The following is a 72,089-nucleotide window of genomic DNA, read 5'->3' as shown; positions in this document are numbered from 1 at the left end:
TAATATTTTGTCTTATAATAAAACACAAAATTGCCTCCTTGGGCATTCCTATTATGCATAACCCAATTTGTCCTTTTTCCTCAACCGACTAAATTGTTTTATTACAGGACAAGTATTTGTAGTCTGGGACTTGAAAAGAATACCCTCAAACTCAGAACTATCCTCAAAACCATCCTTCCTCCCCCTCAAAAAAGCCAAATAGAGATCAGAGAGGGATGACTTTTTGTTTGGTTTTGTTGTTTTGTTTTTTTTTTTCATTTCTTTAAGAGTATCGTGAATCTTATCAGTTAAGGATTCTCTGTTATAAACCCTTGGATTAAAGCATATGTCCCATGGGTGTATAGAAATCAGAAAGCGGGCAATGCTCAATGACCATGGATACAACGGAGCCTAAGAAGCGTACAAAGGCTGTTATATAACCCATTAATTCCTTTCACAGCATTTTCTGCTCTGCTGGATACAAATGAAAGGAAAAATTACCTATTCCAAGCCTATAAAACTTGCAATCCCTAAAAAGGTCTGGCAGAATCTATTCTGGGAGATATTGTTCATGTAAGTAGGAGGGACAGTTACTTTTCTGCTAAAATTTCCAGCTGGAATTGAAACGAAGGAATAGTTCGGTTCTTTCTGGAAACAAACTCAACTCTACAATGATGGATTTTCAACCACTCTTTGTAAATTGTGCTCACTAGAAAATGAAACTTGCAGACAGAAACTCTGCTTTTGTCATTGAGATTGATTTAAGGCCGGACTCCGCTGAGGGTGACACATTCCAAGTCTTTGGATTCAGTATCTGTCTTCATAGAAGGCAGCTGAGAAATAAGGTCAGTAGCAGCTTTATTACAAAGCAAAGAGAAGGAGCTTGGAAATCACTGAATAAATACAGAGAGAAACAAAACTAAAGTATGCTGACCTCAGATTCTGTGCTTGGTTGACCATTAAATCTTTCCTTTTTAGCATAAGGAAGACACACAAGTATTACCCATCAGCCAAAATTTTGGGCTGCAAACTTTAAGTGAATTAATACACAACTGCTACTATTAGGGACAACTGCAGAATGGGAGAGGCAGATAGAACAGTACGTACCAAATATTGGATACTGATGGTGAAAACTTAAATAGGTTCTGGAAAAATATGCTGATATTAAATTGCATTTAAAACTATATAAAATTATTTCATGGGTACTATACTAAAAAGAAAGTCTACGTAAAATAAAAGATGCCTAAAGAATTCTTGTATTTCCAAGCTCGTTCTCTATTACTAGAAATATAGCGCCTGTAGAGAAGAATGTGTTTGATTTTATACAAACATTCTTTTCTTGGTATACCTATAGAACGTCTACTGATGGAATTTGCAAAGTGTCATGTTAACCAGGTATAATATTTCAACACTGGCTAATTAAAATCCAGGTGATTATGAAGACAACATTTAACAAAGTACAGAGTTCACAATAGAGGAGCTGCTTAATAAATGAGTCATATAATGGTTTGGGGTGGAAAGGACCTTAAATATCACACAGTTCCAACCCTCTGCCATGGGCAGGGACACCTCCCACTGGATCAGGTTCCTCAAAGCCCCATCCAACCTGGCCTTGAACACCTCCAGGGATGGGGCAGCCACAGCTTCTCTGGGCAACCTGTGCCAGTGCCTCACCACCCTCATACACAAAAAATTCTTCCTAGTATCTACTCTAAATCTGCCATCTTTCAGCTTAAAACCATTATTCCTTCTCTTGCACTTCTCAATAAAGACCCCCTCACCATCTTTCCATAGCTCTGCATCTCAGAAAATATCAGTGTCAAATGGCTTCATCAGAGTAAGAACAAAACAGGGTTTACACTACAGAGGTTATAATGAGCCAAAAAGGTTTGGGAAAATAATTTATATGTACATAAGAATTAATCTCCCTGTGAAAACACATCAATATTATCAGGTGGCATATTTTGCACTTGTTCAGGACCAAATTTTTTCAGAATCTCCGCTCTCATATGCTAGAATAAACTCATTAAACATAAGCACTCCGGTGAAAATATTCTATCGCTCCATGTGTGAGATATAAATTTAAATCATGATTAGGAGGCCCATCCTGTAAAATGATAACAAACTAAACAAGAGATAAACCATCACTGAATAATTTTACTTGAAAGTTATGTTTAAAAAGGTGCATTAGGGATATATTAAAATGGCACAGTTTTTAAAATAGTTACAAACAATAATGGATGGTTAAATTTAACGCTGTTATAGCAAAACAAAATAAAGGCATTAATATCCTTATCTGTATTGAGAGTACAATTTTCCAATGTACTAACTAATGTGTCTAACAATGAATTTAATTAATTTTGTAATCAAAAGGAAATTACTATGCCCTTTTAACACAGACAACAATCTCTATGCCCTAGCAAGTATGAGATCATTGCCAAAAGATCCTTAAAAAAAAAAAAAAAAGACAACAGGACCACAGCTTTATTTACTGATATGTTGAGCCCTGTAATGTGCTATACATAAAGACACTTTTTCCAGATGGGAAGGCAAGGTGATATCTGTCATTTGTGCATCACATAAGGGGAATTTCACCATGACTCCAACGTGCTTTAAATAATTCCTCTAAAGTTTGCAGTAGCACAGAAGCAACAGTCTGCCACATTTCACAGGCTTATGTATATCTGCACCCACCAATCAAAGTTAATAAAATACTTCCTACTTCCCAAAGAGGAGTTCGCAGATCATGTGGAAAAAGCTCCCCTGAGTGACTGAGCGTAACAGGTATGACAGGAACCATTTCTGCTACCAGCTCCACAACAGCTCTCAAACAAAAGCTGTTTAGAATCATAGAAAGGTTTTGGTTGGAAGGGTCCTCAAATTCCATCCAGTTCCAACCCCTCTACCATAGGCAGGGACACCTCCCACTGGACCAGGCTGCTCAGAGCCCCATCCAACCTGGCCTTGAACACCTCCAAGGATGGGGCAGCCACAGCTTCCCTGGGCAACCTGGGCCAGTGCCTCACTACCCTCATCGTGAAGAATTTCTTCCTACTGTCTGGTCTAAATCTTTCCCCTCCAATTTAAAGTTTAGGAACTGTTGCCTTGGGAAACACTGTCTAAAAGTTACCCTGAAGCCTTCTCAGCTCTCAGCCAAAAGTGAAACAAAAGCAGCAGCTTGGGGCCCCAGATGCTCATGTTTTATATATATATGTTACTCTATTACTGACATTGTGATTCCTGCAATCAGGGTTTGAAAAGAGATGCAACAGTAGCTTGAAAATTCAGAGAAGTGTGCCTTTCAAGTGTTTTTTTACATATCATGTCGTAATACCTGGAGAGTTTGATGGCACCGATGTATTAACAAGAAAAGATAATTTTAGTTGCTTTTACCCCAGCTTTCACAATTAGCCTGATCAGGTAGCATGTTGCACACTTGTTAAAGAAGTACACTTCTTCACTTCAAGAAGAAATTGCTAACCCATTCCCTTACTCCATCAGCTAAAGCTCTTTCTGCAGCTCAATCCCTGCAGTGAAGTGGCACACAGGTGACAGCATTCAATTAAGCTCAGAATTAATGTAGCACGAAAGCACAGCCTCACCGAGAAGGCCAAGTGAGATTGAACAGGAGGATTGCAGATATTTTCACCATATTTTATTGCAAATAATCACTCTTTTTTCCTGCCATGGAACAGGTCAGTAGGACAATAGTCTGTACAGAGTACCCTTGGAAAACAAGTGGCTGCCTCAAACTCCTAACCATATTAATTCAGCCCCAATTCTTGATATTCACCAATAACAAAGTTGATTTATATATCCATGTTGTCAAATTGTTCCTGGGAGGATCTTTCATTTTCCAACTAACTCTGTGCATTATTGAGTAATACCCCAATTTGTTACTTGTGAATAGTTTCTGCAAATATAGTTACTAGAATTAACCTCTTTCATTGCATAATGAACTCTACTAGTAACTTGCAGCACTTTTATAATCACTTATGAAGATATTTAAGATATAAGCATACTTATGATTTATTTTTTGTGGACCGACTATCCAGGATTGTCCTTCAGACACTGTCCTTATCAAAGAACAAGTAAATTAGGTTGGCTGAAAATTGCTATTCCCACCTCATTGAAACTGAACATGGACAGGGAGGGAATAGGTCTACAAGCAAATCAGAAAAGTTAAAATTTGAGAACTCAGAAACAAAAAAATAAGAAATAAATTAAAGCACAGACCATCTCCAAACCCCACAAAAGATCTCTCCTCTCCCCCCACAGTGTGCTCTGCACAGCCAGTGCACCACTCACGATTCAAAAGCACACACCTTGCTCAGGTTTCTCAGCTTCATAAGGCAAATTCTAAACATTTCTGAAGATCCTTTTAAAGCAGTGTTCTCCACCTTATTTTCTTTAGCATCCTCTCTTTTTTTTGGTTTTGTTTTTTTTTTGTTTTTTTAAAACTATGGGGCTGTGTAGGATCCAATATCAGCTCTGCCATCTTCAGAGATCATTTATAGCAGTTTTGAATTTCTAGTGGGACTGGGAACCACTCTTTTTGAAACTGTTGCACCATCACTTGCTTTTGTCCCCAGTGGTAAAAGGAAAATCAGTGGCAGCAAAAGGGAGGATAACGTTTAAGAGCTCTATTGAAATTTTTTAGACAGGAGCATTTTTATCTTCCCTAAAACTTCAGAGAGCTGAGGCCATTCAAAGTTCAGTGTGGTGAATCAGAGACTGACAGGTTAAAATAATTGAAAAGGAGCTTTAGTTTTCTTGTTAATTGTGTGTTGCAGGAGAAATCTCGTGCTGCAGCCTCGCATCAAATCAGTGAACTGAGACCCAATATTTACTATCAATCAATATTACAACCGTTTAATAAAAAGTTTTCATAATGGAAAGGTTGATGGAGCCGAGATGTATCATTTCCATTAACTAACTCCTCTCCACAAAATACAACTCCTTTACCAGGAGCAGCAATCTCCTGTTCTTTTAACACTCACCTAGAAAAAGCAGCTTCTGCAACATGTAAGAAAACCAGAAAAACATCACCATGACTTCCTGCACTTCACTAACTTACAATAAGTGAATTTGGGACAAAAGAGGTTTTAGTTTTTGGTCTGGTTTTTTTTTTTTTTTTTAAACAGGAGAGCCCTGGAGAAGAATTGAGAGAAGTGCAAGGACAAGTGTGGGATAAAACGCTTGACACAGTCAAGCCAGCTGTAATTGAAAACACTTTTTAAATTAATCTAAGTGAGAATGGCTAAACAAAGGGCCCATGCTCCTGTAAAAAAAAAACATTTACTTGACTAAAGAATTTAGCTCTGGATTGCGTGCCTGGCAAACAGAGCAACAGCAAGACTCCTCAGCATTATATATCTGCCCATGCTTCTAGTTAGAAGTGTCCTAATTTTGCAAATGAAATATAAAAGTGGATCATACAACTGAATTTACCCCTTAGTAGAAGTCCTTTAAACTCTTTAAAGATGGATAAGAAAAAGGGAAGCCTTCCAAGCCATCTGATGTACACTACAGTCTGGAAATACCAAATACCTATTAACTTTGGTATTTAACACTATTAATGTCAGGTCATGAGTGTGCATTATTCCATGCTCACCTAACCATGTATTTGGAAGTTATTCATGGACATGTGCTGCAAATAACCTACCCCCACATTACGTACATACGCCTTCACAGTACAGACCTCTTCCCCAGAAACTCACATGTTCTTCATCATTCTCCATTTATTCACAGATATATTACATAGGAAAATGAACAGTGAATATAAAGCAAGTGAAGACTGCCCTGAAGTGAGCACACAATCCAGAGTAGACAAGAGGGAAGCAAAAAAGTGTATAAGCACTTAGAGTAAGCCAAAATACAAGCAACAGATCATGTCCCCAGACAAGATTGACTGTGCATCAGCAAGCCTGTCTGCTTTACAAATTAAGTGTTTGTCTAAGCTATCTGGGCCACAGAAGTTTTTGAATTATTGTCATCATATATTTTCCACATTTTCTGGCAAGAGAAAAGAAACCTTTGAAGGACTTTCAGGGACTTTATTCAAGAGGCTGACACTGTTCTTGGCTAGAATTTAAGCAATGACTTTAGGAAGGATGTTTAGAAACATGCCTGGCATTAAGTTGAATAATCAAGTGGTTAAATAGACACATTAAATCATAGAATGGTTTAGGTCAGAATGAACCTTAATAAACCATCCAGTTCCATCCCCTGCCATGGGCAGGGACACATCCTACTGGATCAGGTTGCTCAAAGCCTCGTCCAGCCTGGCCTTGAACACCTCCAGGGATGGGGCAGCCAGGACTTTCCTGGGCAACCTGAGCCAGTGTCTCAAAGTAAAACATTTCTTCCTAATGTCTCATCTAAATCTCCCCTCTTTCAGCTTAAAATCCAGTCTATATTTAACAAGATAATTTTATTGGTACAGATATTTGAAACAAAACTAATACAGTTTAATAGAGAATATATTGGCTAAAATCCCATAAGATTTCTAGGGACTTCATCATCTCATAAGTAATGTCAGTTAAATGAGTAAGCTACAAATAGATTAGTTTTGTCCAGTCTGTCAGATATTTATTTTTCTTCATCTTTTACAGAATGAAACTCACGTAGTTCAGTATTGGTTACTATTCCTTTAGAAAATAAATAAGGAGAATGATTCTTCAAACTATAAATGTTTAGACTATATTGTCTTTTGCATTAGAGTGGAAAACCAGACAGAAAAGCCTCATTCCGCTCTAGGAGAATCAAAGAAATAGACTGTCAAATTGAAGGAAAATGACAATTCTAGCCACTAGTCCAGTAAGTCTAGATGTAGAAAAAATTAGTTAACATTACTAAATAAATGTTATTAGTAATGCAGAAGGACAACTAAAGACTATTTTATAAAACTTAACAGATATATTTATCTTTATTGTGTACAAATATATTGGATACTTGTATAATATACCCCAAAACCTATAACAAACCATTAGAAATTATTTCTTTTAGTAGTTGCATCAAGTACCTAATAAAAGTTAACACACTGGAAAAAAAGGCAGAGAGGCAGGGGAAAGGCAAGTAAATCCCACTGGAAAGATTAGTGCCTGGGTACTTGCAACTCTTCAGCAATCAATTTTGCTCGCATCACAGCCATTCTGCGGGGATCCTGGCCATGCGGATAGGGGACATCACCCGACTTCCAGCCCTCCCTTGTCTGTAAAGCTACTCTGATTAAAACACTTATTTCATACACAGACTGAGTCTAACTTAAACAATGATCTAAAACTTGCTCTGATCCAGCATCATCTTTACAGTCAGAAAAATTACATCTGTAACTCAGTGATACAAAGAACAATACAAAAAACCAAACAACAGGTATGATTTACACTGCTCTTTTTGTCCTTTTGGAGTCAAGACCACCAAGGAGAAGACCCAACATAACCCTTCCAGGTGGAGGGTTCCCTCTAATATTCTCCACAGCGCATTTTCCACAGCTGTTTAAGGAACACAGTAAAGGAACTCAGTCCCAGGACAGTCATCCACATTTTCTGTAGCGAGAGTATTTTCAAAGCTAACAGCCAGCAGGCAGCTGCTGGGCCAAGGTAGGTTTGCCTGAGTCTGCTTCCAACTCTAGTGGCAGGTGTGAAATATTAATTCCTCTCTGTATGTTTCTGTTTGTTCTTTTTCATTTCACTGGATTATAGCTGTGCACCAAGAAAAAACAGGTTAAAGAAGTAACCATCTCCAGGAAACCCTGAGTATCAGTCCTGGCATCAGTCAACACTTCTCTCTTTCAAGAAAAGCAAAACAACATTTGTGAAAATTAATATGCTTCCACATGAACTGTGATTCTTCAAAAGAGACAATTTATATTGAAAGATGAAGGGGAGAAGGAAGTGCAAAATAACTGAAAATAACTACTCCAAGTTAGTAGTCCCTTGAAAATATTTTTTTGTTTGAATACTTAAGTGCACATGGGGTGGGTGGGGGTGGCTTTATCATGATTCTCCCTGCAGCGGTTCCAGGTCTGGTGTTATGTGCAGCCAGCTACAGCATCTCTTAGAAACAAAACTAAAACAAAGTTTTCTACAATTTCCTCAGCTTTGCTTTGTTACAGAGAACATCTATTCCAGGTCAGACATAGGCCACTGGGTTCCCAAGTACTGTGAGTCCTCAGCTTTAAAAATGCAGTATTTATTTAGATTTCTGATCAAAAAAGACCTTTGGTAGTCAGAAATCCCTGAAGAGTGTTAAGAAAAAAAAATAAAAGTGTACTTTTCTCCTCCAGGCAAGAAGGTTTCACATTTTATCCATCTTTATCACCATATGGTCAACTTTTCCAATTCATCCTAATTAAGACTGCATCCTAATTAAATCTATATCGTCAGCAGTGACTATTGTGCAGTGGGTCTATTCTTCAAGATTGTTCTCCCTAGTTTATTTCCAGAATGAGCTCAAAGTGCTGAGGCCGAGAGATGCATTTCATCATCTGAAGATTTTCAGCATTTTTCTGTTCAGTAGCCTGATGAGAAACCAGATGCAAACCAGGTTGAGGCGATACTTGACTTTCTGAAGTCTTAACGCATCGCAAGATGTTTTTTACTGCAAGGGTAATGGGGCATTGGCCCAGGTTGCCCAGAGAAGTTGTGGCTGCCCCATCCCTGCTCAGGGCCAGGCGGAACGGGGTTTTGATCCAGTGGGAAGTGTGCCTGTGTGCCTACCCATGGCAGGGAGATTGGAACTGTGCGATATTTAAGGTCTCTTCCAATCCAAACCATTCTATATGAGCTGTGTCTAGAGGTTTCCTGTTCTGAAGGCACTGTCCTTCTTTCCTGTGCACATGAAGATTTGAGTTTTCAGAGGAAACTCAAAAACAGAGTCCAGACCCGTTCCCTTTCTGCTGCATCATTGCTTGGAGTTTTGGATTCCTCCATTAGCCTGGTGGCTGGAGGGACAGAGACTGGGTACAAAGGAGAAGAGCAAGGAAAAACAGACTTGGAGGAGAATTAAAACATTGCAGTCCACGTTTCTGCCTAAGCTGCAGCTCTAACACTGGTATGCCTGGAATAAACAAATCCAAGCATGCATACTAGCTGCTTAGCTGCTGAAGCAAGGAAATTCAGACAATAATTGCTGGAGAACACCCTCTTCTATTCATACCAGGTTTTCTAGTACAAAGGCAGTGCTCCTGCAATAACCCAGCATTTTTAACTTGGTTCTCGAGTATCACTAATGTGTAACAGAGCCTATCAGCCAAGCTACAGTATGGACATGCCCCTCAGCGTTCCACAGGTAGTTTCCAGTTCTGCAGCAAGCCCTCAGGTGTCTCACCACGTACCATACACTGCTTATCAGCACAAGAAAGTCATCAGTAAGGGGAATAACGTGACAGGTGTGGACACAGTAAAAGAGAGAGGCTAATGCTGCCTTTACAGAACCCCCCAAACTGCAACCCAGCAGACTTTTCAAGTGACATCAGCCTGCCAAGCAAAACCCTTCCCTTGCTGTGCCTGTTTTTCTTATGAGAGATGTGACTGGTAAGTAAAAATATCCATGTATTTTGGGGGAGAAAACTGTATGCAATTACAGTATTTGTAACCCTATTAAACTTATTTATATTTGTAATGACTAATATTATTACTGTCAGATTTTATTGACAAACATTTATTTAAAACACTTACAAATGATGGGATGTAGCACAGTTTCTCATAGAACAGATGCATGAGTTTATTTCCTGAGGCTTATCTTTTTATGCAAATCTTCCAAACAATCTTGAAATATCCATTTTCCAGGGTTCAGAGGGGAGGGGGATGCTTAGCTGAGGTTTAGCAGGGAGTGATAGGTTTTTTTGTTGGGGTTTTACTGGGATTTTTTTTTTTTGAGGGGTAGATGTTTGGGGGTTTTTGTAAGGTGTGGGGCTTCATTTTGATTTTTTTTGTTTCCTTTATTTTCTGCCCCCTGGATCTTTGTCTAGACTTTTTTAAACACGAGAAAGAGTATTTACGTGCTTTTAAAGGAACCACACATTTCACCCTGCAATATTTAATCTCCCATGATATCAAAAAGATGCACTCTGTTCTCTGAAGGTAGCAGTACATCTTACATGTTATTACTGGAAAGGTCATGAAAAGATCAATACATGCCTTCTGCTTACATATCTTGCTGTAAGAAATTGTCTTTTAGAAGCAATATTTTAAAAAAAGAACAAAAAACACTCCCTTAGAAGGAAGCAAAATCATAAGGAATAAAAGTGGTAATTAATAGAAGGCAGATGGAATGCCTTGAACTTTCAAGGTTTGATCCTGTGCAGCCTAAGAGGAGATAACATCCATAATAGACTCTTAATAACGCTGAGCACAGATGTAAGCGGAGCTGACTAACTAGGGAAAGCAAAGGGGGGGTGAAAAGGGAGGGGGTGTGAGCTCCATGTTTACTTACAGAGAAGGGGATGAGAATATAATCAGTAGATTAAGCAAAATTACTTCCTCCTGATGCCCCACCCATGCATTTTTCATAATAATGGTGTGATGCCCTGCTCCTTCCAAGCACTGACTTCATCTCAGAACCAGTGAAGATTTTACTCAATATCTAATTCAAAGGAACAAGGTTACAGTTTTAAAGTTGTGGTGCAAGTCAACTGTTTGCCCAAAGTCTATTTTAATGATGTTTACTACTCTTGTTCTACAACTTCATTTTTAGTTTGGGGGAGATAGGCATAAACAGAGTCAACCTTTCCCTATTGCAAAGGCCTTGCAAAGATTTGCCATTATAGATAACATTTAAAATCACTTCCTTTCCATAATTTAAACATGAACATTTTGGCTGAAAAATTTTATCACAGATTCCTTCTTGCATGGCTATGACCACCAGAAAATCTGCATACAACTTAATCATTCAAGTCCTTTTCGTGTACAGAAAAATGAGTTGCAAAACAATTCAAGTCTGATATTCAGAGGGATTTTAGTATTGAATGTTTGAGTTACAAGAATGTGGAACGTAAGCCAAAATCACTTTAGTTTTCAACATTTCAAGTTCCCTGCCTGCCTAGAGCTTGGCTTCTGCACATCCGTGTCAGGCAGGTAAGGAAGGCTGAGGAATTCAAAACTTTTATCTTGTTAACACATACAAAGCAAAGTAATTCCACGTTTCAGCTGAGAGGGGTGGTCTAGCAGGCATTCCCATAGTTCACTTAACAAGTGAAACCTTACTTTTATTATGGAGTTAGTCTATCAACTTCAACCCTAGTGACACGCCTCATCCATTCTTTTACAGGATAGCCTAGTGACAAGAGCACTCGCGCAGGAAAGAAAAGAGCTCTTGTTCTGAATACTTCATATTTAGAAGTGCTTTTACAAGAGTCATCACCACAAGGAGAGATTTCCTCCTACAGCACGTTCCCCCCACTCCATTTACTTCATATTTGAATCCCAAAACAATTCAAGGAGACAGACCAGCCTCAACAGGAGAGACGGATTACGCCTCTACGCAAAACAGCCTCCAATCAGACAAGGCACAGTTTCAGTGAGGACGGGGGCTGTGCCCTTGCCAGGGGGAAGGAGGACAACATTAGTAACCCACATACTGCGGACAGCTATAGTCATTCTGTTTCACAGAACATTACTATTAAATAACTTCCTGCTTTAAAATAAATTATCACTGAGGCACTGGCAAACTGATTCCCAGTTACAAAATCCAAATAGGTTGGGCAGGTTCTGGGATGAAAATCAGTTTCACTGTACACTTGTGCAGCTCACGTGGCTTACTAACTCCCTTCATGGGGTAGCTCAGTAGGCACCCATCTTCATCTGTTGAATTTTATGTATCTTGCTGAGAAACAAAGGTTTCTTCTCTAAATTTGCATAGAAAGGTGGTTAGAACTATAAATTTTCCCAAAAGGAAAAGAAGGGCCAAAGAAATGTGCTGTTGAATTCCCATCTCTTATTTTTTCTTGTCAAATTTTGTGTCTCCTCTCACAAAGGCATTCGGGCTGTGGTGTGCACACCCGAGACAGGGACAGCTTACAAAATTGGATATTTAAGCTTGTATATTGACTTTCAGGCATTTCTTTCCGCTCCTTCTTTGGTAGATTCTTGTCCATTTTGTCCCAGTGAGATGTATGCAGCTGCACTGCCCAGGGAACAGCCTCTTGCCGGTTAGGGAACCCGTTCACCGTACCAGCGGTGACTGTCCTACTTCCACTCCTGATCCAGACAGTTGTCCAAACAGATAGTACCAAAACAGCTTCCTCCACATGGAAGAGGTTCTAGTGTCTGGTTGCAGATATGCACAAGTTGGAGCCCAAAGCCAGGCTGGTAAAAATGGCAAATGTCCCCAGCTGCAGCTCTGCACCTTCGGGGACTAAAGGGGATTTTTATCCTCTAATTTTTTTCCATAGGAAGGCAACTCTGCCCCATGCATTGTCTACGATAGATTGTTCTGCCTTTCATTTTTCACAGCTTACATCTGACTAACAGTGCATTTTCCACAGGGTGTCATTCATACCCTATCACTATCAAGTGACCAATTGTCAGCATGTGGCCATGTTTACTTAAGCTGTCACCTAGAAACTACTGTGTTTTTCCATCTGGAGCTCAACTATATTGCAACATAGACAAACAGTGGATACAAGCATGTCTGCAAATAAGCAGCAGCCTGCCTGTGGTGTTTTACACCTATTGTTTCACTTCCCTTAACCGGTGGGTTTTGTCATTGAAATGTTATTGGCTCAAGACATCCTGTAGTGTGACTCAACATCAGCTCCTATTTTTTTTTTTCAGGAGTCTCTTGGAAAACATTCTATAACTTCTTTTGTCCTTTCTCATGGAAATCATAGCCCTGAAGTCTTCTATTATTATTACAGGCTTGTGGGTTTCTTGTTCAGGTTTAAAACTTGTTACACGTGAACCAAGACTGTTTTTAAGATTAGGTATGCCTGCCTAGTGAGAATACAAATATAGAGTCAGTGCTCATTTTGTAATGTTCCTTTACTTGAGGAGTGTAAATGCCTCAAAATACAGGTTACATTTTAGCCCTTTTCTAATTATTAATTCTACACATTAAATCACAAATTGATGCCTATGGCATTACTAAACAGCTATATTGTAACTGGTAACTTCACCAAAAGTCTATCCAAACCTAGTGCCCAGAAAAGTCTGATGAGAAAAGTTAAAGTGAGCAACATTCCTGGTGAAAAAGCAGTCCCTTCATTCACTTCAGTGATTCAGAGGAAGTCAGGGGAATTTAAATGAAGCAAAATATTGATTTTTAACTTCCATTATTTCTTAATCTTGGTGGCAACTGAATGCACCTTTAACAGATTTTCTTAGGCACTGAAGAGGCACAAACAACTGCCCTTAGTGTTTCTCACTGCAGCACATCAGCGCTGAAAGCAATAGAGAAATCAATAACAACTGCATACAACTTTCCTACGGAACGTAGGCAAACCATGTGCATGTGATTTGGCTGCAGGTTTCCTTCCGATCCAAGTGTCAAGCTGAGACTTGCACCTACATAGAGATATGCAACTCCAACACTTTGAACAGCAATCTTCCCACAAAAGACTAAAAGACAGAGGGCCCAACGACTACGTCCAAGGCTGTTTCCTTATACTTGCCCAGGTAGTCTCCTTTACATTTTTTATAGACAGACATAGACAGAGAAAACTGGGCAATCTATTATGCTGCTAAACTGAATTAAACAGTTTATTAAGATTCCTTTGTCTTTTCTGGATTACAAGCCTCCCAGCCTGGAGTTTAAGTCTTATAGCCTGGATTTTATATTCAATTTCAGACTGCTAGAAGAGAAGATTCAGTGTCTTCACTGGAGGTGAACTTTCCCTGAATCTGCATCAGACCTCTCCAGTCACTCGGCAATTTTTCCATTTGCTTCAGTTACATAACTGCTCTTGAAATAACATATGGATTTACTATAGAAATGCAGTTGCTCGTACTGACTCTGTTTGAAAGCGAGCACAATCACTGACCTTGAAATATCCCAGCAATATAATTCTATCTAATTCTCCAAGACAGAAAAATAGCTTTTCTATCAAGATTCAGTCACTAGAACAACTCAGATACCTAAACGTAAGTTATAGCTAAAATTTACATTGTATGCCAAACTTAGTTTAGGGTGTGCATGGAAGAATTGTTCCCAAATTAAGTCCATATAGAATCATAGAACTGATTGGGTTGGAAGGGACCTCAAAGCCCATCCAGTTCCAACCCCCCTGCCATGGGCAGGACACCTCCCACTGGATCAGGTTGGTCAAAGCCTCATCCAGCCTGGCCTTGAATACCTCCAGGGTGTACAAACTTATTTGTACAGCCAATGGCATATCCATGATTTCCCTGGGCCATATATGCCAGTGCCTCAGCACCCTCACAGGAAAAAAAATTCTTCCTGATATCTCATCTACAGCTCCCCTTTTTCAGCATGAAGCCATTCCCCCTCATCGTATCCCTGCCCTTCCTGTCCCTCTCCAGATTTCCTGTAGACCCCTTTAAGTACTGGAAGGCTGCTGTAAGGTCCCCAGGAATGTCCTTATTACGTATATCTGCCTTAATCTATGTCAGAGTAAGTTTTAATGTACAAATGAGTTTGTCTTGTTCTCAGAGAACATTTATGCTGTTAAACCAGCACATCTGGTCAATATTTAATTTAGAGCAGGCAATGCTGATTAAACTGATTATTTGCCCAATGGTTGTAGGCAAATTATGTACCAAAGAGCACAGCACAGCACGAGGACAACAAAAGAACCCCACAACCCTACAACTATCAGCTCTTGAAAAGCAGATAGTTTTGTTTCTTGCTTGTCTGGCTGAACAGCTAACCAAAAAAAACCCAAAAGAAAAAAAATCAATATATGCAAATAAAAATGACCGAACTGTGACACATCCTCATTATTTGATAAATAGGTCTCCTGCCATGCTAAGCTTACACAAGTCTTACTTACACTTTCAATTGAGCAGTACTCAAAGAAAATACTCTTTTTGAAAATATTATCTGAATAACTTCAGTTAAGGTGCACGGAAGCTGTAGCATAACTTTGAGCTAGTCTGGGGTTTTTTGTTTTCAAAAATAACCTCCAGTTCTGTATGGGCCTGCAAAATAAATTGAGATATTCACATCAAAAGTTCCAGGTATTCCATATGGATAAAATTATCGAAGCTGATAATTAAGTCCAAGAGTAACAGGAACAAGGCACTTTGAGATAAAGTCCAACAATGCATTAGCCAATAATTAGCAATAATTTCACTAATGGGCACGAAAACATAGTAAAATGGCTTTTGAAATACTCCACTGACATTCTTTGAAAACATGGTTCTGACAAAAAAAGTTCTGCTTTTTATTTTAGGTTTGTCCATGAATATTTCTCTCCGCTTCCCCCATTTATTCCCCTTGTTGTCCACCCTTTTACTTGTTCCCCAGAACTGTCTTCCTAGTCTCCATTCATGTGTTACATTTTCTTTCCCAGACACACACATTCCATTTGTTCCAAGACACAAAAAGTAGTCTGCATATTGCCCAAAGATTATTAGCTTGGAGCTAATAAGTTCTGACTGGTATAAAAGATGCCAAAGGAAACAGATCCGCAAAGTGGGAGAGAGCACGCAGACTAATTCAACACTAAAATACTTCAAATTGGCCCAACAAGAGATACAGAAAAACAACAGCCACAGGATATTTCAACTTTTAAGGAATCTTCAGCCACCCATTGTCTTCCATTCCACATTTTACAACCAAAATTTGTCGAGTTTAACACGCTCCCCTCACCCCAAGCACAAGACAACTTTACTTAAGCTTCCAATTTGTCTGCCATTCATCAATGCCCTCCACGTGAACCTCATGGCATCAGAGACATTTTTATCCCCTGCATTCACAGTGCGGTAGTCTCTTGAGCCAACAAACTGTCAAATTAGTGCCAACTCATGACAGCTTTATGATATGTAATCTTATTCACCAGCAAATGGTCTGAGACCCCCTGCTTGCTACTGCTGTCAAACGAGAAATGCTTTTTTGTGTGTCTCTGATAAATTTATATTTTGAAAGCAGATCCCAGCTGGGAAAGTAGTGGCTTTGCCTCACAAAAATCTTACATTAGCGCACTTAACCATTTTGTCTGTGTGTTACAAGAGAAGCTTTTAGGTTCTTCCTTGAGAGTCGTAAGTTAGGGAATAGTAAATTCATTTAGATTAAATCAAAATATACATTGTCCTGCTGATTCAAAATACTTATTCCCCTAGCAAGAAATTCTTACTTCTTCAACATTCAATCGCAATTGATGCATTGCTAAAAGGATTTTACCTGACCTACGTGGGCTGCAAATCCACATACCAAAAGCTGAGGTGCAGATAAACCAAATTTATTCAAACATATTCAGAAAAAGGGAAAGCTGATTTCAAAGAGAAACACTTCTTAAGATTTCAAGATGATAAACGCTCAACAACAGAACAAAGTAACACACACACACTCCCTTACATAGAGAGCTGAGACAGGAAACAAATCTTTCCTTTACATATCTTTGTCATAACTTTGTTCTAATCACTTCAATATAAAAAAGCAAGTGTATACTAGCTGAATAGTTATACATGTCCCAAAATAATCAGCTTGTACATCACTCTCAGTGGAAATGATCCAAAAGTAGCACTTATTTCTTAATTGGTGGCAGAAATAACCATGAGAAACAGCCAAAGTGAAAATTTTGCATGTGAGAACTGCTTAAAAGCAAGGATGCGATTTTCTATTTGCATCATTTGAAAATTCAATAGATACAAAGCATGCAATCCTGCAAAGTTCCCACGCAGGGGAGCCTAATGAAGTCAGTGGAAACACAAGGATTTACAGGAACAAGCCCTGTAAACAGTGTCATGAAAAAAAAAAAGAAAAAAAAAATCAAACAGCCGAGGGAGCTAAAGGGGGCAGAGACAGAGGGATTCAGAGACAGTGTTCCATTCCAGGGGATGGAACACTCAACAAAAATGGGACATTTAGGAAACATCAGTGATGACTGTGATTTTAAAATTATATGGTCTCCCCTTCAAAAAAGTCCAAGTGTAGCTCAACTGTGCTAGAGAAGTCTCTAATTTTCTTCTGCTGCATGTTCCTTCTTCTCCACAGAGCATCAGATAATGTTAGTGCTTGTGCTTAAGTGAATCTGTCCATAGGTGCAACAAAGACCTAGACTTGAGCTGAGAGGTTTTAACTAATAGAGCAGTCATACAGCCCTCCATATAAAGGCAACCTAAGCAATCCATGGGCAAGCCTTCCTCACCATTCCGTTAATCTAGCTGTGTTAGGACTTGCAGAGACAAGGTCGTGTGAAACAAGGTGTACAAATGCACAGGAGCCCTGGCTGCATGGTCACTTGACACTGAATTGGTGGCAGCATAGATCAGAAACTGCTACAGTTTTGTGTGAGACAATCCTGATCTCAGGGACACAGAGCTGCAGGAAGAGAGAATATCCCCAGGCAGAGTCCATAGTGCTACCATAGCTGAGCATGGATGTCTCTGGGCATGGATGGCTTCATATGAAGATAAAACTCTTCCAAATCAAAACCCCAATCATGATTCCTAAAACTCACCCATAGCTTTGGGGTGAGGTTTAACACACACACGTACCAAGAAAGAGGAAAAGGGGGTTGTTTACTTAGAACCATCTTAAAAACTCATTTGTGAGCTTCTGGGCAAGGTTCATCAAAAGTCTAACTCAGGACCTCAGGCACCAGAATGACCCAAGCGCTACACCTTGTCACAAGACAGCCTGTTAGTCGCTCTAAGCGGCACTTCCCTGCCACTCAGCTCTTCAGCCTTCACAACCTGGACAGGAAAGCCCAGCCTCCAAGGACTGTGCTCCTCTAAAGTACCCTCAGGAACCCCACTGGAGAAAGTCCTTTTTCACCATGAGCTGCCCTCCTGCTGCAGCAGAGGGTGCTGAGCCCCCATGGCCACACCAGAAAGCCCCATAACAGTGGCTGGACAGGGGCTGTCTGAGATTACCCCAAATCTACTCCATTTTTCCTCAGAAATCACTGTAGACTGTCTCACAGATGAGGATTATGTAGCTTTAAGATCAAAATCATCACAGATATTCCACTGTTACTTTATAATTGAAGCTAAGACACTTGGGGAGGGGGAAGGAAATTTTTAACATTGCTGATATCAAAGCCCAATAATTACTGGAAGAGAAGAATCTCCAGCTGAACTCATTTCAGCTTTAGGTTATTTGAAAATATTGCTTGTTCCTGTAGCCTGGCCAACTCACACCAATTGCTTAAGTATAGACAGAAGTTTTGACAGTACAAGTAAGCAAGTTTCCATACAACATCTAGCCACGCAAGCAAGCCCATTCAAATGTACAAAGCTCACAGTTATATTATATTATGCATGTAGCTTTTTGTACTGATGTGAATTAAAATTATTTTAGATAAATTTTCTTAATCAAGTTCTCAAATTCATTTAGGTTCATATATCCAGGGTCATCAATGCAACCAAGAATTTGCTTTGTTTCAACAATCAGAAGCAATATACCTAAACTCAGTCAATCTAGTTAGTCGCTCTGCATATACAACTGCCTGCCTACAAGCACCTAAGATGTACTACTTAATCTTTCAACAATCCATCTTTCACCATCCATCTTTCACATTTACTTGCTCTCTAATCCAAAACAGAGAGGTGACCTTTCCACTTGCAAGTTAACAAATTGGGATTACTGCTCACTTCACAGGACAGTCAGAGATGAGGAAAATATGTGATCTACAAATGAATTTCAATCACGCAAGGCATAAAGTCAAGCAGGAGGATGCTTTTTTATTAGTCATCTTTTTAGCAGAAATCCTGTGTTGCGAGCCAGACAAATCCCTGCCCCTCCTTCCTCTGTATTACCAAACAGAAAGGCACCTTTCCTCAGTGTCAGTTTAGAATCTAAGCAGAGCTGAGGAAGAGGGGCACAAGAGCTTCTTTACACAATAAGAAACAGAAGCCAATCTATGATGTTCCTACCAAGATGTATCCTCTCTCCCTCACTGAATGTCCAAAACCAATATATAGGCTAGGGGTATTATAGCATATTCAATTTACAGTACAGTATATATTTATAAATAATATATATATATATTCAAGTATACTTCTAAAATATGCTTAATCATTATGGTCTCTGACCCTTTCATGAAAGCTGCTGTTATAAAGTCGCATAAAATGTCACCTGGGTACAGGCTGTAGCAACTAACATCTCTGCAGCATATACCAGAGCTTGAAACCTTCTGTGCATGATACACATTGGTCATCGTGTGTTTGTAGTCAGGGAAAACTGCACAGACTTCAGTATAAAATGTACTCAACCTTTAACTTCCACTACAGGTATAAACAGTGACGTACACTTTTATTTGACTCTTTCAACAGTCAAATAAGTCCTGAAAAAGATATGGAATGGATTGTTGTTGCAGATTTTGAAGAAAAGTACTCTGTAAATCCTTCAAATTCTGGTCTTCTGCAGAAAAGCAACATTAACTGGAGGAAAAAAAAATAAAAAACCACACAGACAAAATTTCAGAGCGGAAAAAAAAGCAAGCAGGAGATTATTGTGCATTTGTTCTTTGGTGCCACCCAAGAAAGACTCCTGAGAACAGTCCGTACTTATCACAATTGCCAGACTCAATTAAACTTCAGTTCATATGCCCGGCATCGTTAGAACAGGTAGATTGCTTTCATGGAGAAATCTGTTCTGCAGGGAAGTCTGATCAATAAAGCCCTCAAAATGTGCCAGTTTCTTGCTAATTTTCCATTGCTTACTACTCAATAAGTGAGCATTAGCCAGTCTGCCTCTCCTTGATCAAGCATGTAGTTAACTCCCCCCAAAATAAGTCATCTGCTCTGCTGCACCAGACTTGCTTTCCTCTAGGGAATCAAGAGTCAGCATTCCAAGCAGCACCTCTCCACTTAAAATTGAATTTGCCTTCATACTTCAGATAAAGCAAGGAATGAAAACATTACTTCTAAATAAAGAACAGCATGACTCTCATTCTTACTCTTTCATGGAAAAGCATTCAAATTAATTCTCACTACTGTGCTAATGCTTCACATTCATTTTCAAAAAGCACTGCTCAGTATTAATAACAGATGCTCCATCCAAGTAATCCTTCACGTATCCTGTCATTTGTTTTGGCTTTCAAGCTTGCTGCTCTTAATGGATTCTTTTCCAAGCAATGCACATCACCCGAGATGCCGTATCGCTGCGGCAGACAGAGGTGCCTCTCGTCTCTTCTTCCCCACCCCCTGCACATTTTCCGATTCACCTTTCCCTACCAATTACCACAGTGTTAAAAGGAGATACACACATGGGGTGGGGAGAACCTTGAACCACAATACATTATACCTGTAAGTGTCCAGTGGGTTAAAGTTAGCATGGTTTCGTACCTAAGACATTAGAACAGGACACAGGAGATGTGCATTTAGTTCCAGACTCAGTCAGAATTCTCTTACAACCTTACACAAGTTTATAATGTTATGGCTTTCTTATCTATAAAAGGAAAATATAGTCCTTAGGTTCTATTTTTGAGCAGTTTTGAGGTTTAGTGTTCTATACTTTCTGATATCTAATGTTTAACACCTCAGAACAGAGATTGATAGGGGTTTCTAAAAATTTCAAGGAAGAATAAGAAAAGCATAAAAAAGTCCTAATGCATCAGCTTGTTTCTTTTTTAATTCACATGTATTTATAGAAAAACTAACAAATGTTCTTTCATTACCACACATTAAACGGGATACAAAGTCTTTGACGCAATTAGACAAGAGGAGTTCAAGAACGAGCGATGAGCTTCCCTTCATTAAAAGACTAGAGCCACTGTTGGAGGCAGAATGGTCTCACATGCTCCTTTTCACTGACAAGATACATTGCTCTATAAATCTCACTTTCTCTGTCAGTAGCTATATAGATATTGTTATATTTTATATATCTATGTAAGATAGATATAAATAGGTATCTATAGAGGTATATAAAAACCACACACAAGAAATATATGGCAGCAGTATAGATCTTGGCAGCCTACATAAAGATGACCTTTTAAAGGAATATCCTTCTGCAAAATCAAAATATTCTTCTGCTGCACAAGATGAATGTTAAAGAGAAAACAGTGAAGCAGTATTGACCTAATATAGAACTATCAGAAGGAAATTTTTCACAATCTGGATTTGAGCTGCATTACTAGAGGTTCTGTGCAGAGCCCATCGCATGCTGTGAACTCTGTTACTCCCTTAAAAATTGGGTGTGGAATTTGAAGTTGTAATCCCACCCATCACTGGCAGCGGCACAGCAGGAAAAAGAAAAAAAGGTTTAAAAAAAATAAAAGGCAAAATAAAGAATATCACTGGCAATTCTATGCAATTTTCTATTTATTTCACAGTCTCCGAATCTGAAAAAGACAGGCTTTAATCTTTTGATAGTCATCTTTAGTCTTGTACATCACTAACTACTGACATCATATTTCCTGTTCCAGTGAGCACTGGCCTTGCTCCTGGAACAGAAGGGAAGAAATATGTTAAACAACTATTGCCTGCAACAGCTACAACATTTTCAGGAATAATGAGGGAATTGACGCCTCTTTCCACTTTTCCTTTCTTCTACTCCTTGGCCACTTTCAACTATAAGCACTAGTGATGTTTGTGTATTTGTCATGCAGCAGTATTGACTTAAATCTGACAGCAGAAAGCCCCAGTTATTTATTTAGTTTTAGCTCATCAAGCTAAGTTTCTGCAGCAGCTTTTCAAAGCATTATACTGAGAACTCATTGAAGAAAAAACCTGTAAAATAGAGAAGTAAAAATACCACAAAAACTACACTCATCACACCTGACTCATCTTCCCATTCTGTAATTCTATTTAAGAGTTTAGTTGGTTTAGGAAAGGGAATAGGCATCTTCCTTGTTATGATAAATCAAATTTTCATCTCTCAAAACTTTCAAACCACATTATCGGCAGGATTCAGACATGAAGTGTCTGGCACGCACACACGCCCTGACTGTATTAGACGCACTTTCCAAGCTTAGATGCAAGAGTTCAGTCCCCCTCATTTCTCAGGTCAGAAAGAGCTAATAGCACTTCAAAAGGTAGCACATACTCTCAGCTGGATATGTTCTTTCACTGTGGGGAGAATTATAGTCCCAAAGGAAGCTCCTTTCTTCTATTAAAAGGAGAGGTTTTGGCTGCTGGGGGAGGCAGAGCTATGGGAGAAGATTTTTAATGAACTCAAGTAGAAATTGCATGAATTAATAGCTGCATCACTGGACCAGGAGTCAGGAGGGATGTGCTCTATTCCTGGCTTTGTGATCTGGGGCAGATCAGTTTTCCTTAATAACTACTGCACTGCAAGTAATCTGGAGCGGAAAGATCTCATAATGCAATACGCACACAGTACCATTAGCCATTTTATGTTGCTTTCAGTTTAGTAGCAAGCGAGACAGATGTCTCACTGAAAAGATAAAATGGAAAGAGAAGACAAAACCAAAGATCTGGTTTGCTGGGTGCCACACGTGCACACAGAAAGGAGCAGAATGTGAACAGGCAGAGAGCAAGTGAGAAAGAAATGCCAGAAGCAGGATTACCCCAGCCATAGTGACCAAGCCAGAGAGTTGCATTCAGGTCATCCCATTTCCAGGCATTCCCTCTTTCACTGGACTATGAAGCCTTCTTCACCCGGTGCTGTTTTCAGTGGCCTCGTGGCCGATACCTCAAGGTTGTTTGCTTGCTATTTAATTCTTTACAAAGAATAATGGCAAGCAGCAACTACCATCTCCTTCTGCTGAGTCTTTTCAAGAGACCCAAGGTGCCACTTGCATCCTTTTTAAGATCAGTTTAAAGCAAGATATCCAATCGTCAGTACTGCAAGAAGAAACTGAAATAGTAAAACTTTTTAGAAATGTCTTAAAAAAAAAATAACCTAATCAAGCATTTTACTACCACAGGTCCAATAAAGTCAGTCCCAGACTTCTGTAGGATTTTGCTAGTAACAACATCAAGCATCTTTAAGGAAACTAGTGAAGCATAGCAAGTTGAACATGCAACTGGTCAGATCTTGCCTTCTGAAAGCAACATGAATGACCTCAAGTTTGGAAGTGGATAGTATTATTATCCCTCTATAAAACTCTTCTTACAAGACTATCAATCACTTTCCTATATGTTATAAAGCATACGCTAAATCCTCAAAGCCTAATAAAATTTCGAAAGACATTCTGCATCCTCTTCCCTTCTGGTGCTTCAGCTTTTCCCTAGCTGGTATTAACCCAGACATCCTGTCTCTTCTCATTAAACTCAAGCTGCCTCTAAGCTCTCCATGCACCCTGGGTAAAAGATTTCTGTCCTGATCCTGTACCTTAACCAGTAGGATTTGTAGTTCTAATGTCAATATTTGATATCTTGGCCTTCTTCATAAATCAAATTAATACTGCAGCAAGAAGCAGCTCTCCGAGTTTTGCCACTTTTGAAACAAGCTCAAAAAGGAAATCTTGGGTCTCTTTTGAAAATGGAAGGAAAGTATCCCAGCTACGAACTTTAGACAATTACTATAATTTTTAGTATCTATGACTACAACTCAAATACTATCGCCTCTTACGTTTTTCAGGAAGCTGCCCATTTATGTTAGGATATTTTAATCTCATTTGCTGCAAATGAAAAATAAGAGACAGAAGGAACCAACGACCAGGTTCTTGCTGTGCTGCATCATGAAACCAGGTTGTACAGAGTAAGAAATGTAAGATGTTTGCAGTACCTTCTGTCACAGAGGATCCAACTGAATAGAAGTTCCTCTTTTCTATCACTCTGCAAGCTGGTAAGCTACACGTACAACATTTGTTCTTTCTCCCCTTCTACACATATTTATGGTGCTAAAGAACTCTGTAAGCAAAATGTTTGTTACAGCATAAATTCCTCAGAAGATGGTGACTTATCTGATGGCAGCAACCCCTGCTGCACCCGACACCCAGCTGAATTAGCAAACACTTAACACAGTTCTCATGTCTGGCATCCAGTTTGCCATAGGGAAAATAAAAAGACAAAGCTAAAAACCCACATAGGATTTCTTAGGTATAACTTTGCTAAATGTCCTGTTTTGGGGTGAGAGAGGCATACAGCATGTCCTCCGTGGACAGGAACAGCCTCAGACGGCGATGAGCTATAACTCACTAGGCACAACTCACAGCTGGTTGTCTCAGCCTCATGACAGCACACACATTTGATACAGGTTAGCTCCATGCACCCTAAGAACAATGTCAAAAACCTCATGGTCTGAAGCCTCGTCCTCTAAAAGCACGTCATCGATTTCAATACATACAAAGCATTAGCTTAAATCCAGCAGTGTGAAGAGAACGTCTTTGTAAAATGCTTTTCAGCTCCAGCCCAGTCAGATTGCTCACCTAAATTACAAGGGTTTTTTTTTCCCCATAGCTGTCAGGAATCATTAAGTCCACAATGTACCCAAACAATGAATTTGTAGAAATCTCATTTATTTGCTAGTATAAACCCATGTTTTTTCCATTCCTTTTATACCATTCATCACCAATACGCAACCCTACTCCATGCAAAACTGTTGAAAAACAGTGAGAATAAAGAATATGTTCAGGAGATATACTTGCTATTTGACTGCAGAAATAAAATTATAATGGAGTTTCTAGACATCAAAATATTTCAATTATTTTTTTCTTGGAATGAATTTAAAGCGTTTTATACTTTTCCTACCTTTCCTGCCTATATATGTATGAACTTTGTTGAAAGAAATCAGTCTTGTCTTTTCCAACAAGCTGGAAAGGTTAAACACCAGCATGTTTCAGACAACAGGAATTCTCCAGGCCTATTTTCTTTCAGCAGTATTTGCAAAAATTAATTAAAACTCTACCACTTCTCTAGTAACACAATAAATATGAATCATGCCCCATAACCAGTAAAACCCATAGCATCCTGGTACAGCAAAGGAAGCGAGCAAGAGCTTACATCATGAAGTAGAAGCTGGGCACAGCCAGGAGAGGCCCACGCCCAAGATTTTGCCTGGTGTAAGCCAGGCTCTGCTGCCCTTCCTGCCTTTGGCTATTGTTCACATCTACCATATGCTCTTTCACATCATGAGATTCCTTCCCAGAGCACAGTCAGCCGATTTATATTTTAATCCAGCTGACCAGGGACACACTTCAGAAGGTAGATGCTCTGCTTTAATGCTGCACAAGTAAGCACAACAAAGAGCAGCTACAAGCTCAATGTGTAAAATTACACATGGAATAAAAACACCTAGCATATGCGTCCACTCAATAAAAGTAGTATTTGCCAAAATATAATTTAACATCTTCAAAGAGCGTTTCTAGATCTACTTCTCACTGCCCAGCAGGTCACCAGACACTTCCATCTCACAGAAAAAAGCCATCCTGACTTCTGTTGTTGGTCTTGAGAAGGGCTGACTCACAGGGCAGGAATTGGGAGATACCAAAAGACCCCTGGCAGTCTTTCTGAAGCAGGGAAGAGCACCGCAGGTGCTGGGAACTGCAGAGCAGAAGGTGACTTCTCTTGATACTGCCCCATGCGCAGCAGTGGCCAAGGACCCCCTGCTTCTTGTAGGGCATTGGGGAAGAACATCACATAACAGCAGTGTCTGGGGAAATAAGTTACCTGTTCAAGTGTGCACCAACATTATTTCCTTCCTAATGTCCTCCTCTCCTTTCAATAAGGCATCATTTTACTACATCATTGGCAAAGACCAGCTTGTTCAAAACAAGGGCAAGTAGCTTAAGTTTTCCTAGGTAGGAGCTAAAGACCAAAAAGTAGCTCTTACAATTAAACCTTAAACAACGTCTGAAGGAGAGAGAGTGTCAGGCTGATGGTAACGAGTCTCTAAGCCAGCCATCACTCCGCAAACACCATGTCCCAAGAGGAAATGGATAAGCACATGCTGGCCTGTTTCCACCTCAGTTTTATTACACTCTAGAGAGAATAACTCTTAATATCTAAAAAATAATATATCAATGTAAGCTTATTACAAACGCATAGTTTATGAACTGATTTTTAGAAGTTGGTCAAAGCATCAGAGGCCTTTTCTTGCTTAACTTTGGTTTCTTTTTCCTTTTTAGTGCCTCAAACGTGCCAGTGATTTGACCAACAGGAAATCAGAACAGGCAGTAAAAATTAGTTGGAAAAAGTACCTCCTCCTTACTGATGTAAAAGCTTTAGTAACACAAAGTATTTCCTGAATATTGAAACAAATTAATAGCAGTATTATCTACCAATACAAGAGAGTTACATTTGCCTGCTATTTACTAGCAAATAAAGTGAGTTCTGCACCAGAAATCACTTCAGAGGTGCATTTTATTTAAAATCAAACCTTCAGAAGGGTAAAAAAAAAAGAAACTTCTGACCACAAACAACTTGGCCTCCTCAGAAATATTCATCCTTAACTCTTGCAATGTAATTTTCGCACTCTATCAGATCAAACAAACAAGCTTAGGAAGAAAGGAGGGGGTAGAGGGGCAGGGAGATGCCATTCTGTTTGTACAATTTTATCCGTTGCTTTGCATTTTCTACAGTTGCAGCATCATATTCCACAGGAGAAAATGCAGTGTAAGTATTCTTAACCTACAAAGCAGCTTAGGTTAAAGAGCTCTCTACTGAAACCTGCATTTTCTCGCAAGTTCGCTACACTTCATAATTTCCCTTTCTCCCCCATGTGTCTCACAATAGTTGTATTGATTATTCAAGGCATTATTTCATACCTTCCCTCCATAGTCAATACTGTCTAACAGTCAAATCCTGGAGATATTAATTGTTTTTATATAAAACGCTTTCTCTTTCTTCTGATAGTAAGAGTGTTCACTAAGCCTGAACTCTTAATCCCCCAGTATAATCAGAGAACAATTTTCAAGGCCTACATTTAGTTAACTAATCTTACAAATTTGCATGGTGTTCTTCAGGCAAAGAAGAATATACTATTCTTCCTCCAAAGAATTTACAGCGCATATCATTCCAACTATTTCACTTAGGGGGAGGCAAAAAATCAGAAAAACTAGAGTTATGGAGTAGAAGACTGTGGATAGTTCAACATTTTACAGAATTGATTAAATTCCTTTTCTAGTACAAAATTCAACAAAAAGAAAAGTTCAGAACTGCAAAAGTAAAATGGATGCAATCTTGCCACTTATAGCAAGTGAAGAACAAAACACAGTTATCCGACACAAAGAAGGTTAAGAGGATAAAAGAATGAATTGGGTAGACATGAAAAATTGAAGGAAAGACAAATTCGGAACTGATGTCAAGGCACACATTTTAATTGCGGAACTGCATGCCAGACATTAACACGGGGCCAGGGTCATTCAGAGAACAATCACGGGGCGCTGGGGAGACATTGGGCACTGGGGCACAGCAGCTTTCTACAGAACATCTTACTAGTCTTTACTTAGTAGTACTACTGCTGTGTTATTTGAGGTAGCTAGCATGAACTGCAATGTTCCTTTAAGAAAAATACACAAAGAAACACACAAAAAGGAAGAAAATAGTCATACCATTGAGGCTGTCAGTCATAAGCAAGAAAAACTACAGGCATTCAAAACAAACTGCCCCTTCAGAGCTGAGGTCACCCTGTCAATATCAATCTTCTCATTTTGAGGCACAGTGAAACCTATTGGAGTGTCCCCTTTAATCCTACGACTGTGAATTGACCTTAGTGACATTACCGAGTACAATATGGTCATTTAAGGATGTGGTAATTATTGGTAACTGCATTAAGTAAGTTAGTAGTACACAGGACACCATCTTTCTGGCTTGTATTGCCACCTGACCTTTATTTTTAAGAGATTTGTTCTAACTTCATATGCCTTAGCTCAAACTACATTCACATCACCCCATAGTTCCAGTTATTTTCCATTGGACTCCCATGACAGTTTACACTAAAAAGGAGTATTTTCCACCTGAAGAAAAAAACCACTGTTGCTTTATAAATTTAATTAAGCCTATAAAACCTCATACAACACAAACACCTTTAATATTCCAACCATATCATAGCACCATTCTGCATTCACTACCTTTGGACATTATGTCAAGACTGATGGAAAAAATAACCCACTTAGTACCACCTTGCATTTGTAAAACGGAACAGCTTACTGAAGAGAAAGGCACATCTGTGAAATACTATCGAAAACATAACATATATGCCATTACAACAGGATGCAACGTGCTTGCCAAATTTCAGCCCTTGAATAGAAGGGCTGAGATTATCTGCTTGCAGAGTAGCACCAGTTTAATTACCTTAATTTAGTTAACTAGGTCCTATGTGACTTGTTTTACCAGTTTTAAGTATGGAGAGAAATGAAGTCTATTCAATAACAATCTAAAATATGATCCATGCACAAAGCTACAGCTTCAGTAAGAGAGGCTTAAAACACGATCAAAAAAACTCAAAATATGTATGTGGCTTTGCATGAACTTCTTGACTACAAGAGGCAATTCTCAAAAGGGAATACTTTGCGTGCACTGCTACATTCAGCATGGTACTAAAGTGCTCTTTGTCATCTCACATTTACTCCTTCTGACAAAAACACTTGTAAATGAATTCAACAAGACTTCTGTCAAAATACAACAGAGGAAGGACCACAGATGAGTCAAGAACGCGACGTCCTGCCACATGTCACAGCCTGTCACTACAGAGGTGGCACAGCATGCGCCCCAGAGCCTCCGATAGGCACGAGCCCAAAACCCACCACATCTCAGCACCCTATCTCCAGGATCGTACTCCACTTCCAAGATGAATTGAAAGGCAAACCAGCCAGTCTCCAAGGCTCAAGGCTGGGAAGGACGGGTGCTTATGGTACATATACATGCTCCTTTTTGCATGACTTCCAAGTAGCTGCAGCCTTGTGAGCCCGAGACGTGGCTTTGCCCAGAGGACATCGGTCAGCCTGGGTGCACACCCCAGCTGCTGCAGCCATGCCAAACACAACCCACAGCACTTCCTCATGGAGTGGCTTCCGTTGCTCTAAAATTGGCTTTCCTGATTTACTGACGAAGATATATACTGTGATCACCACAGAGACAACTTTTTGTCAAGAAGAAAAAAAATAATCAATAGTAGCTTGGGCAGGAAAGGGACTTTGGAATTGATTTGGAGATGACATGCTGGGCTTCGGACCAAAGCAGAGATCCAGGCCAAGCAGAGTTTAATGCTTTTAGACTTCATTTAAAGATAACCCCAAATTAAATTTCCAATTGTAGGGGCCTAATTCACTCCAGATTGTTTAGAAACACTGCTAAGGTGAAGGGGAACAAAAAAAAAAAATCCCTACGCAAATATCCTTCTGAGGGTTTGGAGTTCAGCTTAATAAATTTTTAATCTGACCTTGTATATTCTTCCCTTCTTGTTCACTTTTGTTGCTACAGGTTGTTGCATTCTGTTAACCCGGAGGATCAATAAGGAGGCAAGATTCTCTGACAGCTTGCAAACACTACTGTTTTCTTCACACTGTTTCTATTCAGCACTACTTCTGCCAGAGATACACCCACATTTTTAAAGCTATTGATTTTCCCCAAATAGATACAAAAGTGCACAGCAAGGAGAAGGTACAATACTTCACCTATTTAACCAAAGCAACCAAAAATATTTCACCTTGTGTTGTCATATGACAAGCCAGACTTGAGAACTTACCTGGCTTTAGAGATTGCCACGCTCTCATCCCTCCAGACTGCAGCAGCCCCATCACATCAGATTCATCTGCAGTGCAGTCTCACCGGCAAACTCTGCCAGCAGCACTTGCTTCTCAACTGTGGGAAAAGTGAGAACAAAGCACACGCTGATGAGCCACCAAAAGGTCACTGAACCTGGCCCTGCTGTGAAATGCCACTATATACATTCAGGAAAAGACCTAGGGCACCAGAAGTGCAGCCGTGATGGAAAACATGTTCATCTGCTGCTCTGAGCATTGCAGCAGCTCGAGCAGTACCTTTGCACAGTTCTCAGTGTCAGTCCTAGTGCTTACCTAAAGCATCTCTCAAAGATAAGGGCGATGGAAGAAGAAGGGGAAATAAAGGTGAAAAATATTTCTTTCAAGTGAGTCACACACTCTGACTGTAGCTTAAACTGCATCCTGACAAACAATTAATGCTAGATTTTCACACCACCACTCATTTGGCAGAATATATTTAAGCCAATACAAAACACAGTGGATTTCAAATTAGCAAGATCACCAATGAATTATATGACAAGAGTGATAGCAAGTCTGTGCTGGCACCAGGCTTCAGCATGCCACCTGGTATTCCAGATTGCACTGATCCCAGCCTGTGCTGATCCCCACCACCTGGTGTGTTGCAAAATGCCTCTTCTGCAATATTGCAAGGCTTCCCAAGCAGCCCTCTTGGAGGGAGGGCCCTTCTGTTTCCAAGGTCACCCACATTTCCAAGAAACAGCCTTGCACACGAGGCTGCTCGGCTGGATCAGACCTTTATTTGCATCTCATGATTGCAAAACCTGTACACCATTATAACCTGCTGACTGACCAATGGTCCCAATGCTGCATCCGTTCTTGTGGCCAGGACTGCATTCTCATGCCCATTCTGCTTGCTGAAAGCAGCTATGCCCTTTCTGGACACAATCCACATGAAGCACCCCCACTCCAAAACACCACGCACGCTCCTGCCCAAACTAGCTCCTCCTTGCTGCTTCAGGGCTACCATAACTTCACCACACGCAATGTGGAGCATCAGTTCTCCACGAGAGGAGAAGTGAAGATAGTCGTTGTGCCTTTACAACTCAACAGATAAATAACTCTTAGGGACCATTTGTTTCTCTCTCCTCATGAGTCAGTTTGTACAACAGCTCGTCCCTGTTCCCTGGTCATCACTAGGGCCAGATTGAGAGCTAAGGCACAACCAGACCATGCCCAGCCCGCAGTTCAGCAAGTTCTGCAGTTTACCAAGTGGAGGACATCTTGTGCTCTATCACTTGACCAAGAAACAAAACTTTTCAAATACGAGCAGACAAATTTGCCACCCCAGAAACTGCCCAGGAAAAGGTCTGTTGCTACATTTAGCTACAGATAATTTTGCAAGTCCAAGGAATAATAAAATTACCAATCAAAAATCAGAAAAGATCAGATGCCCAATTTACATTGATGAGCAGAGGGGAATCACGCAAGGGCCCAGCCCAGCTCCCCCACAGAAATCTCACTTTCAGCAGGAACCAGTTACCACTGCTGTCTCACACAGGCAGATCTGCACTGCTATTTATCTTCTTAAAAGCCCATGGCACAAAGCCTCAGAGGTGAGGGCTGAAGAAAAATGGACAGAGGCTTCAAGCCTTGGCCAGGGCCCCTCCAGGACTACTTACAGGATAACAAGTCCTTGTTACTCTCCCAGAGACACGCAGCCAGCTGGAAGCCACGCTAGAACACAAGGTTCAGCAAACAGCTCTATCTGCAAAATGAGCCCATTCATCCTCTGGTGCTGCAAGTACCAGGATCAGTGCAGAACTCATAACAGCAGCAAGATACTTGGCTTAGAAAACCTTACTTCTTACGTTAGCTCTTAAAAAGGTTTCCACAATAGCCCTTTCACTTACCTGCTTTCATCACCATCCCCGAACTGCACCAGCTTTCAGGCCTACGCTCAGCTTTTACACAGGCCAGCGTCAGCCATCCAACACCCAACAGCTGTGATTCTGAAACACCTGCAAAACAAGGTGTGGCAGATGAGTTGTCACTTACCTTAATCAGAAACCCCTGAGTCTCATCTGATACAGAGCCCTAGCAAATGTTCTGGGGTCTAAGAGCGGGGAGGGGAGCCGAGGAACTGCCAGGGACACGCAGAGCCGGCCTGCATGAAGCGCAGTGCTGGTACACGGGCCAAGCTCCTCAGGCAAAACAAGCACCAAGAGACCAAGAAGTGACCTGCAGAAAGATTGATGGAAGATCTACTTGCATACAGGAAAACAAAAAAGATACATGAACCAGAATAAAACCTGCCGAAATGAAGTTAAAGCATTATGATTTTTTTTAAACTCACGTGTTTTAATTAATGTGATAAAGATACATGAAATTACTGCTTTGTGTCTCACAGTTGCAATGTTCTAAACCCAGCAGCACAAACACTAAAGCACGTTGTCTTGCCATTGCTCTGTTTCCCACCCAGGCAAAAGGAGATAATTTATGATCTCTCTGCTATCAGAGTAGCTTAGAGGCTTCTAACACTAATATGAGTAAAAAATATCAAGACTCTTAGAGCGAAGGTAGAATAAAAATGCAAAATATATTAACTCTCCACATTAGCTATGGCTGGAAGGAAAATGAGAGGCTCAACAGACTAATTGCTTTATTCAGTACAGCAAATTATCCTTTCCAAAAAGGCAACTAGTGGCGTGACAATAATAAGCGAATGTTAGAGAGGATTAGCTGAGGTGCAAAAATTCCCTGCCATTAACAGTGCTAGTTTATTCTTTTAAGTTTACAGCAAATTAGCCTTACCTTTCTAAAGCTTATCAACACTCCTCAAACCCTAAAACATCGTTGTCTCTGCCACTTCATCATAAGAAACCTTAAACTACTCCTTTTCTGGAGTGGTTAGGAAAAAACACTACTTCAAATCACACAACAGCAGCTTCAAAGGCAAAAATTCGCCTCTCCTAATATATGCTTATTTGCTTCAGCAGGAGCATTAACTTTCAAGAGCAGCCAGATCTGCTTCACCTGCTCCGATTTACCAGAGCTGGAGTCCGGTGATTCAGCCGTGGAGATTCAGCTGTGCTGGAGCTGCAGCTGAATCTCCACGTGCACAGGCTGCCCTCGGCAGAACACGCTCTCCATGGATGGCCACCATAAGCTCCAGCCCACCGTAGTGTCCTGGTTGCATTAGCGAGGTGAAGGAGCAAGGAAGGATCTTGCAGAACGTGTTATAGGTTTGAATGGAGGAAGTTACTCGATCCTGTGAAATGGTCATAGACAAATGACTTCTAGGCCAGGGGAGCAAGAGGCTGGGCTGGGTCCTGCTTTAGACAATTGCGCATATTAAATGAAGGGTACATTTTCCTAACGAGCCCCTTTAGCCCTGGAACAACAGGATGAATTATGTCCAATATATATTCCAGTTCGCTGCTTGAGAAGATTAAAGTGGCATCTTTTTGTTTTCCAGAAGTGAAAGGCTGGATCACTATCTTTCGCACTTGCAAAGCCTCTGGGACTAACAGGAATCACTCCATCTGGGAGACAAAAATCTGCCCTTCCAGCTGAGACCATAACCCCCAAGTATTGATCAAAATGTCCACCTCCCTTCTACATAATAGAATTTCCCGGTGAGCTAATTGTTTTTACTTCTTTCATCTCTGTAAATGAGGTCAATGGCAAGGGCAAAGAAGAGAGAATTAGCTCTAAGTGTTTTTGGCTTCAAAGCAAGAGGAGACAGAGCTTCCAGATTTTGGAGAGTGCTGTGCAGAGTTTATAAAGCACTGTGGGACCTTCCAAATATCTGAACATAGAATTGCTTCTAGGATGAAGCTTGCCTGCGGTGCCCAAGGATTTATTGCTGTCTGCATCTGCCATGGCAGTTTAGGAATTCCACTCATGACCGACCCTCGTCCACAGCTCCTGGAGCACATTGCAGAAATGCACGAGGCTTCACAACAGCCGTGGAGGCAGGCGAGATGTGCGTATGAGCACCTCGTCCTCATCACCACCAGCAGTGACAGAGCTGAGCAGCACCTCCTGCCCTGCAGCTCCGTGTTGTGCAAGAGTTAGCGAGGCAAGCCGGAGTCGTAAGAACGTGGATTCGTGCACGGGGATATACTCCAACATCAGAGTTACAGAAAGGAAAACTGAACCAGCAGAAAAGATGCAAATGGCAGAATTAAAACCTGACTCTCAGGAGAAAAGTACCTCTTTGGGCTTTCTCTCCTAAAGCAGCAGTGATTCGCTGAGGTCTGGCCTTTCGCTCTCCTCGCTTTTTTCCCCCTGCACACACATTTGTACATGTCCCAAATCAAGGCTTTCCCCTGTGTAATGCTGCAGTTTCTCCCTGTGGGCTTTGAACAAAGAGTTCAGGGGCAAATTAATTGCTTCCCCAGCCATACAAGCGAAAGTTTGCAGGTACCTGTCTCAGGCTGTCATTCCTAATCCCTGTTAGTATTTCTGCCTGTGATAACTATGCCTATCTCTTAACCGGCCTTTCCTGTATTTGAGAAAACAGGCAAACATAAAACCCTATAGGACCCATTAGTGTCTCAGCAAAATAATATTTTATAGCATAGTTTTCCACAGCTTTCCTGGGTGTGAGCAAAGGTTATTGTGAGTCTACACTAGAGATAGTCTAGACAGATGGAGAACCATGGCAGGAGGAAGATGGAACTCATGATCTGTTTGTTTCCTGAAGAGCCTTTTTAATGAACTTTGTAAAAAGCCTTTTTGTAAATCCAAGTGAATTAAATTACTTTATATAGCACTGAGATAAACAACTTATTGAGAGATTTTTCTAAATTACTTAAACTGTGAATGTTGGAAATGGATGAAAAAGCAGGAAAATCTGGGTAAAATAATTTAAAAACGTACACATTCTAGTAGGCTGGAAGTCAATTCTCTTCCACAAAAAAAAGTGGTTTTAGTTTAAATTATACAAGTGATCCCATTAAAGTCAGAGGTTTAATATTTTCAGGAATAAAGATCTCAATCTTTCTTTTCAAGATATGACCAGTGTCAGATGACAGAAGCATCTGTCAAGATCTTCAATAATCCATCTTTCCCTGTGTTTATCACTGTCTGTAATGAACAATGTGGCCTAGAAATTACAGCACGATCCCAAGACCTCTGAAGCTTTAGCAGTCTGCAGCCTTGTCAGATTTGTAATCTCTCTTGCTAATTTTTGAGAGAGCATAAACCACTATGAACACATGCTGAAAACTTGTGCATCAGAGTGAATTCCTATAACATCGTTGTTTCATGCACTGAAGTGCCAGGTTTGGTGCAAATCCCAGAGGGAAAATGGGAGCACATTTCAATTCAGTCCCGACTATAATAGAGCCACTTACTACCCAGCTTTGTCTCTGGCATGATGGATTTCACTCTTCTTACATCCATATGGAAGGAGCTCCAGCAAGGTGGCGTAATGGGTTCATGATCTTTCAGCTCTTTTCCCCCAACACAATGGCAGGACTTCTGTTTCAAGGTCCTGCCAACTTCTCTTCTCATAGGGAAACAGGAAAAGAATTTGTTCAGACAATTCAAAGTAAAAAGTTACTGCAAAGATGCCATTTGTGTTTGAGCTAAGTTTTGAGTTAGCCAGTCTTTACCTTGTTTTGCTTCTATTCAGGCTGTAATCTCTGACATTAAAAAAATCTTGGGAACTCCTTCACAGATGTTATCCACAAATAATTTAAAATGAGGCTTAAATGGCAACCTGCTTATACCACAAAAGGTGAAAATAGTAAATGGATAATACTGTAAATAATTCAACTACCTTTTAATATTTAATTTCTATGGATCATAAGTTTGTTTCATAGTTCCTATGAAAACTAGCCTTAATCATAAGTAAAAAATAACCACAATAGCATTCTTCAAGCATTTGTGTTTGAATAATGATTGCACTGAGCATGAGGGGCTGTAGCCATGGTTTAATGAAAGAGAAAACTACCCCCATCCTCTGCATCCCCGTCATTTTTTGGAAAGCAGATGATACGTGGAGTTGTGCCACGCAGCAAATTGGAGCAGAGAATTGATCAAAGTCAAAAGTTCCTCCCCTGGTTGTTCCCTTAGACACCACTGATGGAGGAAAGCAGCAGCATTCACTTGGGATTACTATCCAAATGCCCATGGCCTTAAGCCATAGTCTGAAACCCCGATTTTGCACCTAGGAAACCTGGCATTTAACAACAGAAATTCAAAGCCAAAAAGTCGCTCCAGGCTGCATCTTCACAGATGACTTGTCTCAGGTTCACTGCTAAGTTATCTTGCTGCCAAGTAAGTTTTTGCTACAACAGTGTTCCAGCGTAGGAATCTAAGAACCTCCAAAAGAGGAAAACACAACCCAGAGGAAAAGGACAAAAAAAAAAATATGAAGACAAAACAAATCCAACTAAACCCAGCAATACCTTCGGGGAAAAAGAAAAAGTTGTGGATAGCTCTTTCTCTGATTTTATACCATCACCTTACAAATGCTTTAGTATTCCCTACAATATAAGCAGCCCAACACTTTTGGTACTCTATAGAAGCAAATATCATTTCTTGTACTAAAGAGAATGATTTTAATCTATTTCCTCTGTTTTCTCCATCCAGGCAACTGCTTAATACATTGATTTTCCATGCATTTCCATTTTCTCCACCAATACATTTCTTGTAATTGGAATGAGCTGCTCTATTAAGCTTCTTAATAGATTCTATGTTCTCAAAACCCAATAACTTCAGAACAGTACATTAAAATAGACAACAAATTAAGCTTGGTGTTTGCGAAAGCGAGACTCCATCAACAGTGACCTTTAAAGCTACAGCAAGGATGCTGTTTAAAATTAGTTGTAGAGAAACCACTGTCTAATATGTCTAATTGCGTTAGTTTGTGTCAATGTTACAAGACCCTGAGACTCTTTGCTAACAGTTTTTGGGTGGCCAGGAACAAATTACAGTCCTCGTGTGAAGCAGCAACAGATGTGCAACTGTCAAAGAATTCACTTAGAGCTGTGGGTCCATAGCAATTGTGAAAAACTCAGGACCTCTGAATTTAGCTGCATCACCTAGCACAGACAGCTTGGTTTGAGTAATGAGGTCAAGACTGGCCTTAGCTTTGTATAAGCAAGTAATACTGAGCATTACACATAGCACAAGAATATTTTGACAGCCTAACATAGTTACTTTAATTATATCAATTGAATCCAATAACTATACCGCAATATCACATTTAGTTTGAAATACAACTGAATGGAGGTTTTATTTGCAAAGCATTACAAAGATGTAATTCCATTTTAAAATGGCAAACAATATAAAATAATTCTCTCAAAGCTGGTTCTTGCCTCCTCCCACAGCTCTGCAGCCAGCTACCTTCATGTGTATTTTATACCATCTCTTAAGAGGGGCAGGGAGTATTCTACCACAAGTAAAGACAAAGTGACCTGAAAATGAGTGGGGCAAAGTCTTGAACACACACACACTGAGTAAGTGGGTGTTTGCCTCATACCCACTCAACAACACAGCATTTAGGACAGGACATGTGATCTCCTCTGCTCCAGTATACAAGTCAACAATTCCAGCTTAAAATCACATTGAAATGACACAAAGGCTTAAGAGGAATGAGGTTGGGCAACCGCTGCCACTGCCTCACCACACTCACAGGAAAATATTTCCTCCTAATATCTTATCTAAATCTGCCCTCTTTCAGCTTAAAACCATCCCTCCTCATCCTGTTTCTGCACTCCCAGATAAAGAACCCCTCCATTTCTCTATGTTCCCTTTAATGAAGGCTGTTGTAAGTTCTCTCTGGAGCCTTCTCTTCTCCAGGCTGAACAAGCCCAACTCTCTCAGCCTGTCCTCGGAGGGAAGGTGCTCCAGCCCTCGAATCATCTTCATGGCCTTCCTCTGGACTTGCTCTAACAGATCCATGTCCTACTTCTTTGCAATTTTAGTTTCTTTCCCAAGTTACACATTTCAGCCTCATAGGTTGAAGTGTTGCTCTTGAAATCGTGGGTAATTAGCATCCACTCCCAAGTGAAGGGTTCTGGGATACAGCTCATTTTGTTCCACCCTGCCTGGAACACCCATAAGATACCTTCTACCACCAGATTACATCTTTTTCCCCCTTTAACATGGAAATCATTGTACAAAAGACTTTGGTTCTGTTATAGGTTTTCATGTTTGCCTCGGGCTTAATCACGAACAAGACTGCTAATTATTTGTACCTCCTGCAGCGCTGGCTGGGTTTACACAAGATAAGAAGAGTTCAGCCCCTCGTTCCACCACCTGCCAGTGCAAGGCTGTTGCAGCGATTCCCTCTGATAACTCAGGCGGGGAGGAGTAAATATTGGTTTTATTGTCCTAGCAGGCCTTTTACTGGTGGCTGCAGTAAGGGGGACAGCTTTGATCTCCTCTCAACCTCAGATCCAGGCAAGAGGGGAGAGCAAGCTGTGTGCCTGGTCCAGTGGCTAGAAAAGCGTTTCTGAGGATGGGGGGCATGCATTTGGGGTTCAAGTAACTCTTGTGAGGGTGGTGAAGCACTGGCCCAGAGATGTGGCTGCCCCACTATTTTACCATGAAGGGAGTACTTTAGGAAAAATCATCATAAAGGCCCAGATTCTCAAATACTCTGTAAAACCAAGGAGCTTTTAGAAAAGATCATCATAAAAGCCCAGGTTCTCAAATACTCAGTGAAATCAAGTTTTACTCAAGTTATTACAGGAAGAAGGAAAACAAATCATTAGTAGTGATCAACCACAAGTTAACAGTAATAGCTTGTAAAGGCAATGTGTCTAATCATTACCATAAGAGAATAAGTACAGTGATTAAGAAAGATACATCACCAATTGCTTATCATCATCCAGATCCTTCACAGCAAGGATTTGGAGAGGCAATTGGGAAGCCACGCAGTGCATCTACCCGTGGGTGAGGTCTCTCCAGTCATTGCTGCGACGGGCTTAGCTTTTATACCATTAAACAACTTGCACCATCCCATCTCTGGCCCCCGCTGCTTACTGCCTCTCTTTCTCACACACCAAGAACAGCACAGTACAGTCACACTAATAATCACTTTCTCACACCTTTATGTATTAAGAACAGCACAACACAATTCTATTGACAATAGCAATGTGAAAATTACATACTGAACAGTATGAAAGTTACATACTGAACAGTACATGCAGCAATGCAACACAGATCATCCATGGCTCATCCTTATCATTTCAGGCTTGTCGATCAGGCCCTGTCACTTCACCCATCCCTGGAGATGTTCAAGGCCAGGTTGGATGGGGCTTCGAGCAACCTGATCCAGTGGGAGGTGTCCCTGCCCGTGGCAGGGAGTTGGAACTGGCTTTAAGATCCCTTCCAACCCAAACCATTCTGTGATTCTATTGAAGTTTGCTCACAACATCACAAAACTGCTATCAAGAGGAAACACTTCCTTAATGGTTTAGATCAGACCTAGCCTGGCACAGTATGACATGAAGGAAGCAACCCCACAGAATGAAGTCACAGTGAACGATCCTGTGCCATTCTGTGGGGCAAAAAACCACAACCCAGCTTTGGTTGTAAATCTCTGAAGGCAACAGTTGTCTATTCAGCAGAAAATCTTCAAGTATTTAAACCATAAATGATGTTTTCATATTCACGTGACCTCGGCTGAATCTCACAGGAGAGAAGGGGAAATTACTGACAAATTAATTAGAATCAGGCTTCAGCCTAATATATAGGCAAAGATGGATGCATTAGAATTTCAACATCAGGACACAGAACATTATGAGATTAATTAGGAAAATCCTGAAATGCTAAATGTTCACAGAAGTCTACAATCCCACTCTTTTTGTATTTTTTGCTTTTGTATGAGACAGCCTGACCCCACACGGGATCTCCCATCCGAGATAGGAAATATTAGTACAATGCAACAATAATAATGAATTTTAGCTTGATAATAAAGAGTGAACTCATTCAGGAAGGAGACCAAGAAATTACTGATGGTATCTGCCCCACTGCCTGCTCAAGGATGATTAATTAAAAATATGTTTATCACAGTAACTGATGTCATATATGGCACAACCAAAATAAATTCCTCTAGTCTTCCAACAGAACGATTCTCCAAAGCCTCTTGTCGTAGAATCATAGAATGGTTTGGGTTAGAAGGGACCTTAAAGCCCATCCAGTTCCAATACCTTGCCATGGGCAGGGACATCTGCCACTGGATCAGGTTGCTCAAAGCTCCATCCAACCTGGCCTTGAACACCTCCAGGGATGGAGCAGCCACTTCTCTGGAAAATATGGTCCAGTGCCTCACCACCCTCATAGTAAAATATTTCTTCCTAAGATCTCATCTAAATCTTCCCTCTTTTGGCTTAAAACTGTTGCCCCTCATCATGCAGAGAAAGATTCCCACTCTTAGTTCATTTAACAGGATTGAAAACATCTACTACCTCTCCCCTCCATTCATCTTAAGAAAGAATAACATAATCAAGCCAAGCTTCCGGGATGTAGGAAGATGTTCCCAAAGGAAGCAAGATACCCTGTGTCTGTGCTTATCTCACAGAACATCACCAATTGGTTACACACATTTAGTGTCAAAACTGGTGAAGTAACAGAAGATCTGGATGGAACATTATTCTGAAGATCTGTTTAATATCTAGTGAGAAGTGGAAAAAACAGAGATGCTACCATGCAGGACTAGATGATCTAAGCATAGGAGTGAGGTACTCTGGTGGCATCTGCTAGCACATCAGAGCCAGAGAATCCAAAACTCCGGCCCGGTTACAGCTGATCTTCACTCCTTTTAATGGAAGATTTGCCCAGGGCAAAATTCAGGCAATGGCTCAAAGTACTGCCAACTCAGGAACACATTCAGAAACATCTGGAAGAGTTTCTTCTCCCACAGAAGTCCACCAGCACTAAAACAAAACTTAGAAACAAACAATATTTTGTAAATGACATTAAAATACTTTATTGGATAGACAGAATGTGCAGTGTGGAAAGAAATACAAAGTCTCCAGAATATCATGTAGAAAACCAAATCCATACCTCTATATCTTATTTATATACAATGCCAAATGTATTCAAGAGCATGAATAAGGTTATATTTGCATTTTTTTTCTTCTCTTGAATGCCCATCTAGTCCAAGGCCTTTATGTTTCTTCAACAGAAAATTGCACAGCCACCCCATTTCCTCATTTGGCCTGAAAGCTGCTGAAATTTTACATACTCTTCTCTCCTTTGCTAGATCCTTTCAAGCTTGACTTCTGCCTCTTTTTCTCCCTTTGTCCCAGTATGCGATAGATCTTTTTCTTAGCCTCCTTTTGCCTCTTGAATTTCTGTTCATCCTCCTTCTGCTTAACTTTGAGATACTCTTTAAGCTGTTCCCGATGTTTTACTTTGGCTTTCCTTATCTTGTAATTATTCACTGTACTCAAAGCACTGAGTAGAGCTGATATCTAAAACAGAAAAAGGAGAATCAGTATATAAACAGTTCAGTTTTGGTGAGCACGAAACAAGTTTAACCTCAGCATAGAGCCATATAATGAATCAGATCCAAGGCAAGTTCCTAATTATTTCTGCATCTGTTACAAAATTTCTAAAATGGTTTAATTATATGTCTTGTTAGGAAGTTAATCAAAGGTTTAATTTTTGTGAACTCTGATTTTTGGTTAGATATTCTTTAAAAGGCTACATCTAATTGCTACTATAGAACACTTAAATTGCAGTTTGAATCTTCTTGCCATTCCTTGCACTTTATAATTCTCAATTTTTCAAGCAGAGTATTTGCTTCGAGTCTTGTCTTTGTTAATAATGCATAACAGTGACAAGTCACATAAAAGACCGCAGCAGCCAATTTAAGTCATCCATAAAGCAAGAGGACTACATCCAACTGAAATATCTTGCAGGTGCTGCAAGAAGGACAAAAGTCATATCTAGGTTTCTACTAGTTTGAAAAATAGACACTGTCCACTCAGCAACAGTTCCATAGACACACCGCATGTCTAAGAGGAACAAAACAAATTGCAGGTGGTATTTTTTCACTGCTAGTATGTATGCGTTTAGCACTACCAGTAGATTCAAGTGGTAAAACAATAGTCAGAAATGGTCTAAGCAACACATCTGCACTTTGGGAGTCCTTGTTTCATAGTAAGTGATAATTACCTTCTTTTCATGAGGCTCCCTTATAACAGCTGGTCTCCATTGGTCTTTTGGAGTCTTGCCTTTCTTCTCAAGATTCTTAGGCTTGTTCTTAAAAGGCAGTGCCTTCTGCAGTGCTTTAGGAATGTGGAGCTTATTGAAATGCCTCTTCTCCCTCACGATAGGCTAATATAATGGATATAGAACAAATACAACATTCATGATTTTATTTTCCATCTTTCAGTAAAAAAACAAAAAAAAAACAAAACAAAAAAAAACCCCAAAAAAGTCCCACACCCCACAAACCTCGCCAGAAAACCTCGAACCTCCTCCACTCCAGTCCCAAACCCCATTCTCTGACATGCTCGCACCAAACTGTGAATGGTCTGTCCACCCCAATTTCACTATTACAGATGTCTGTCTCAGTAAGCTTTTGGAGAAGACATCTACCCTGCAGATGACTCTATAAACTTTCACTGGCCCATAGCAATCTGCTTTCCATTGCTTTATTCCCATCTCATGCAGAAAAGACTGCGCCTTGTGGACAAAAACGTAAAGTCACACATACTTACGTATGAACATGTATTTACACTGCACTCAGTTTGCGCATGTCTGAGGCAGAGTGCAAATGTGACTGTGATCACTGGTTTTTGGTTTTAAAAAGACATATAAGCATACCTTATAGAGAGAATCCTTGTTTTGTTTCACTTTGATGCCTCGCTCGTGCCTCAGCTGGCCTGTAGTCTTCATTCCACTCCAACTATCTTTCTCACCCGCTGGCTTCAGCAAGGATGTTACAGGGTTATAAAATGTTGGGATAGAAACAGGATACCAAGTCCTCACAAAGACAATATCTGAAAAAAAAGGAAATGTCACTTGGCTCATACAGTTCATCACATCCACACTCTAAACAAAGACTGCCTAAATAGAATAGACAATGTCTAGACCACATGCTAATATTATATTTGGTATATATTCATAGAATCATAGAATGGTTTGAACTGGAAGGGACCTTAAAGATCATTCAACTCCAACCCCCCCACCATGCGCAGTGACAACTCCCACTGGATCAGGCTGCTCAAAGCCCCATCCAACCTGGCCTCGAACACCTCCAAGGATGGGGCATCCACAACTTTCCTGGGCAGCCTATTCCAGTGCCTCAACACCCTCATTATGAAGATTTTCCTCCTAATGTCTGGCCTAAAGCTTCCCCTCTCCAATTTATAGCCATTCCCCCTTGTCCTATCACTACATGCTTTTGTATAAAGTCCCTCCACAGCTTTCTTCTTTGCTGATGAGCTCACTTTGTACTGGTGATCATCAGGTCCAGTATTGCATCCCCTTGGGTGGGGATGTCTATTAGCTGGGTTAAGAAATTATCTCCGCTATTCCAAATCTCAATGTTAGGCAAAAGCAATGTAATTATTTGTACACTTGGATTCTGCAAACCCCATAAAGTCATGAAGGCCACACACTCCTGAAGAGCAGCCAGCGGAATATCACCCTTTTCATTATCCAATTCAAGAATTAGCAACACAGTCCAGATACATATCTGTGCCTGTATTATTACTGACAAAACTAATTTGCTTTCCCTCTATTTTTATAAACGAACTAACTTTTTCTACAGGTTTAGGAAAACAGAGCTCATATAAACCCAGATAAGCACAAAATCATGTTCTCACTGTCACAGTGACACTCAGCAAACACAGCTGATCATTCACCCCCATCCACTGCATAATTTCCCTAAAAGGTGAGGGGGAAAAAGTTAGCTAGAGTTACCATGCCACTCTTCGGATTTCTTGGAAAAAGGTCCTTCTAGCACCTGTACCATTAAATACAATTCAACTTCATGTTCAAGAAGAGCATACAATGCTGCGCAAAACACTTTAAAACACTTAGATAAATAGGTCTCCAAGACAAACCTTTTCATAAGCGCACTCTATGGCTTCTGAGCGTGACTGAAAGAAATCCAACATAAAATGTACTACTTTTTTAGTTTCATTCTGCATCTCACCAGATATTTCATGCTTTTTGAATTCACATCTCTATTATCAGATTCCAGAGGTTCTGAGATGCAGCTTTTCTATCTGTGAAGAAGGATGAAAGTTGTGTGACAACTTACATGGAAAGTGCAACTTACCACTCATCAGTAACTTGTCTTCAAATGTCGCTCTGAAAGCACCCACTGGAGCTCGAAGGGCCTTTTTGATCTGTCCTCGGATGCCACTTACAGTACGGATTGCTGCACCTTCGAATTTAGCCACTTCCAATGCGGAGTTAAACATTCCCTGAAATTGAAAATCGCCCGCCATCATTCCAGATGCTAAGTCTCTCTCTATGACCTATGCAGGCCACAAAAACATAAGTAATTCCCAAAAATATTTCTTAAAAAGAAATAGGAAGACCCTAACATTGTCTTTATACCAAGAGTGTTGATTATATCAAAAACCTACTGAGCTGACTTTAGGGTAAGCTATGAAAAGTCATCTAATTGGTGTCATATACCACAGGCAAGGCTTCTTAGCATTAAATATATACGTTAAAAATGCTAAACCAAAATATATTTAAGAGAATCTGTCCAGTTCTCTTTAAAAGTCATTTGCTGGAACACAGCATACCTTAAAAGCAAGTAAGCTGCCTTAAGTTGGTAGCTGTGAGACTCTAATGCAATATTGCTCTTCAAAGTTTGTGCTTGAAGGCAGGAAAAATTCCACGCTTAGTGTGAATGTTTGAGTGTTTCATTGTTGGGATCAGTGCTGAGTTGCTTACTGCCCCAAATGAAAAATAACCTAACCTCTTCCGGAGCCTGAAAGCCCAACTATGGACAGCTGGAAGGTGAATGAGAACTTACTTCTGCAACACTTCCTGGCCCAAACACTTTTGTGGCTGTAATTGTAAGGTCCTAAGCACTTCTAGAAGTCATCTTTGATTCTAGAGCTCAAATTTAATGAGATCAAACTCCCTGAATGACACCAGGGAATGGTTCACGTTCTCCAGAGGTGTCTGCCACTGTGGGAAGCAAATTAGTGGCTTTGAGGAAAGGGGAGGAGGATGAAAATCCTGTGAGCCAGGAAATGGTTCCAGAAATTTTGCCTGGTAACAATAATTCATATTCACTGGCTCATGATCAGTACCTTTAGAGGCCACACTGAAGAGATCTCAAAAAACCCCAAGCCAGCTACTAAGATCCAGAACACTATGTAACAATTACAGGGGACTTCTGGTTGCAGTCCTTCCCACCACCAGTACACGTGGTTTTACAGTATATGTACCTACCTTAATAAAACAAGTGTTCTTAAAAATTTTGAACGGAAAACCAGTCAGCTTTAATTTCTTTACAATAGTTATGGATTTATCTAAATCGAGCACAACTCCTGTGGCAGCAATCCGGAAATCAGGCTGAAACACACAAAGACAAAAGACACAGCGGAATGCGTGTTTACCAAACAGTGAAGAAACCATTCCTCTGATACAACTGCACTTCTTTGAGTCTGACTTCAGAATTTATACCCTTTACAGAAGTAGAGCAGCATGACAAATGCAAATTGACTTCGTACAGACCAGTTGAGTTGCTGCTGACATAACATTCCTACCATTCACTAATAAGATTTTCAGAACTGCCATTCTAATTACCTTGGAAGCAATCTAAGAGCCCTTGTTATCTACCTCGCTGTGTTGTCTTTATGAAACAGAATCTTACTCAGACAGAATGTCTCAAAGGAAAAGTGCTTTGTGCACTGCTGTAGGTCTACTGCTAGGGACACATGATGAAATGGTCTTAAAATAAGACAACTGTGCAATAGGACTCAAGGTGTATTTTAGGAAGGAGATAATAATCACCACTCTGATTACTCTCATGCTCATTACAATGCCACGCAAAGCTTTTGTTACACATTGTACGTAAACATAAATCTACCTTTGGGTAATATATATGCAACAAAGATTATATTTGATAAATACTGCTTAAACACTATTTAAATTAATTCAGATACCCATAAACATTCCAACAAGACATAGAAATCACATCGAGGGCAAACATTTTCAACAAGAACATTAGTATCTCATACTGAAAAAAAGTTAGGAAAGGTATCTAAATACTTATTACGTGAAAATCAAACAGTTATAAATCCTTCTACAGAAAATAATAAAGTAATATTTGTCATTTTCAGTGTAGCAGATGAAAATTATTTTTAAAAAGCCTGTATCTAGCATCCTATCTCATCACAAACCACCTTTCAAAAGCTTAAGTCCTCCTACTTTCTCAGTTCCTTCAACGTCACTGCTTTATCACATGGAAACTTTCTGCTTCAAATCTCTATGTTTTACCCAAAGACCCACGGAAAGCAGTAATCAATCAATATTTTCTGATAATAAACCTACCGTTATGCCACTGACAGACTGAACTGCCAAAAATCCTGTCCCCTGAGGAGTGATAGGACCTACAAGAAAATCAACAAATTATGCAAAGCTTTACTGCATGACATTTAGTCTCTATTTAAAGTCAGAAAGCTTAGAAATATATGCCAAATATTATCAGTGAATAAAACCAAAGAAAAGTTTAAAGCATTACATCACGGAAGTTAAAGGAATCATTAACAAGCTATTCATGTAAAGTAGTATTCGCCGAACTGGGCCCATAATGTGTGCAGGAGTCTTTCTGCACACAGCGAACAAATCAGGTTTCTCTTTGATAAAACACAACCTAGCAGAATGCTCAGAATTTGATTAAAAGCCAAATAATTCAAAAGTCATTCAGATAATTAACAAGTAACAGAAAATTGCCAAATTTCCCATACAGTTGGTATTATTCTACATTGCACAGGAAAATTTATAGACTTCCTATTCTCACAGCTACTGGTTGTATTTCTTGATACATCCTGTAAAGCTTAAGCATTTTATGATGATTCAATGATACAGGATAGTAACTCCAGAACGTCCTCACCCCAAAAAGCTGCTCCACAGTGCATGTGCTGTGGTGTGTACTTCAGAAGCCGATGACGCCCATTATGATCTTCAATGTAGAACATGGGGATAGTCTGAAATCGCCTCCATCCTAATGAAAGGATTAAAGGATCACGTGTCTTCAGTATCTTCTTATACCATCGGTGCTTCTTCAGGCGCAACTAATTAGAAAAAAAGATGAACAAATGCTATTAAAGCATAATAACATTAATTCCGAAATTCAAACCTTAATTTTCAGGAATGATTGAAAGCAATTTCCACCTACACTAAAATTTTTTATTCAGTAGGTTGTATATCTTCAAATATTCTCATTAACACTAGGCTGACTGGAAAGATAAAGCTAATCAATATTACATTCATACTGCTGAAGTCATGTTTCTATGCATATAAGCAAGTATTATATTAAAAAATACATGTGTATGCGCTAATAACTTTCTAAGGTTGTCCATAGACCATGAACCTCAGAGTACAATTTATATTTGCAATTTAGCAATCATAATATCAGACTTTGGTCCTGAAACACCTCTGTAGATTAACATTAAACAACAGAAAATTCTTCCAGTTGTCCAATTAAGTCTGTAAAATATTCAGTGTCTGCTACTGTAGAGCTAATTGCGTCAAAACCAAATAACTTATTCAAGAGGCAAAAATGAATGTTTGCCTCTGTGTTCACCGTATCTTTCAGAAGCAGACAATAACTCCAGACACACTGAAACACGCCTGTAGAAACACAAAGTGCACTCACAGCTTTGACCACATACCTGTACATAGCCGACATTTCCTTCACTGTTGCCTAAACCACCCAGGATAACAGGATAATGAGGGTCAAAATTCAGGACAAATTCACACGGGACATTCTCAATCTCTATTCGAATGTACATCCCAGGCCGGAAGCCCTCGTACTGCACTCTGGTCTCATCATCTTGATCTTCAAATTCTGTTCGATTAAGCTGTGTGACAAAAAGAAAGCCACCATCTGTTTTACAAAATTCAAGTATTAACAACTGGTTCATGAGGCACCAGTTCTATTTAAAAGACGCGAACATTTGTAAATCCTTTGGGAAAGATCTGATAGGTTTTTTGACTTTTTATTCAGAGGAAGATCTCTGCCACTATGAATTACTTTCAATCTGAAATCCCAAGCGGCCCTGTTAACCTACTTGAAAGACAGCACCCAGGAGACACAAATAATTGAGTGACTTCTGATATACCTTCCATAATGGTGAAAACTAACAAAAGTATGGTTTTGATTTAGGAGCCTAAGTACCTTTAAAAGTGAATGTCCTGATCTTTAAAGCGTAACTTTATGAGAAGGCTGCACTCCTACTTTACTCAGCAGCTTAAAAATATTACTGTGCCTCTTCACACTGTATATTGTCAAAAGGGTCTTTTAAAGCTGCTCTTTACCATATGAATGCAAATCATATGTAAATATTTAACAAGATATCCTTGTGAATAACAGAATCCTCACCCTCCTGTTCCAGATCCTGATGTTCAGCTACCTAAAAGATGCCATGGTTAAGCAAACTAATTAATTTGATTAATTTAGATAAAATGTAGAGGACATATCTTGCCTTATTCAGTCATTTAGAATATGGTTAACTCCTCAAGTCAATTTAAATAAAGCTTTCAGTTTTTTGTTTGTTTGCTTGTTTTTCTTTCCAGTTAATGCAATCAAAAAGTTAAACCACAGAAAAACTACAAGCATGTATTCCTTTCTGAAGTAGCTCCTGAATGTCCTGTGTGTCTTCAGGAAAAAGCCTTTGGGCAAACTCTGGGGCAGTTTTGAAGACGGATAGCCAGAAAAATCGCTAAGCGAACAGCTTGTACCTGCGCTTGTTTATGCATTTCTTCCTTAAGATCATCAAAGTACGTGGCATCTCCTTCGTCATACTCTGCATCAAACATTTCTTTCAGTTTCCGTTTCTTGTCCATGCGCTCCTTCTTCTTTTCCTCCTCCTCAGGTTCTGGTTTGGACATTTTTCCATCTTCCCCCTCTTCACTTCCAGACTAATCAACAGTAAGTTATCAAACATGTAGAACAGTTAATTGCAAACAACCCATTCTGATCTACAGTTTAATATATATTATTAAATAGTATTTTGTCATAATGCAAATGCAAACACCTTAAGAATATTTCAATTTTTGACAGACATTACTAAATTATGCATAAAAGATGTAACTTTACCAATGACCACAACATTTCACAATCTAAGCATAAGCCTCTTCACTGAGAAAACTTCTTGACTTAACATATATTTGAACATCAGGGAATACTCCCTAGAATGAACCTAGCTGGTATTCTACAGCTAAAAATAAGCACGTGTAATAAAAGAGAAAAAAAAGTAATTGTTGATAGCATTGAGTAATACTGCTCTGGAAGGCAGTGCTCTTAGAGGCCAGAGAGGAGGAAGTTTGTTCGCAGACCATTTGAAAACTGCCAAAATTATGCAGTTACCCTCAATTTTATAAGAAAATAAAAAGGCAAGAAGTTGCTAAGTCTAAAAAAATGTTGACTTTTTTCAGTCTGTGTTGTCACAGACAATGACAGCTCTGCTTTTGGAAGACGTCCAACTTGCAGCACCAGACTCTTTTAGGTAGATATGAGGAATGACCAGGCAATTGTGTCAGCCTCCACAATTTGTTTTGTTTAAACAGAGCTCTAATATTCTGCATCAGATGAAATGACCTAGTACAAAGAGTTATGATGACATTTGGTTTTAAAAGACTACTCTTGTACCTCCAGATCCTCCAGCGCTTGATTAAGCCTGACACCTACTGTTAAATAAGTGAGGTGACTTCTACATAATTAACTCCAAACAACAATTCACTTTGACACTAAAAACATGCCATTCTAGGTAATTATAGGTTCCGAAGTCCATAATATATACACCTTTTCTTCCTTTTTCTCATTGATTTCTTTCCTGTAGATCAATGAAAACTAAATTTATTATACAAAATGCCTGTCATTTGATCAGAAATGCATATAAACATATGTTGCTACAGAACATAAAAACAGGTCAGACCTCATCTCCTTCAGCAGCAGGCTTGCCTTTGTGCACAACGCCCGTTTCAAGATCTTCAAAGTCTCCGTACAGCTCTTCTGCAACAGTAAGTACCCAAGATATCTGACAGTTAACCATTCTGTTATGCTCCAGTTAACCACTCTGTTGTAGTGTTCCATACAATATCTCATATTTGCAAGAGTCTATTTCTCAGTACTGCTTTGTAGATGAGTTTCAGACCAAATATTTTTTCTTCCCATCAACAGTTTAATAAGTCTATTCTGCCCTCTCTATAGTTTCAGCTGAAAACTCTCAGCTGGACTCCAGTGGCTCCTCCTTTTTCCTTCTAACACTTTTATGATTTCAAAAAATTAAAATAAATTTAGATCATTCCAAAGGACCAAAGAGCATATTAGTGAGCACTCCAATGACACAAGGCACCAGCAGAGCAATTGAGCTCCTATCTCTGATTAAAAAAAGTAAAATTAATAAAAATTTTAAATATAGTAGACAGTTCCTAAGTTAATAGCAAATGCCTGCTAAGCCACAATAATTTTGCAAATAAAATACAGCTATATTATTATTTTTTTTCTAAATACTTCCTAATTAAAAAAAAACTAAAAACATCTGAAGTTAGATCTAGTTTTTCAGCCAAATGACTGGTTTGTCTTCCCATTAAAAAAAAAATTCTGCTTATTTCTATTGAGATTATCCAAAAGAATAAAACATACACAGAGGATAAGCAGCTGAACTTGGATATGTAACTCAAAGCTGGCATGGCCAAGTGTTTATTAAGGAATCCATTTCCTAATTTAAAATACACACCCTATTTTTCAGAGAGTAAATTTTCAGAATATGCTACTTGCCACAGAGATTTACATTGTGTCTGTACCTGGATAACACTTAATGGAACAGTTTGAAAAAATTTTAAGTACATCACTGATACAAAACATTCTACACACGGAACTACAAATTTATACTTTTCTTAAAAATCCTGTACACATTAATAATTTTTAGAAGCCTTATACAAACCATCTTCCTCCAACAATTTGGCAGCATCTTTATCATCTTCCCACTTCCCAGTCACAAAGCAGTCTCGAATACTGCTCATAACCTGCAAAACAAGTGTCATTGCCTTGTACAGTTACAGCTTGTCACCAACAGAAACGTTCTCCAACATGTTCCCCACTCCTCCCTTATCCTACCACCTCAGAGATAATCTGACATTTTCAAGTGCAGCTCCAGATCAAGACATGACTACCAAAACTATACAATGCCTTAGAGCAAAAGGAGGAACGTGAAACCAACATGACTCTTGCCCAGAGTTCTTTGCGCCAACAGTGTCTCTACCCTGCATCATATTCTCACTCATGACTGCCCTGCTTTTTACTTTACAGTAAATAAATAGCAAACCATGATCCACCAAATAATCAAGAAAGCCAAGTATTAAATTGATTTATTCTAACTTTCTGTTCCTTTAAGAACTGACCTTGGAATCTATTAACTAGTCAATACTTCTAACAAAAGGAAGTAGCAGATGTGACGCTCTGGCCATAGCTCCAACAGGTCTGTTTCAGTGACAACTCGGCAGTAGTTTAAAAGACACAGCCTGGACTTAACACGCATAGGACATGTAGAAGCGATTATACAGTGGTATTACCTCTTCTAAATCCCAATCTTGTGGCTTTTCTATCAGGAATTTGGAGCAGTCAAGATCATTGGCCTTCTGTCTGGATGCTTTGTCTGGACGGCTGACACGAAACAAACCTCCAAGTTCATCAGCTGCATCTTCGCTTTCATGTTCTTCATCCTCAAGAGCTAAACAAAAAGTACACAGATTACATTCATTAACCACCTGCCTTATGTCTCAAAACACCTGCAGTAGCTGGAAGAAAAAAGATGCAAATTAAAAATAGTTTTAAAAATGAAAGTCTGAAGAAAAAGGTATATTTATGCAATGTAAGAGTTAAATTAATCCTCTCACATGAGCAAAATAAGGGGAGTAGCAGCTAGGGAGATACTACACAACATGATCATAGCCAGCTTCACTTATATAGTTGTTCCACATGGAAAGATGTCATTCATTTCATAAATTTCACATAGTTCAAATTTCTTTGGACAACCTGAGATCTGGTTATATTTGTGTAACTGGAATCATCTGAAAAAAAAAATTGCCCAATAAGTTTCCAAATAGATTTGTACCTGTTCCATATACGAGTTTACGAAGATTGGGGGTTGAACGTTGCTGTCTTAGAAAGGCCTCAGCTGCCTTCTGTGTAAGGTCCTCTTTCCACTTCAGTGCACCTGAAAAAGGAAAAAAATTGAATTCTACCTCCAAAAAAGGACAAGAAGGAGGAGCTACAGAAATAATTTAAATAAGGACAAGACCACAACAGCCTCGAGAATTGTAGACACCACCCATAGTTGGGGGTTTTTATTTTTGTACTCCACATTTACAAAGAAACATGAATTGTGGCTAACAGATTATACCACTGACTTTTTTTCTCTGATGAGTCCTAATTCTAGGACATAAAGATATTATTAGCACTAGTAACACATTTTATTATTTTCATGATGATACATGTTGTCTTCAGACTTGCACAATGGTTGTGGTTGAAAGGGACTTCTGGAGGTCACCTTGTCCAGCTCCATTACTCAAGCAGAGTCACACAGAACAGCTTGTCCAGCACCACATCCGAGTAACTTTTTAATATGTCCAAGGATGCAGATCCCACAACTTCTCTGGACAACTTGTTCCAGTGCTTAGCAAGTAGCCAATGCATTTCAGTAATGTCCCCCAAGACAGTTTTATTCTTTCTAAAAGTAACACAGCATCATAATTTGTTTTACACACACAGTCATAAGAATTAAAGATAAACGTATGCAGAATCAATGAAGTTTATAAAATGATTCACATCCATTTTAGAGGAAGGAAACTCAGGATCTGCATACTACGTTGCAAATCAAAGGCCTAACAGCAGAGAACCGCAGGTTTCCTAACTGAAAGTTTGCCATTTGACAACTACTTATACATTGGAGGGATGACATTATCTAATATTTACTAATTATTGTATACTTTAATAAAGAACCCAATTAAAAATGGAGAGTAAAGACTGTAACATCTGTAGCCTACCTGTCGTGTCAGCAGAAAGATCTACCTTTTCTTCATACTCCTCTTCCTCTCTCAGTAGATTCTCCACATCATCATCAGCTTCCACAGCTTTAAGTTTAGTCCGTCTAACACCATCAGCTTTCTTTGCTTGAGCATATTGAGATCCCTTACTATTTGACTCTTCAACATCTGATTCATCATGTGATCCTTCTTCATCACCACCCTCATCAAGTGAAGAGTTTTCAACCTCAGATTCTGATGCCTCTTCCGCTGTGCAGTTTCCCGAATCTGTAGTGAGTCCTGCTTTTCTCTTCTGACTGTGATCAGAGATTTGTGATCCAATTTCTCTATCCACACTCTTGATTACACACTGCTTAGATTCAGCTACTCTTTTGCTCATAGCCTCAAATTCACTATCTGAGCTTTCATTTTCATAAGTCCTTTGCTCCTCTTCCTCCTCCTCATCATCGTATTCCTCCACTTCATCTTCTTCAAGGTCAGTTTTTCCTTCTCCTTCAGAACTCATCTCAAGATCATCATCGCTGTCTGCAAATGCTGGCAGTTCACTCATAGCTTGTTCTTTAGTCACCTCTGTTTTCAGACGTTTGGCCCTCCAAACAGCCATCTCTTCCTCTCTGTCACTTTCTTCCTCAGCATCACCTTCATCATCCTCATCACTTCCATCCTCAGACATTGCTGCTGCTTCTTCTTCCTGGTTATCTTCCTCATCGCTTAGTGCATCATCATTTTCTTTCTCCTCTTCTTCAAATACTGCCTTCCGTCGTACTCTGCCAGTCTTCAAATCAATCTCTCTTTCTTCTTTTGGCATCACAAACCTGTTTTCACAAAGATGACATTTGGGGTAAGATGGTCATATACGAGGAAATTTTAATGAAACACTGAAGCTTCATGTTAACATTTTACAATATTTTTTAATTTTTTTTTTAAAAACAGAGCAAGGTTATGGAGAACATTAACATTGCAATGCAGTTCTTTAAGTAAAGAATGTTTCTTAATTCAAGAGCACACCCTACGTTATAGCCATAAATAGTTCCAAAAAATTTATTAATTTTCCATGGAATTAATATAGGTTATACAAAAAATTTTATAGGAAATTCTGACTGCCATTCTCCAAAATTCTGAAGACAAACAGAACTATGTTAATAGGGCTACAGCAGCAAGGAATTCCTAGAAGGAAATTCCTACTGCTTGCAAAACTTTTCTAATATCAATTATTCCTATCTCAAAATTGGAGGGATATGAGTAATCTCAGAGGAGGAACCATTAGGCAATAATCCATTTTTAGTGTGCTCTAGTGAGAATGTTTCCTAAGTTACAGCCTGAAATTAAAGATTCATTCATGCTCAACACTGCTCAGCATTCAAAACTTACCCTTGTCCTATATCTTCTGAACCTATGGGTCTGGAGTCCCTGAAGAGAGAAACCTTGCTCGATGCCATCTTAACATCAATAGCTGAATGCGTGGAGATGAGGCTCTGAACTAGTTGGTGATTTGGTCTCACTTCCTCCTGGAAAGCCAAGAATTTTTTAATTTGCAATTAAAATAAGCAAACAAATGTCTAATGAACAGCTACGAGAGCCACTAATCTGCCTAACACAGCAGAAATATGCATATACAAGAAAAAGTTCCAAAGCACTTTAAATAAAATGAGGCTTTGACCAACTTAATCCAGTGGAAGGTGTCCCCGCCCATGGCAGAGAGGGTAGAATTGGATGTTCTTTAAGGTCCCTTCCAACCCAAACCAATCTATGATTGCCTGATATAAACATTTTCTCAGAACAGCAAGGTCCTCCGCTCTTCACATTTCAAGAATACATGCAATATTAATCCAAGAAAATTCAAAGACAGCCCTCATTACAGTATGCAACCACTACATTAAAAATCAGCAAGCACAAATTATCATAGACCCAAACACATTTAACATTTGATACAGTACAGGGGAAAGCAGATGAATTCAACCTGTTTGTACGCAAATGTATTCCACCTGTCCCTCTGGTCAGTCAAATATTGCAAGTGTTTTCCTACAATCACCCTGCCCTTTAAAGTAAGAGTGATAAACTCAGGAGATTTTATGTCAGTTCGGAAAAGTTTACAAAGCTAACTTTGAGTACTTATTATTAACTGATCCTTCAACTGCTTTGCACAGTATTTTACACAGAGGTAATAAAAATATCCCTGTGCTGAAATTCCTGGAGGAGATAAAGAAATTACCAGCTATGGATATGTAAGGACTGATTATTTTGAAGAAGCTCATTTTTAAACGCTTATTTTGACTCTAAGGATAAAGTCTACATTTTGCAAGAGAATTCAAATCACCAATAGCATTCCCTTACCTCTTCTTTTTCATGAGCGTGGCTTCCACCAAGGTCAATATAAACAGCATCTTTATCGTATACAATGCCCCCAACTCCTGAAAGAGGGGCATAGACTAGCTTCTCTTTCTCATTTAAAGAACGCTTCTTCTGCTGTTCAGGTAGAGCACAAGGGTCTGGTAGGAAACCCACATCACTCACAGTGAAGTCTCCTACACCTGTGGTGATAGACAAGGGAAGCAATCAGGTTTTCACAAAGTTTTGATTCTGAAATTTGTACAAGTCACCATGAAGTGGGGAAAAAAAATCAAAACATTGTAGCATTCAGTGATTCATCAACACCAAGCTCTGCACCAAACACGCAATTTTTCTGCCTTACTACTGAACTTACACAAGCATATCCAAGTTGACCAGTATATGGCACAGTTTTGCTTTTGTTTGTTCTCAAACAAGAAAAACAGGAACTCGCTTTTCTGAGTAAATCTGTAAATTTATTCTTAAAATATTCATGAATTTAAACTTATTTTAAATCATTCACTTAAAATATTAAATTCATTCAATGAATAAGCGAAACTCTACAGAAGCCCAATTTGCTTTTCTCTATTAGGGCTCGTATGTTTCGCACTTCAAGCACCTTCTAAAGCAAAACACCTTTGAAAAATCTTCAGACACTGCCAATTCTGTGAGAAACGCTGCAACAAAACTGCACAAATAAAATCAAAACTATTTACAAGGATTTAGTTTTACAAAAATACATATTATACAAAATAATTTCCAAAAGCAGGGGAGATTCAGATAAGACATCAGGAAAATTTTTTTCACAGACAGTATTATCAAGCATTGACAGAGGCTGCGCAGGGAAGTGATTAAGTCACCATCCCTGGAGGTATTTAAAAGATGGGTAGATGAAGTATTCAGGGATATGGTTTAGTAGTGGACATGCACGGTTGGTCTTGACAATCTCAAAGGTCTTTTCCAACCAAGCGATTCTATGGTTCTATGGATTCTATGGTTTAAAGATACAAATCATTCCACAATGAAAATACCAACAGCTATATTATTATTCATAGAAATGTATAAAAAGAGTTTTAAGAATCTGATAAATTACCTGGCATGTGAACTTGACTTTTGTTTTTCAGGTGTGCTCCTCTCAAGTACCCGTAAAGCGATATCTTCCTGTCACATTTGGGATTGATGCGAACTTCTTCTGGGTTTGTCAGCTCCTCCATTCTATTCAACATCCAAAGGAAAAGTTAGAATATCCAGCAGCCGTAATAGTAACTTTGGAAAAAAGATAATTTAAGAAAAGGGAATTATGGCATCACTGCTGCCACCGCGTGTTCTGCAGACTCCAATAACCAAACTAGAATGATCATAAGAAAAAATCCATGAAAAGGTCTCTCAAAAATACTTTAAAATTTAATTTTAAAACTTGTAAAATTGTGTCAACAATACAGTTCCAGAAGACCTACTGACATTTCACTGAACATATACCTTTCTTAGCACATTTTAACTGCTGTTTATACACTTGCCACACACAACCCTTCTCAAATCAATTTAGTCATTAGAGGGAGAAAAGAATAAACACTCTAAGGCAGCAGAAAGACAATTTCCTACCACCACACACTACCTTCTTTTCCCTGATAATGGCTGTGAATAACACAAAAAATAACCACAAGGAAGAGGAGTGGGTAAGAGTGGCTGTTTTCAGTGGCTGTTTCAAACCATTCTGGGATTCTACGATTCTAACCCAGAGGACTGATTCACCAGCTGTTGTTAAACTGCTGAAATGCTATTTCTTTTCCACAGAAATTCAATATAACCATCAACAAGCAGGATTATTTAAGTTTTTCCCATGCTTCAAAAGAACCTAAAATACACCAAAGGCCTGAATACATGATCTGCTGCAAGTGAAAACTGAATGGCTGAAGTTATTGGGACGAACCTGAAGAATATGCTTTCATTTCCCCAAAGCCATCTAGACAACACTAAATACCCTTTCACACATAGAGCTGACAGGCTCCAATATTGCAGAGTTTTTTAAACAGCAAGGTGCTGTCGAACACTGAGATCAAAGAACAGAGAGAAAAGCACACACCTGTCTGCAAGAACATATGGGTGAGATGTTTGCCAAGTGAGAGGTCGGAATTTCATAACAGAGATAAAACGTCCCAAATTGTGAATTTCCTGTTTTTGATATTCTCCGTGAACCATCCCAGACAGATAAAACAGCTTAGCACCCTGAATACATTAAAGAGACATAAAAACATTAAATATCAATTTAATACCTAGAAAACTAGAGAAAAGGAAATGCAGTTCTAATTTTTAGATTGTAACTGGTAAACACAGGTTACAATTGGTTGCAATGAGTTTACTTCAAAATGAAAATTGCCCCTTAAATAGTATGGGAAAACAATTGATATCCAGAAAACCTCGTTCAAAAGTTACTTTGTCTCTCAGACCCACAGGCAGATCCCTCTTGCAGAGTAACTGCATAATAGATCTAGTTACTGCTATCACATATTTAGTCATCAGTCACACTGAGACAGAGAACAACCAAGTATCTTAGCAAATGGAAGAAAGATTACAGAAGCTGATACATCAGCATTGTCCGTTTACAGTATTATTTAAAAGATAAGAACGTAATAAATAAAGTGAAGTACTGCCCCATATTTAATTTAGCTTCTATAATGGACAATATATTGAAAAATTAATGCTGAATGTCATACCGGATAGACTTCAGTCCAGAATCTGTGCTTTAGCTTCTTTTTAGTCTTCTTTAATTGTTTGTTGTTCTTGAATGTATCCAGGTGGGTAAGAACTCCCATAATTTTGGGAAAGCCATGTACCTGACAAATATTCAGGAACTCAAACGTTTCCATCTCAAACCCAAAGCTGGCATCAATAAGCATCAGAACCTGAAAACACAACATCAGCATTTCACTGTAACAATACCAGGATGCTCATGTGAGTTAATTTAAGACTATGCACTTAAAGTTTCTTGAGAACAAAGATCTTGGAAAAAGTTTTGTTCTTCATTTTCATATAAGCTGAAGACCAACTTTTGATTTTTATATACATTATGGATCTTAGCTGCTTTAGAAGTTTGTGGGGTTTAGGAAATCAAATCTGTAATTCCAGTCATTCAAATTTCCTTTATATAGTTTTGATTTGCTCTTTGTCTCTAAACTACAGAATAAACTGCAGAATAATGCTGCCCCATGAATACAATAATACTCAGTATCATAATAAGGCCTGAAGAGGTGTTTATTTGATGAATTTAAAATATGCAAAATCGAGCATCTTCCAGTATTTGCAAGAATATCTAAGAAAATTAATAGAATTTTAATATCTGTGTCCTGGACGCACTAACGCCCCTATGGCCAAGCCTTTTGGTAAAATGAGAAACTTCTTCACAAACTGCAACGACTGTTGCACATCACTAAAATGCACTGACACAGAAAACCATCACCCAGCAGTGAGATGAAAATGAAAGTAGAGTCATACTAGGATCTCAGCAATGAAAAATTTAAAACAGATGGGAACTGAGGGCAGAGATCTACAAGCAGCTATATCATCATAGAATCAATGGTTTGGGCTGGAAGGAACCTTAAAGCCTATCCAGCTCCAACTCCCTGCCATGGGCAGGGACACCTCCCACTGGATCAGGTTGCTCAAAGCCCCATCCAACCTGGCCCTGAACACAGGGCACAGGACTTCTCTGGGCAACCTCTGCCAGGGCCTCACCACCCTCACAGGAAAACACTTCTTCCTAACATCTCATCTAAATCTCCCCTCTTTCAGCTTAAAACCATTCCCCTGTCCTATCCCTGCCCTCCCTGATAAAGAGCCCTCCTCAGCTTTCCTGTAGCCCCTTTCAGTACTGGGAGGCTGCTGTAAGTCTCCCGAGAGCCTTCTCTTCACTAAGTTAAACAACCCCTCTCTCAGAGGGTGTCCCAGCCCTCTGATAATCTTCATGGCCCTCATAATCTCAGCCTTCCAACAATAAAACCAAATGCACTCTCAGCATCACCAAACGCACACAATCTCAAACATCCATCACATCTACTAACAGAAAGTGTTAAAGTTTTTTAAAAAAACTCAGTTCCTCAAGCAGAAAATGTGCCAGTAGAACAGTATCCGGATTAGTGCACATATACACTTAGATAGTTTATATTTACATACGGATTCCAAGCCCTAATCAGCTATGAATAAGATACTCCAAATCCACATGTAAAATTCTAAATAGACAAATGGATTCTGCATTGGGTCCTCAAGATCCATTTGCATTCATTCACCAAATCGAAAGTTAAAGTTACAACAGTGACAACACTCCACTGAAATAAACTTTGTTACTACACAGAGATCTTCAAAGATGGAAGACATCAGAGCACAGCACATAAAATAAAATCTTCTAATAAAGTAATACATATTTCTACACTATACATTAATTGAAAACTCCTTGACTAAAAGTCAAGGTCAGATTTTAGTTTGACCAAACACCTTAATGTAAAGTCCTTTTGTCACCCTGGTTTGTTAGAAGACCTTCCACTAAAAGTTTACCAGTTGCATTAGCAATGAAGTTTGGTTGCACTTCCTTTCTTCCACATACCACCCACCACCACACACGCCTTTTATTTCCCCCCAACTCAAGCATAAGGGAAATCCTAGGGGTTGTTCCACAACATTAGGTTTATTGTCAAGCTTAGTCCTGCTCTCTCTGAAACCAAAGGCAGGTTTGCCTTCAACAGTAATGGGTAAAGAAATCAAACATTGGTGCAGTGTGGTCAAAAGTAGCATTTTCAATATAAATCATGTGTTATTGTTAACTTACCAAGTCAGCAACTTTAGCCAGGTCAATCATTGTGTTAATGTCACATCCACATTCAATAATAGTCAGCCTGCGCTTTTTACCTGAAAACAAAGTTAAAAGAATCAAAAATGGAAACAGAGGGAAGAAACCAATTAGTTCACTGTTTTCTTTTCAGGTCACATTCCTGTAGATGCTAAAGAGTACATGAAGTACATCAAATTCTTGTCTATCACATGGATCGTTCAACAGGCGATATTCTAGAAGTGTCTGTTTACAAGACTTCATAACTCTGCTAAATTTTAACCTGTTGATTTAAAATTATCAGGTCAAGAATGTTCTCAAAGGAGTTGTTCTATATTTTCAAAAAACAATGCTAACAAAATAACCCTAACAAAAAAACCTCTCATCTTTAGTGCCCCAGAGTCAGTACCACGGATTTTATCACCTATTTTTGTTCTTTTGACGTTATTAGGAAAAATACACCCTGTATTTTTAATAGCATTTAAAAAGAGAGATTTATATATTAAAAAAATTCTTAACATGTAACCAAACGAGAAAAGCATACCCACTGTTAACTTGGCTTGACTAACTTGAGTGAGCTGACTGAACCTGAGAGAATAAGAACTTAGATCTACAGACAACAGGTATGATGCATGTTTCTTCAGGTTATCAACTGCAAAATTCAGCCTTGAGTCCCAGCAGACCAATGAGGAAATGCAATTCCACACACCTGTCCTTTTTATCTTTTCTTTCACGTCTGTAAATTATTCCTCACAAAAAGTAGCCTTGCTAAAGTCTCTGAAGAGTCTACCTATACCGAACATGTCTGTTTCCAAGCAAGACGTCTCCTACAAACTAGTTTCTTGAGATGCTGCGGTGCGGGCTATGCTCCCTGAGAACGTCAGTGATCCCCTCGGTAACATGCAGGGAAAATTATAAATGGAACAGACTAAGATACATGGAAACAGGAATGGAAAGCTTAACAAACAGGAGAAGGAACTGACCGGGAGGGAGGTGGAGAAATATTACTGGAAAAGACTAGGAAAATTACTTCTTGGCTTAAGAAAGAAAGGGACACAAAGATGAGATTACAGGACAAAGAACCTGAAAGAACGGGGAGCAGGTGTAGAGGTTAGGATGAAGCCAGAGAAAAACAGTTCAAAAGGGAAATCAGAACATCGTGGAAAAAGAAAGCCTGGGAAAAGTTTAGGGAGTGGAACACCTGGAAAAAAGCCAGAAAAAAAAGAAAACAATTGGAAAACAAGTTTAGAGGAACAAATCCCCCAAAAGCCTATATCTCACTATTCTTTCACTTAATAATTGATACCACCTCCAAACGATTACTTAAAAGTGACCAAAAATTATGAGAACACAAATGTGTCCCAGCTCTAACAGCAAGACAAACAAGGAGGACAAAATAAGCATTTCCATTCCTGACATCCTTGTTCTCACCTGAAACAATTGTAACAGGACCCCGGATTTCAACCAGCTTTTGCCTTGTGAAGTTCTTAATGAGACATCTTATCAAGGTGCTCTTTCCAACCTTGGGAGGGCCCATCACCACCACGACCACAGGAGGAGGCTCCAAAGGAGTACGGTCAACCACTGGAATGTGATGTTTTTTAGTCTTCAAGTCCTGAGTTCTGAGAAGAAATTGGTAACAAGTAAACACAAGAACTTAAACAGCAATAATGTTTCTTCTTTGAAAATAATTTGAAAAAGTACTTGAAACAGCTTGGAAGCAAAGGTTCAGGGAGAGCCCAGATACTCAATGTACATGAAACTCCCACCAAGCCTAAGGCGCTATGAACATCTTTTCTGTTAAGACTTATACAGCTCTACCACGTAACACAGATCCAGAAAGCATCACACTGCGGACACATGCATAAACTACAACATGACCTGGAGGCCTGATAGCAGCCTTCCAGTACTGAAAGGGGCTACAGGAAAGCAGGGGAACGGCTCTTTCTCAAGGAGTGCAGGGATAGGACGAAGAGGAACAGATTTAAGATGAAAGGGGAGATTTAGATGAGATCTTAAGAAGAAATGTTTTTCTGTGAGGGTGGGAAGGCACTAGCACAGCTTGCCCAGAGAAGACGTAGATGCCCCATCCCTGGAAGTGTTCAAGCCCAGGCTGAATGGGGCTTTGAGCAACCTGATTCAGTGGGAGGTGTCCGTGTCTATGGCAGGGGGGTTAGAACTAGATGGGCTTTAAGGTTCTTTCCAACCCAAACCATTCCGTGACTCTATGATGAAAGCTATATAAGCACACCACTGAACAATATACTACATGTACTTCCAGACAAAGTAACAAAGAAACCCCAGCCAACCCTCTCCATGTAGTTGATGTCGCACACTTTACACACAACTCCCACTTCTTACCTATGGAAAGTTCTGGCCATCCGCACAGCGGACTGGACCGTAAAGGCTTTGGGGTTTCTCTTCCGTGCATCCTCCTCATCTCCTATTCCTAGGTCATTAAGATAACGTTTCCTTTTTTTCTCTGCCTTTGGCCCGCTGTGCTTTGCACGATGCTTCTTCTTCTCTTTTTCCTCCATCTTAGTCTTTCAACAATTGTTCATAATAAATATGACATAGATCACTTCTGTGGGACAGGAAGAAAATACAGTTAGCACATACAGCACACACATGAGAGAACAACTGCACTATGTAATCATTACTCAACCACCTCTCAAAAACCAGCTACTTCTGTCCTTTTGGTAGATGAGAAGCTCAAGATGAACAGGCAATGTGGCACTGCAGCCCAGAAAGCCAACCGTGTCCTGGGCTGCATCCAAAGAATTGTGACCAGCAGGGTGAGGGAGGGGATTCTGCCCCTTGGCTCCACTCTTGTGAGACGCCCCCTGGAGCCCTGTGTTCAGTTCTGGGGTCCTCAGCACAGAAAGGACATGGAACAGTTAGGAGGCCACAGAGATGATCCGAGGGGTGGAGCACCTCCCATACAAGGACAGGCTGAGAGAGTTGGGGCTGTTCAGCTTGGAGTAGAGAAGGCTCTGGAGAAACCTTATAGCAGCCTTCTAGTACCTAAAGCGGGGCTACAAGTAAGCTGGGGAGAGACTCCTTAACAGGGAGTGTGGCAATAGGATGAGGGGTAAAGGTTTAACCTGAAAGAGGGGAGAATTAGATGAGATCTAAGGAAGAAATAATTTCCTGTGAGGTTGGGGCAGCACTGGCACAGGTTGCCCTCAGAACTCTTGTCTGCCTCATCCCTAGAGGTGTTCCAGGCCAGACTGGATGAGGCTTAGAGGAACCTGATCCAGTGGGAGTTGCCCTTGCCCATGGCAGAGATTTGAAACTGGATGATCATTAAGATCCCTTCCAACCCAAACCATTCCATAGTTCTGCACTGCTGCCAGCCCTGGGGCAGAGCAGCACTCCTGGCAGCCCCCAGTGCCTCCCCACTGTCCCCACCAGGGCTCAAACCAGGCGGGGCTCTGTGCGTGGCAGGATGTGGGGGGAGAAGGGGTGCCCATTTGCTGCAGGGAAAGCATATTTCCAAAGGCACTGCGGCAGGGAGCTACCAGGGAGCTGCCAGAATAGAGGGAGAGAGAAGAGGGAGGGAAAAGAGGGAACGAGGAGAGGGAAGGGAGAGACAGAGAGGGAAGAGAGAGATGGAGGGGACGGAAGGGAGAGACAGAAGAAAGAGAGGAAAGGAAAAGAGAGGGAGAAGAGGGAAGCGAGGAGGAAGAGAAGAGGAAAGAAATGAGAGAGGAAAAAGGAGGCGAGGAATGAGGAAGGAAAGGGAAGAGAAAGAAGGAGAAAGAGAGAGAGTGGGGAGAAGAGCGGGGGCGGGAGAAGAGCGGGGGGGAAGAAGAGCGGGGGGGAAGAAGAGCGAGGGGGGGAGAAGAGCGAGGGGGGGAGAAGAGCGAGGGGGGGAGAAGAGCGAGGGGGGGAGAAGAGCGAGGGGGGGAGAAGAGCGAGGGGGGGGAGAAGAGGGGAGAAGAACGGGGGGGGAAGAGGAACGGGGGGGGGAGAGAAGAACGGGGGGGAGAGAGACGGAGAGACGAGAGAGGGAGGGGAGAAGAGAAGCAGAAGAAGAGAGGGCAGAAAGCGCCTCACCGGCCCCTCCGCGCCAGCCTCTCCGCGTGCGCCCGTACCGGCCATCCGCAATGGCGGCCCCACCGGAAACAGCGGCCGCACCTTTGGTTCCGTGTGTGTGTGTGTGGCGGAGCGCTATGGCGGGCGCACACAAGGACGAGGAGGTCCTCGGGGGCTGCCTGCCGTGGGTTCCCTGGAGCCCCGGGGACTGAGGGGGAGGGAGTCTCTGGGGATCAGCTGCACGGTGCCCACGAAGCCTTCAGGGCTGTCCACACACCCACTGGCTGCTGTGGCTCCCGAAAAGGATGTGGAGAGGGTCTCCAGTGAGCTGGATGTTGGGATCAAGAGCACTCTGATGAAGTTTGCAGATGACAGCAAATTGAGTGGTGAGGTTGATGCTCCAGAGGGAAGAGCTACCCTCCAGGAACATCTGGACAGGCTGGAAGAGTGGGCTGGTAAGAACCTCATGAAGCTCAATGGAGCGTAGGGTCTAGCACCTGGAATATGTAACCCTGGAGCGCAGCTCAGACTAGGTTCCATTTGACTGGAGATAAGCTCTGTGGAGGAGGACCAGGGTGTCTTGGTGGACAACAAGCTCAACATGAGTGAACAGCGTGCCACGGTAGCAAAGGCCAACAGGATGCGGGGGTGTAACAAGAAGGGCATCACCATCAGAGCTAAAGAAGTCATTACCAGTTTTACTCAGCACTTGTCAGGCTGCACCTGGAGTCCTGCGTCTGGTTTTGGTCCCTGCTATAGAAAAAAGATGTGGGCAGGCAGGAAAGGGTCCAGGGAAGGGCAACTAAGATGATCAAAGGGCTAGGAAACCTTCCATCTGAAGTAAGGCTTAGAGAACTGGGTTTATTTAGCCTTGAGAGAAGGCTTAGGGGAGACCTCATTACCACCCACCAGTACATAAAGGGCGTCTTGCCAAGAGGATGGAGACTCCCTTTTTACAACGAGACATATGGAAAAGACAAGGGGTAACAGGTATAAGTTGCTCCTGGGGAGATTCTGATTGGATTACAGAAGAAAATTTTTCACTATGAGAACAGTTAAACATTGGAAGAATCTCCCCAGGGAATTGGTAGATTGCTCTACACTAGACGTTTTTAAGGCTCAGCTTGAACAGGTGTCGAGCCACCTCATTTAAACTATATAACATATAAAAAGGTCAGACCAGGTGATCCTTGAAGTCCCTTCCAACCTGGCATTCTACAATTCTTAAAAAAAAAAAAAATACCAAGGACTTGGGGAGGAGGAGGGGCAGCTTGCCAATGCTCTGAACTATGTACTTCATTGGGGGTCTCACAGAGCTCCCCCCACCCAAGGACAGGACTGGGCAAGCAGAAATCGAGCTGAGGTGAGAAGTGAGAAGTGGTTGTTTATCTCAGGCCTGTGCCTCTGCCTTAAGGCAAGTCCTTCTGAAGTTATTCAAAGGCCCTGCTTAATTAAGTGAAGAGCCCTGTTCTCCAGGGTATTTTGTCTTATACCAAAGAACAGTGAGGAGCAGAGCTGCTAAAGAGGCGTCCAGGTCATGAACTGTTGTCTCTGTGATGCTGGCTTCCAGTGGAGGGTGGCAGCTGAGCTGCAGGAGCAGTGGCTGTCACCTTGGTCCTGCTGCTGGAGGAAGTGACTGAGAAGGAACGCATTTTGCAGGCTCCCTGAAAACGAGGAACTGAGATGCCTAGCAGGGGGGCTGGGGCCAGGCTGACTGTAAACCACACTGGCAAATTGGGTCCTCACTCTCCTTCTTTGACAAGTTATGTGAAAGAAAAAACAGTTTACAATATTCAGCGTACAAAATCCTTATTTCTGCTACAAATGGGACCATTTTACAGGCAGCAGAAGACTAGTCCAATACTGAACACCCTTGGTTCCTGCCTCATCTCTTCTGTAGGGTTACCTACTTGCATCACAGCAGAGATGCTTTTGCAATGCATGTTCAGGGGCAGCTACCGACACTATCGCTGTGAAAGTATAATACCTCCCACAAGATGAATAAACCCATAATTTGTGTTCTGGAATTCTCCAGCCCTATCCCAGGCTGCATCAGAAGTATGACCAGCAGGGTGAGGATTTTGCCCTGTGCTCCGCTCACCTGGAATTCTGTGTTCAGCTCTGGAGTCCTCAGGACAGAAAGGACATGGATCTGTTAGATCTAGTCCAGAGGAGGCCATGGAGATGAACCGAGGTCTGAAGCACCGCTCAGAGGAGGACAGGCTGGGAGAGTTGGTGTTCAGCCTGAAGAAGAGAAGGCTACAGGGAGAAACCTTATAGCAGCCTTCAAGTACTGAAAGGCAGCCTAGGGGAAAGCTAGGGAGGGGCCGTCGATCAGAGAGTGCAGGGATAGGGGGAGGGATTTTAAGCTGAATGAAGGGAAATTTAGATGAGATATTAGAACAAAATGTTTTCATGCGAGAGTGGTGAGGCACTAGCCCAGATTGCTGAGAGAAGTCATGGCTGCCCCATCCCTGGAGATGTTCAAAGCTGGATTGGATGGGGTTTTGAGCAGCCCAATGCAGTGAAAGGCATCCCTGCCCGTGACAGAGGAGTTGGAACTGGATAATCTTTAAGGCCCCTTCCAGCCCAAACCATTCTATGATTCTATGTCCTTTCTCCTCTTAAACTTACCCTTTGCAAGACAAGCCTGTTTTGCTACACACCTCTGAACTCTTGTGTTTTTCATGGGTAAAATTATTATTCTTGTTCTGTCTGTTCCTGGGGGCAACTCTGACCTCTCATTAACTAGGTCTTATGAGGGAAAGGGTATATGCAAATAGAGAAATAAGACTTAATGCACAGTTTTAAAGTTTACTAAAGCAGTCATATATACAATCATAAATATAATCATCACCTTGTGCTTAGCTCTCAGATACTACCTTTTGTGTTCAAAGTGCCTTGCAACTATTGTCTAAAGTTACAGTTCTTCCATAATACAGTGTGCATTCAATATGTTGGGTCAAGGCAGAAAAGTTAAGTGAATTCTTCACAACAACAGCTAAAAATTACTGCCAAGAATCAGGACTAATTTTCTGGGCTTCTTCTGTACACGTCATAATAGACAACTTTTCATGGAGATATCAACTTTTTATTAATAAAATAATGGTTTGTGTTTACATTTTATCTTTAATATGTTTCTTATGTTCTATAAACAAAGTCATTACATTAATTACATGTATTAAAATCTAGACATAAAAAATTCTAGAACCACATTTTAGAAAAAAAAAAAATATTTGCATGTATATTTTGCAGCATCCTAGGCCCAATATTGCTTTAATACACAACCACAGCACCTCTCCAGAGACACACACAAAGAACACTTCCATGTTTACAGTGGTGTCCCTGATGGCCATGGGTCCTGAGAGGACTAAACATAGGCTCACTGTGCAAAGTGCAAAGATGGAACATGATTAAATCTTCTTTTTTTCCTGTCAGCGCAGTTCTACAAGTTCATTATCACCCAGGTAGAAAACTGTCATTTGGCAAATAGGAAACTACAGCTTGAAAAAAAATATACAAAAGTAAATTACAAAAATATTGCCTTTTAAAAAGCTACACATGTGGCCATTTTTAAATGAAAACACTGTACATTAAGTATCTAGGAAAAGACCAGCAGTGGTGTTTATCAGGAACACACCTAAACTGCAAACACCCAGTGAGCCATCCTGTGCCACCACCAAAGCTGCTTTGTGCTTGTACCCCTCTCACGTTAGCACTTTCTCCACTAAAAGCTATAAATAAGCATGTTTTCTACAAATTTCTTAAGTTAAAGTAATCGAATTCTGACCAGGATGGAGACAAAACCCAGTTCAGTAAGGCCACAAAAACAGCACTGTGGTCCCAAACCTCCCGCTTGGGACCGTTTGAACACAAAAAAGTTAAATCTCCCATACTGACACTTTCGTGAAGACTGGCCTGTACCTGCACACTAACGTGCAGCTCCCAATAACCAAAGCCAGGGTGGAATACTGCAAGCAGCTTGGTGACACTTCCCATAGGATGGGGCTGAGAGGCAGTGCGCATTCCCCAGGTTGTTCTCCTGTACCCCTTGCTAACTTTGCTTTTCCTTCCCCTTCCAGACAGGCACAAAACTCAAAGCAAGCACTTGGACTTGCAAACCCTTTAGCCACTTTGGACAACACTGCCAATCAAACCAAAAAAATACATTCTTTTTTTTGTCAGGCAAACAGAGCCACCATCACAGTTTCACGTGTGACAGGTTGACCTCTGGCCATCAAAAGCAAAAAGGTAACTTTTCAGCCCACCTGGCTCCCCGTTTTGCTCATTCTCAAACAGCGAATCCAACCCACCTCCCCAAATCTCATTCCTCACCCCCAGCCAATAAGGGTCATAGTCACTCACTGCCTCCAGCAGCTGTTGCCCATAAGTTGGGGCTGGAGCAGCAAGCATCCCTGGATACCCCCCTTCTTCATGTTTCGGAAGCACCAAAGGAGGACTGGCATGACCAGCCCCAGCCAGAGATAGGGTGTGCTTCATCTGCTCCAGTTCAAGCTTCAATTCCCCTTCTCCATAATTAAAAGTGGAGCTTTTCCAAAAGGGAGAAGTGTTTGACTTGGCACACAAGTCACCCTGGTTAGCGTTTAGGTAGTTTAAAACGGGTCTCCTATACATGTTCTCCTTAGCTGCCAGGTACTGGTGATCCTCTGTACGTGACTGGAAAACACCTGCATCTGAGTAGCAATTTTCAGGGAAAGATTTCTTCAGGCATGGATATTCCTGTGCCTGCTGTACAGGGAGCGAGAGCTGGGGAGTGCTCCCCACGCTTCCCACACTCGGTGGGACCCCTTTTCCCACACAGTCCAAACCGAAGTGAGCTGGAGTCTGACCTGGGGCTCCAAAGGTGTTATCCAGGCTCCTGAAGTGAGTCTCGAGCCCCGAGTAGGATGATGGCTGAACGGAGAAGCTCTGGTTTCCTCCCAGGAGGCCGGGCTGGGGATGCAGGAGGCTCGGCTCCTGCTCCAGACCCCTCCTGGCCGCGCAGCCACCGCCGCAGCGGGACAACTTCTGCTTCCCACAGGCTTCGCTCCTCTTGTGGTTGAGCTGCCGGGCTCTCCTGTTCTGGAACCAGACCTGCGGGGACACCGAGGCTGAGCGCCTGTCCCTGGTGCCTGGCAGGGATAGGGGGAAGGTTCCCGCAGCCCCTCCCTCTCCTCTCACCTGGATCCTGGACTCGGGGATGTCGGTCAGGCCGGAAAGCTGCTCCCGCAGGGCGATGCCGGGGTAGGGCTCCTTCTCGAAGGCGCGGACCAGCAGCTCCAGCTGGGCTTTGCTGAAGGTGGTCCTCTTCCTCCGGCCGCCCTCCCGCCCCGAGCTGGGACCGGCGGGGCGCGATCGGGGCTCTCCTGCGGGGGGAGTCACCGGCGGTCAGGGGCTCCGGCTCCATCGCCACCTTCACCATCATCACCAACCCGCCCTGCCAGCCCCGACCCCGGCGGTCAGGGGCTCCAGCACCATCACCACCATCCTCACCATCATCAGCATCACCATCACCAGCCTCCCTGCCAGCCCCGACCCCGGCGGTCAGGGGCTCCAGCACCATCACCAACAGCAATGCTCCCTCCTTGCCTCGACCACAGTGGTCGGGGGCTACAGTACCGTCGCTATAATCATCAGCAGCATCACGAACAACTCCTGCTTGGCCCGACGTCAGCAGTCAGATTCCATCATCATCACCAACCTCCCTGCTTGCCCCGACCTCGGTGGTCGAGGACTCCAGCGCCATCACCACCATCATTATCATCATCATCATCACCATAACCAACCTCCCTGCCTGCCCCGACCCCGTGTTTCAGGGTTTCCAGTACCATCACCAAGCTCCCTGCCCCGACGTCAGCAGTCAGGGGCTCCAGCACCATCATCTTCCCCATCACCAACCCGCCCTGCACGCCTGACCCCGGCGGTCAGGGGCTCCAGGCCCACCACCATCACCACCCACCCGTGCCTGCCCGACCCCAGGGGCTCCAGCCCCACCACCACCCCGCGGACCCTCACCGTTGTGGCCGGGGCTGGCGGGGCGGCTGGCGAGCTCCATGGTGCCTCGTTGTGCGGGCGGTGCGGGAGGCTCTGGCTGCTCCCCGCCTTATGAGCCCCCTCCGCCCCGCCGCTAGCGACCCCCACCCTGCCGCCAGCCCCGCCAATGGGGCTCCAGCCCTGCCAGGGTGACTCAGAGCCGTCTCCCACACCCCCATTGTCATCCCATCACCAAAATACACACAAGGAGGGCTCGCCCCAAGCACGGAGCCAAAGCGTCTCCCAGAGAAGCCCCCGCTGCCGCCACAAACCTGTCCACCTTCCTTTAATTCAAATGGAAAGCGGATAATTTAACGAAGTTATCTTTCGCCTGCGAGAAGGCTCCCCTTCTCTTCAGGCAGCAGGCCTGGGGCTCTGCTGGAAGCCTGGGGCTCCCGGGGGCATGGAGCAGCCTCTGCCCTGCTCTTCTCCCAAAGGGGAACCCTCCCAGTTCTTATTGCACACGGGTGACAAGTCCTTGTCCTTCTCATTTAGTTACCCCGCTCCCGTTCCCGTCCATGGAACACTTCTCATCAACTTCACTGCAGTAAATAAAACACTGGTGACTTTACTAGACGTTGCATCAGAGCAGCAAAGACCGAGGCTCCCCCAGCACACTCTGCAGTCACCTGAGGAGAAGGAGCAGTCTCCCTCCAGAGCCTCTGCCGGAGAGCTCAGCACAACCTCTCCCTCTCCTAGGGCTGCTTTCTTTTCCTCCAGACAGCTCTAGTCAGCCAAGTCATGTACAGAACAAGCAAGGGCTGTGCTTTCAGCCCAAGGTGAAATAATGACCAACATATTAATCCAAAAGAGTGGCTAGAAATATTATTTGAGAGAGCCAAGAATAACGTAAGGACTTAGAGAGAGCAACAGCAGCAAAACAATTAGTCAATGTAATAATTTGTCAAACGAGGCCATTATGGCTATCACTGAAGGTGTTCAAGAACAACGGCATCGTTACTTCATGTGTTGTTTATCTCAAGGTGTCCCCATTCATTTTTCAGGTTTGGGACCTGCTCCAGCTTGCTCTGACGCTAAAAGGGTACAGGGACAAAATCTGTGAGCTGTCACATATCATTGCATTCTGCAAAGGACTACTGTGTTCACTATCCACACAGCACTTTTGGATGCTGTGCGAGGGTTTTATCATTACACCCACATCCACAGTGGTTCACAACACAAACTAAATACCCTGCCAGACGGGGGGGACGACAGTCCATGAGTCAAGTACTCCAGACACTTGATTCCTTTAGTAGCTCTGTCCAGAAGGCAAAGTAAGAAGTGCCCTCAGAAGCCCCTTTACCTAAATAATGTTTTCAAACAGAAGTGCATATGAAGGCAGTAAGAATTTCAGAGGGATGACAGCAGTATGTAGTTCAAAACATCTGAAAAACACAGCTTGAAGCAATTTCTCAGTACTCCCCTTTCTTCTATCGTACTGTTCCCATAAGCCTGGTCTGTCATAACACAGATACATCCCATTAGATTTCTTTTCTCCCCCGGAGCTCCAAGATGGATTTTTTTCCTGTCTTTATAAACAATAATATTTGTATTTAAGCAAGAATTTGCATGTGGGAGAAGGGAAGAAAGCAGTCAGGTGGCAAGTGGTTCAGCAGTTCAAGGTGCAGTAACAGTGAGCTCCTTTGGTTTTAGTTCTCTTTTAATATCCAGGTATGTACGTAGGGAGGAGTGGAGGAAGGCTCAAACACCATATGCAGAAATATAAAGCTTGGTGACATGGTTTTATTGACAGCATATCCAGCTTCAGCTATTCCTTCTTGTTCTAAGTGTGCAGGGAGCAATTCAACCTGCCTTTATGCTCCTGTATTGCTTATCATACTCCTGCACATGCCACGTCCAGTACACACTTGACTAGAAAATGAGCCAGCTCACAGAGCTACTTGATCCAAAGACGGATCATTTTTTTATTTGGCCAGGTTAGTTTTTGGCAAGTTTAGTTCAAGCACCAGCATGGGACGGGCAAGCACAGAAGTAGAAGGTAAAAGAGAGTTGGTG

The 72,089-nt window shown here is 41.0% G+C and overlaps 1 protein-coding gene and 1 long non-coding RNA gene across 2 annotated transcripts; one reads left to right on the top strand and one right to left on the bottom strand.

The window, feature by feature from the left end:
* Nucleotides 1–552: 552 nt before the first annotated feature.
* On the top strand, nt 553–23,790 carry LOC128852716 (uncharacterized). Its single transcript, XR_008450716.1, has 3 exons — nt 553–824; nt 19,377–19,670; nt 23,590–23,790. It is a non-coding gene; the product is annotated as an uncharacterized LOC128852716 (long non-coding RNA).
* A 16,779-nt stretch (nt 23,791–40,569) lies between these two features.
* Nucleotides 40,570–64,120, bottom strand: BMS1 (BMS1 ribosome biogenesis factor). Its single transcript, XM_054071997.1, has 23 exons — nt 64,062–64,120; nt 62,364–62,586; nt 61,434–61,624; nt 60,003–60,082; nt 57,898–58,086; nt 57,267–57,409; nt 56,277–56,398; nt 55,190–55,386; nt 54,227–54,363; nt 52,856–53,670; nt 51,925–52,026; nt 51,383–51,540; nt 50,755–50,836; nt 49,744–49,820; nt 48,548–48,727; nt 47,479–47,667; nt 46,698–46,878; nt 46,136–46,194; nt 45,032–45,154; nt 43,896–44,043; nt 42,434–42,609; nt 41,780–41,941; nt 40,570–41,073 (listed from the first exon to the last, which is right to left on the bottom strand). Exons 2-23 carry the CDS (start codon nt 62,537–62,539, stop codon nt 40,837–40,839), a joined length of 3,924 nt encoding a protein of 1,307 aa, XP_053927972.1. The 5' UTR covers nt 62,540–62,586; nt 64,062–64,120; the 3' UTR covers nt 40,570–40,836.
* Between the last annotated feature and the right edge of the window lie 7,969 nt (nt 64,121–72,089).

This window comes from Cuculus canorus, chromosome 7 (genome assembly GCF_017976375.1).
Source record: "Cuculus canorus isolate bCucCan1 chromosome 7, bCucCan1.pri, whole genome shotgun sequence".
Lineage (NCBI taxonomy): Eukaryota > Metazoa > Chordata > Aves > Cuculiformes > Cuculidae > Cuculus > Cuculus canorus.
The sequence above is the reverse complement of the archived record's forward strand: the minus strand, read 5'-3'. Positions and strand labels throughout refer to the sequence as shown.

Bases quoted from the DNA above. Each gene is read 5' to 3' on its own strand.
- BMS1 (XM_054071997.1), bottom strand. From the start codon at position 62,539: ATGGAGGAAAAAGAGAAGAAGAAGCATCGTGCAAAGCACAGCGGGCCA. The intron at 60,083-61,433 runs GTGAGAACAAGG...CTTTGTTTTCAG, and splicing joins TCCTGTTACAATTGTTTCAG to GTAAAAAGCGCAGGCTGACT. The intron at 53,671-54,226 runs GTAAGTTTTGAA...TTGTGAAAACAG, and splicing joins TCAGAAGATATAGGACAAGG to GTTTGTGATGCCAAAAGAAG.